The sequence below is a fragment of the Magallana gigas genome, chromosome 1, assembly GCF_963853765.1.
Source record: "Magallana gigas chromosome 1, xbMagGiga1.1, whole genome shotgun sequence".
Lineage (NCBI taxonomy): Eukaryota > Metazoa > Mollusca > Bivalvia > Ostreida > Ostreidae > Magallana > Magallana gigas.
Genome location: NC_088853.1, coordinates 23,240,901 through 23,312,989, shown reverse-complemented (window position 1 = coordinate 23,312,989; position 72,089 = coordinate 23,240,901). Strand labels below are relative to the sequence as shown.

Genomic DNA, 72,089 nt, shown 5'->3' with positions numbered 1-72,089 from the left:
GAGAACCAAAACCTTGGCTTCAACAAAAAGAGGTATAGCACCTTTTTCTCATTATTTCGCCTACACCTGTGTTTGGACATAAAGTACCTGTTACTAAAAATAGCTTCAGGTACCTAGCTGTCGTAATATAATTTTCAGAAACTGGGATACACTGTACTGATTTTATAATGGTGTCAGAATGTTAGCTAAGTGGGAGGACACCTCTGTAACAACTGATTTGTCATAAATTCGGGAAACTCTGTATATAACAGTAGTTTTAGTATTCTGAACAGTGATAGGTTCAAGCCAAATGCAATGGATCTAAGTGTAAATAGAGAACATGTATAGGGTTAATGAAGAGATCTATATTTTTTTTATATATATATTGGGTGTGCTCATACTCAGTCTGAATTAAACATGATAATTAAAAAAAAAACCCAGAAGAATAGATACATGTAACTTAACCTCTCTATTCTGTTCATGTTTCAATTTAAGTGAAAAAAGATTACTACTTAGTGGATTCAATCCAGCGACCATAAAATTAAAAAGACCTCTGCGTTACCACCAGGCCACGCATCTAACATTTTCAGCAGATGCATTTTCAATATATATGGCTATATACATGATTGGAATAGAAAAGACACTAATTGAAATATTTGTCTAATTTTCAGTACGAAGACCACATTAAACCAAAACTAATTCAATCTAAACGTGTACTATAAAACCTGTAAAACATACATGTAATTTTAATCAGATGTCTTTGGTTTAGAGTGATTCAAATATTCAAATATCCAATTTTTTATCGTATACTAACTACTTTCCTCTATATCCCCAACAAAACAGGAATATTTTAATGATGCCGTGTAAGATAATTAAGACTCTTAGAGCATAGTGATTGTGTTATTTGCGTTTCTTTGAACATATTTAAACTAAATATTGTATAATATTGAAAATGTTTGATGTATGCAAAAGGCTATATTTGAGGCCAAATCTTATATTAAGTGTGCTATACCTCTTTAACCAAAAACCAGAACAATCTGAATCTTGTGAACAGTCACATGCAAAGGTATTAATGAAACTTGCTATTTATTAAACATGTTAAAATGTTTCATTATGAGAAACATAATACATCATAGTAATATACTATATAAAGAAAATAAAATGTAGAAAATAGGGATAAATTAGGCAAAAAATGATTAAATAAATAATACATTTAAACATTTATTATTCCTTTCCACAAAATAGAAAAGAATAATGAAATATTACACCAAATTTTTAACAAGAGGCTAAGGGCCACATCACTCACTTGAGCAACAATACTAAGAACTCTGATCAAATCAGCATTACAGTGAGTAAGTGCCTAAATCAAGCAGTATCAAAACCAATATCTCTTGAAAACTAAGAACTAAAATAGATCTTGCACAGAAAGTTAAAAATGTGCCAATTTTATTGACATATTCTTTATCGTTGATACCCTTTTGTTGCTTTAGTAATTGTGAGAAAATTCGTCTCTATTCCTTTGAAAAAAAATCCTGCGTTTCTGGCTACACTTTTCTTCAGGTAATCATGGCTTGATTAAACTTAAATTTAATATGAACAACCTGTATTTACACACAAGTTTGAGCTTTTCTGGTTGAATGCTTTTCCAGACAATTTAAACAAAATATTTCTATATTTTCCTATGTAAAAATTTAACAAACTTGAATCCCTTTCCCCAACAGATACTTTGTACCAAGTTTGGTTGAAATCGACCCCGTGGTTCTGGAGAAAATGAAAATGAGAAAAATTTAAGACAATGACAGACACAGAGATTCAAAACTCTAACAAATGAAGAATGGTGAGATTCTTTGATTTGAGCTCTAGACAAAAACAACTTCAGGTAATGTGAGTAAGCTCACAAATGATACCCTCCGCTAAGAAAAATCAACACTCAAAGTTTTTTTTCTATTATAGAAAATAATGGATTCTCTCTATTTCACCGTCCATATTCCATATATAACAACTGCTTTATTTTTTAAAATTGTTAATGCTAATAATATGAGTACACAAATTAATTTTTTTTCTTTAAATTCACTTTTATGTCAACTTAATTGTTAATGCATGAAGACATCTGCATCCTCTTGAAAATAAATATGACTGGAATCAAACGTTAATCCACATGTCAAGCAGCCATTAAATCTTTTGAAATTTTGGAATACCGAGCCATATTTTTTCTCCAAAAAAAAAGCATTTTCAGAGAAGTGGGCAGGAGTGAAAAACTAAAATTTAATTTAATGAGGCAAAACATATGCAAGCTTTGTGTCAAATTTTAGCTTCTTATCATTTCCATTATTACAAAACAAAACACAGACAGCTGGAATTATGCATTTTTAAAAACATGATCTTTAACTTGCCTAAATGCCTTGGGTCAATGCCATTACACAATAAGCAATATTTGTGTGAAGTAATAACTTCTAATGTTTCTCCATAAAAAGAAACACAAATGTTGTACTTTTCCTATCTCTGACCTTGCCCTAATGACCTTGCGTCAAGGTCACCCTAAGGTTATAAGTAATTTTTGTGTCAAGTAAGAACTTCAAATTTTTCTCTATAAGAAAGATACATACAGGACACAAATTTTGGACTTTTCCTGCCAGTGACTTTGACCTTGCCAAAATGACCCTGAGTGAAGGTCATGACACACTCTTTGGTCTTCAGCAATCTTTGTGTGAAGTAAGAACTTCCAATTTTTCTCCCCCCCCCCCCCAAAAAAAAAATATGGACCAGACACAAATTTTTCACAGACAGATGGACAGATGGACAAGGTGATTCCTATATAACCCATCAAACTTCATTTCCAGGGTGTATAAAAAAAAACTAAAACAGCATGGGAAATGATGATTGTTCAAGATAAATGTGTTTGCTGCAATTTGACATTTGTATAAAAAGCTTTAAGAGTCAAGATTTTTTGCACAAATTACACAACAAAACACTAGACTCCGAAAGTTACACAATGTCAATTTCTAAAACACAAATCACCCTTTTAAGATTGGAACATGCAAACAAGAAGTTCCATTAGTTCCCTAGGCTAATTATACATTTTACTACAAGGATCACAACAGTTTAACTTTGGTATCCTATGCTATTGGTACAATCCACTAAGAAAATCACAGCAGTTGCATCACATAATACCCTAATCAAATGATAGTCCTCTGATGAGAGGGTCAAAACAGGTAGCCATAGTATCATATGCTAATTATACAGTCAACAGAGAATATCACATAAATACCCTCAGCTATTTATACACTATCAGTCCATCTATAGCATCATAACAGTTACATAGTTTTTGGTACTACACTACACATGTAAACCGCAAACATCAACTTTCACCAGTCTTCCTTGGCCTGAGATGATCAAAGGTTTAAATTCACACACTACTGATACAGTCGCCTGAGAATATCATAACAGTTACAACATATAAGTACCTAGAGCTGGTGATACAGTTCCTTTAGATGATAACAACAAGTTAACATTAGTTCCCTAGGCTAATGATACAGTCTACTGAGAGGAACAGAAGATTTTCTTCAGATAAAACCCGTTTAAGGTGGCTCTATACACCACTTACGCAAAAAAGTAAATCTGGAAGCATGCAGTTCCGGCACTAGCTGATTTAAACTGAGGCAAATTGTATGGGGACCGCTCTTTAAAAAAAATCAAAGGCCTGAAGGGCCACAATGGCGTCGAGTTAAAGTTAATTTGAAGAGTAAAAACCTAAATAATTTTTTAAACAAGTGAAAAGCTGTCAATGAGACAGCTAACTGGGTTTTCTTTTTATATGTGAACTGTATCCATAATCCATGTCAACCCATATCCAGTGAAATAAAGTACCTCATATGCAATATTTTGCTAAAAAAAGACTAAGTTCCAAAGCTGGTATTTTTTTCATAAATAATCAGAAATAAAAATCCTAAAAATATTCACACCTCTGATACATGTACAATTAATCTGCAAAAGAACAACTTTTTATCTATAAAACTGTAGGAATAGTTATCCGTACAATGAGGTAACCCTATATGCAATATTTTGCTAAAAATTGACTAACTTCAAAAGCTGGTATTTTTTTCACAAATTATCAGTAATCAAAATCCTAGCAATATGCACACCTCTGATATATGTATAATTGATCTGCAAAAGAACAACTTCTTATCTTGAAAACTGTAAGAGGAGTTATCCGTACAATGAGGGTACGCTATATCATATGCAATATTTTGCCAAAAAATGACTTAATTTTTTTTTCATAAATTATCAGTAACCAAAATACAAGCAATTTTTTTTCATAAATTATCAGTAACCAAACTCCTAGCAATAAGCACACCTCTGATATATGTATAACTGATCTGCAAAAGAAAAATTTCCTATCTTGAGAACTGTAGGAGGAGTTATCCGTACAATGAGGGTACCCTACAGTACAGCTCACGAGTATCCCGACACCCACCGTGTAAAAAACACGGTGGAAAACGGTCTGTGTCGCACCGTGTACACGGTGTGACACCGTGTATGTGTATTGGAAAATTCAAGAAAACGCACCGTGTCGCACCGTGGCCGCCCGTGTAACCCCGTGGCCACTATGTAACTCTGTGGATATCGTTACCTGAGACGTTGATAGAAATAGCGTATGTTTAGAAATAAATAAATTATGGCTAAAGAAGGGATGAAACATATATATCTTTTTCATATTAAAAAAAAGAATGTCGACTTAAGTTGCACGGACCCAGAAAATTGTCGGGGCTGTCAACGGGAAGTTAATTTTTTGTGATCTGAAAACTCGACGTAAATGGGCACCTTTTAATTGTTTGTTCTTAATTAAATTGAAATAAATTCACCAAATATATTTAATAATCAATTGATATAAGATCAAAATTCAAATCAATTTAATTCACCGTGGTTTTTTTTCTAAACACACGTGATGTTGTAACTTACGATCCGATTAAAATGTCGGGAGCTAAAACGTCTTATTTTCTGTTATCTGAAAACAATTTCTGATTTTTTAAATTAATTTACAGCCTTACTTTAAACCAATTAAAAATGAGAAATGAAAAGATTTCAGATCATGTTTTTTTAAAAACATGTTGATGTGCTGTAGTAGATAACAACCCCATATTACCGGTGACTCAAATAATTTGGACTTCAGCTATTAATGTAGCAATAAATAAACAAAAAGTACAAACTCTCGTTAAATTGTTTTCATTCATTGTACATGTACTAAAAATATACCCGCATTTCATAAAATAACTTTCAATTTTATTTCCGTATAGCTGGTAATGGCCTCGTGATTTCACATGAAAAAATCACTCGTGTGATGTACGGAAGCTAATCAGACACACGTCATTGTCTTTCATCTTGGGTTCTATACACAACAGGTGTTATTGTCTGTCTTGTTAGGTGTCATTGTAATTAACAACTACCTCCGTGTATATTTGGACGTCTGAACAGGTGTACTCGAGATGCCGGTATTTACACCTTTCCACGGACACCTGTTTGGTAGCTCATCACAACCCGTGTGGGTATGGTCTGAATATATCTTACTTCTACTTTGTTAGTTCCATGATTTTTCCTAATCTCTAACAAACAAAAAAATTGTCTGTAGATATGTACACAAACGATTTACTACACGTAAGACTATCGGCGCGTGGATCCGGAGAACGATTCAGCAACTCTATAAATGCGGGAATTTCACAAAGTATTTATTAAACTTAAGAAATTATTTACCGGGTACATTGCATGTTTGTACAAAAAAAAAACCTGATTGATTAAAAAGATGAATGAAATAATACCGGTAACTTTTTGCAAGCATTTAGAACAAACACAACTTTATTTACTAAAATATAACCAATCTAATATGTGTGATGTGAAATAGCGTCGTAACGAACAATCTTATTACATCGTGTACTTTACAAACTTTTAGTCATTGTGTTGAAATCGTTATTAAAACCAAATCTAAAATAAATGACATAAATTCATACAAATAGAACTCTTATAATTCTAAAATGATTGCACAAAAGTACACACTGAGAGAGAGAGAGAGAGAGAGAGAGAGAGAGAGATTTCACAACGCAATATTCCAACCCTCATACATGCAGAAACTAAACATTTCAAACACTAAATACTTCATTGTTAAACATTTCTCTATTTTGCGGACTTAAAAAAAACCTTATCATGAAAGGAGCACGTGGTCTATCTCGCGGGCTGAGTTTGATTGACAGGGATAGCACGTGGACCCTGACTGCATAGATTCTATTGCAATTTTAGGAAAAGGGGTTCAATATAATGGAAACTATAAATCTAATTTATTACACTGAATAACAAGTAAAATGTACTTAAAATTAAACTCATATTGGTACTCTCTCTCTCTCTCTCTCCTCTCTCTCTCTCTCTCTCTCTCTCTCTCTCTCTCTCTCTCTCTCTCTCTCTCTCTCATGACGATCATTAAACAATCAAACAGTAATTATTGCAATACTGAGTCGTTTCTTGGAACACAAATAATCTCTAAACTCAAGTTGCTTATAAAGATGAAATAAAAAATTATCAAGTACCGATCCACGGATTCTAAACGATATGAATATGTACCGCACGTACTACAAGGACAAGTACATCACACATAATTATTATGTATAAAAGAAAGAAAATCTGAAAATATATTAAATATAAAGCTGTATAATTATATCATTTAGAGAAAGTACAGTTGTTTTCAATAACCCGTTAGATTTGTTATCGTTGAATAGAGAATAAGTGAGAAAAGATCACAGTTATGATTCTATGCACTATTGACACTGCCAAACTACTGTAACTACGATTAATACTACGTTTAAAAACGGACTGAAACAAAAACTTATGGAACCGTGTATATGAATTTTAAAAAGGAATAGAAAGTGTTAGTGTTTTAATTGATCAAACCTTTATGTGGGAGATACCGATTTTTTTTTGTTCTTAATATCAACAAAATTTAACCGTAACAATCGCATACGTCTGAAAATTGCGTGCCTAAAAATTGTATTCATTTATTTCTATTTCTTTGTCTTTTTCTTTAATTCTCTTACGTATATCAATAAATATTTCATTCTTTATAAGTTTTATTTCTTACTCCGCCTTTTTTCAAAGGTAAATACCGCGTGTTACACCGTGTAACTGCCCGTGTTGCACCGTGTCGCACCATGTTTTTTCTCGTTACGAGGCCGTAACAGAGAACAATAGATCAAAGGTACCGACACTTCCACGCTCAGCGTGGACTTTCAAACACGGTGGTCGGTGTTTTTGTCGGGATACTCGTGAGCTGTACTGTATATGCAATATTTTGCCAAAAATGACTAAGTTCAAAAGCTGGTATTTTTTTCATAAATTATCGAAAATCAAAATCCTAACAATATGCATACCTCTGATATATGTGTAATTGATCTGCAAAAGAACAACTTCCTGTTTTGAAAACTGTAGGAGGACTTATCCGTACAATGAGGGTACCCTATATGCAATATTTTGCCAAAAAATGACAAAGTTCAAAAGCTGGTATTTTTTTCATAAATTATCGAAAATCAAAATCCTAGCAATATGCATACCTCTGATATATGTATAACTGATCTGCAAAAGAACAACTTCCTATTTTGAAAACTGTAGGAGGACTTATCCGTACAATGATGGTACCCTATATGCAATATTTTGCCAAAAAATGACCAAGTTCAAAAGCTGGTATTTTGTTTTCCATAAATTATCAAAAAAAAATTTTTTCAAAAAAAATAGAAAATGTTATTTATCACATAACTAATAAAATTACAATTCATTACAAATTTGCTCACCTAATTCTTAAAAAGTTTTGAATTTCAATTGAAAATTTAAGTTTATAGTAATATCTTAGGAGTTAAAATTTTTTTAGATTTTTTTTCTCTATTTATATGGAAATAAATATTTAAATTATTATTGTGTTTAATTCTATATATTGTATACTGCTGATAACCACTCTGTCTCTTATTATCAATTTCATCTAAAATTCACAAGGATCCAAATGACACGGGCCGAAAAGATCGGGGGTAGATAAAAGAAAGCACCCATTCACGTTGTTTACAAAGTGAAAGTAGTTCACTAGTTGGTTTATGTAGATGTACTTATCGCTCGATTAGGAATATGCTGTCTCCTGAATACAGCTAGCTAACGCATGTCGTTTGATGATTATATTTATTCAAAAACATGGTGAAAAACTACAAGAAAAGAAAAAAACAATAAATGTGATGTACAGAGCCAAAAAATAGATAATGTCATGAAAATGTGTAAATACGTATAATGAAGCTTAAATTTTATCAGTATATTAACATTACATGACTGAGAAGTTCACATATACCTAGTCTAAATGTATACATGAAAATGTAACAAACTCCCCTAACCTAAACCATAGAAATATGTATGAAAAAACTACTGTAAATTATCAAAATACATAGCCGAGAGTAAAAAATATAACCTAACAACAAAAGACTCAAAGATAATGACTTTCAGATACTTACATTGTTGGCAGACTAGAAAAACAGTGCATGACTGTGCAGACCTGAGGTAGGACGACGAGTGATCCAAAAAACCCGTGCAATATACAAGTTAGGAAATAGAAAGTAAACAATAAAAGAAAAAACCAAGCCGTACCGGATAAAAAATTTCCGGCTACAAGACGGCACAAGGAAGTTTTGTTTCTACAAGATCAAACATTTGTGCATTGTCAATTTTCGATATGGATACAAAATCATCTATTTTGCAGGCTAGTACATTTCATAACCAAATTGATTATGTAAGCCCAGCTATCGCATGTGTCTCGGTGCTAGTGTATTCATCCGCTGAAACCGAGACATATTGTTTTCAATAAAATGTGAACATTTTTAAAGACGGCAACCATTTCGAATCTGCAAACTTGTTTTGTTGACGTACAGTTCTGCTCGAAATTGAAGTATGTCATCTATTTTTCTTGAAACACATACGAAAACTTTGCACTCATTTGAGTTGTTTGGCTCCTAAATGTAACTTTGGATCGACCTATAGACCTACTGTCGCTGCTGGCTAGTCTTCTTGACTTGAAGGGGAAGGGGGCAGGGTTTCAGATTGCCGTTGGCTGTCTGCCATTTGCTGATAAAAATTGAAAATGGCAGAAAAAATATAATAAAGCAGCCAAAAAGGCCTATATTTTAGATACTGATTAGAAATAATGGCTGATCAAATTCATCTTCTAATAGCCAGCTATGCTAGGACTATGTACTATGTAATATTTTTGTTACATTCCGCATCTACAGATTCGCCAGTCGATGAAAGTTGCGCATTTATTATTAATCTTTTGAGCGCTTATTTAAATCAAATACTAGTATGATATACCAAATGATAACTTAGAATAATGTCCTCAAAGAAAAAGATAGTGATCAAAGCTGGCAGTAGCCAGCAAATGCTTTTAAATTTTTTTCAATTCAAAATTAAAAAGCGTGTCTATTACCAAGTGTGACAGTGAGGAGGATGCTGGAATAAGAGGCCCATGGGTCACATTGCTCACCTGAGCAACATTAGACATTATAAAATCGGCTTCATTGAGTTATATACAAAATAAATATGGACAATGTAGGCTAACAGATCCTGTATTAAAAAAAATCAATTTTTTCCCCTGGATATTCTGTTTATCATTGATCCCTTTTTGTCAAAGTATTGTCATTCCACATATTGAGCTTTACGGTTCTCAAGAAGATCTAAATCAAATGGGATATAAACGTACATCAAACTTGTGAAGCCCAAGAATTGTCCAGGGGCCAAATTCTTAACAATTTTAAAGAATCAACAATATGTTGAAGTGATTGCACATCATTAAAACCATAAATTATAACATTTGAGTTTTGGTGAATTTAAAATGTTTACTTTTGTAAAATTGGACCCCCCATGTGACTCCACCCTACTACTAAAAAATATAATTTGACAAATTTGAATCTACACTATCTAAGGTTGCTTTCACTAATGTTGCACCTTTTCTAAGAAAATGATTTTTTTTAGAAAAAGATTTTTCTCAATATATTCCTTTGTAAAGATTTAACCCCTCCCCGTTGTGCCCATACCCTTCCCCCGGGGATAATAATTTGATCAAACTTGAATCTACCCTACCTGATGATACATGTACCTCACACAATATACAGCTTTTCTGGCGAGTTGTGTTCTAAGTAGAAGATATAAAATAAAGTTTCTCTTTATATTCCTATGTAAACATTTGACCCCCATTGTGGCCCCACCTTATCCCCATGGACCATGATTTGAACAAACTTAGATCTGCAATTTTTTAGGATGCTTCCACACAAGTTTCAGCTTTTCTGACCTAATGGTTTTTGAGTAGAAGATTTTAAAAGATTGTGGCCCCACCTTACCCCTGGGGACCATGATTTGAAAAAACTTGAATCTGCACTATCCAAGGATGCTTCCACATGTTTCATCTTTTCTTGTCAAATGGTGTATGAGATGAAATTTATAAAGATTACCTCTATATACTCAGATATAAAACTTCGACCCTCTCCCCCCACCCCCAATTGCGGCCCCACCTTACCCATGGTGATCATGATTTTATCAAACTTAAATCTACACTATCTGAGGATGCTTCCACACAAGTTTCAGCTTTTCAGAAGAAGATTTTTTAAGATAAACTCTATATACACCAATCTGAAAATTCGAACCCCCCCCCCCCCCATTATTAAGGCCTGACCTCACCCCCGAGGACCATGATTTTGACAAATTTTAATCTACACTATCTAAGGATGTTTCCACACAAGTTTCAACTTTTCTGGCCAATTGGTTTTTGAGAAGAAGATTTTTTAAAAAATCACAAAATTTTCGATAAATCCTCATTATTTCCCCTTAAAATATGGCTTGGCCCTTTAATTTAACAAACTCCCTATAACCCAATGATGCTTTGTGCCAAGTTTGGTTGAAATTGGCCAAGTGGTTCAGGAGAAGAAGTCGAAAATGTAAAAAAAATTATGGATAGACAGACCAGAGATCAGAGGTGAGCTAAAAATACATCAAGAGTCTGAGACAATCACACGTATGACACACACAAATTTCAAATGGCATGGCTCAGTCTATATCGTTGGCTATGCTATAATGAGAACACCAATACTATGACATGTACCAAGACAAGTTCCTTAAAAGATCACATTTAATCATAAGACCATCAAACAGCTATGATTGTTCCTAGTCTACCAGAAAACTTGAAAAAATCACAAGACAAACAACTGTCTGGAAAACACAGTGCAGTTACAATTGCATTAAAAACAATGTATTGGATGGTGAAAGAAGGTTCAGCTTTGACAAAATTCAGATCTCCTTTAAACTTTTTTAAAGTAATGGAGTTAAAGACCTAGAAATGCTGAAAGTGTCAATTTCACCAGCTGTAAATTATGTAGGATAGCTCTTTGTACCAGCAGCAGAGAACATCCCCGCAATGACGGAATATCAGGAATTGCTCACAAGTCTCTTCTACTACTTCAACTATTCACCATACCCAGTAGATTCACAGGATGTACTAGATTCACCTCAGTTGAAAGTAAAGGAAATACACTTGGTTCGATAGCTTCATTTTTTACTGCTTTGGAGACAGTGCACAAGTAATAAAAAGAAGGTAGCAGATAGATGACATCCTAGTACTGCTGGTTTATAAACATCAAAAGTAATTTATTTATTAGGATCAATTTACTGTACGTAAAGGCATTTATGGAATTTAAATTGATAATTTATTTTCATTTCATTTTGAATTGTTTTAAAGGGTGTTGTGATTTGTTTATTTATAGATGTTTAATTACCTTGTTGAACTTTGCACAGACAACCCTATTTAACCCAAAAGTTAAGATTGAAAAAAAAAGGTACTGTGGTTTCATCAATATTTGTTGAATACCAATTTTCAGGGGATTTCGTTATTATGTTCTTCCATGAATGAGTGTTACTTGAAGTGCAATTTCTAATAACATTTTGAATTAATAGGGTCATTGGCCACAAATTTGCATATCCTTGAAACTGTGATTTTTACTTTATCCACAAAAATTGATACCCTTGAATATTAACTCTTAAACTGCGTACAATTTATCTTTGTTAAGTAAGTCGTGATTGGTCAGAAATGAATTTGTCACCTAATCAGAAAAACTAATGAGAGGGACAGAGAGAAATGTTAACTCAACCTATTTATAGCATTATTTCCCATATATAGCATTGGAAATCCCCTAAATCCAAGCTTAGAAGTGTGATAGATATTTTGAGAAAACAACACATAGTGAAGATGGCGGACAAAGACAGCAAGAATAATTCAGAGTTTTCTTGGGGATTTTTTGAGAATACTAGCGATACTTTTGATGTTCCCCAAATTGGAAGTGATACATCTGTTTCTCCTGTATCTACACAAGATCTTTCACTCGTAAAATTGAGCTCAAAATCAGACAGTGCAGACGAAGATCTAGCATGGCAGCCTTACTTGAGACAAGTGAAAAGCTGTCAGCAAACCAGTTTTTCTTTTATGTGAACTGTATCCATAATCCATGTCAACCCTTAATTGATAAACATTACCTAGCATATCCAGAGAAATGGAGAACCCCAGATCAATATTTTGCCCAAAAATGACAAAGTTCAAAAGCTGGTATTTTTTTCATAAATTATCAGAAATCAAAATCCTAGCAATATGCACACCTTTAATGATTGTACAATTGATCTGCATAAGAACAACTTCTTATCTTGAAAACTGTAGGAGGAGTTATCCATACAATGAGGATACCCTTTAACCAGCTGCCCACCCACCCGCCTGCCATTTTCACAATGCATTTCAATAACAGTTACTGGAGTTTTCTGTTGGAAAACCTGGTTTAAAACCAAACAAATCGTTATTTATGGAGCCAGTAGGTGCAACTTTTGAGCTCGGACAGTGGAAAATCAAACTTGATTTCTTTGTTAAATTCTTTACTGAAATCAAAGGCCGGAACGGCCACAAAGGCGTCGAGCTGACATTTTCTTTTATATAGAATATATGGGTCATTCTCAAAAAAGGTGGTATTGGGTTGTTCAAGGGCACTAGAAAGTATAATCCTTGATTTTTGCCCAGTTTCACTTTTGTGCTACCTTTGGATATATATTAGCATACATATTGGCACATGAACAGTTAATTCTAACAAAATCTTAAAAATTTAGAAAGTTTATAAGTTGATTTTTTCACATTATTTGACTGTTCCCACTCAGAGTTTGCGACTTTAAATAGGTTTTGTAAGGTAGTAAGACCATTTTTTATTAAAATAATAGGGTCAAGAGATAAAAGGTAAGTAAAATACCTCTCTCAAGCAAAAAGACGAAGAAAATATATGAACAATAATTTTCAGCGAGATCAAGTTTGTCTGTACATGTTTTTATGTCCATGGTGTAACGAAACAAAATATTGGTGTGTAAGAGTTGCTATTCTTAGTAATTTGAAAGATAATTGATGCCTCCTTATTCCCATCGTATAGCTATAAACAATGATAGAAGACAAAATAGCTGAAGATGAAATTTACTCAATTTTTTAATGATAAGTAAGTAGAAATAAATGTGTAACTTTTTATATTGTCTTTGGGCTAACAGGAAATACTTAGGAAAAAGAAATATTTAGACACTCTGGAAAACAGACAAACTATTGCTATGTGTTGTTGTAGCAGATAATATGCTCTTTTACTCTGAGGGAGCAGTAATTATTTAGCAGAGACAAGTTAATTCATAAATATGTCCTTTGTGTAACAGTCCTTGGTGTAACAAGAACAAAAAGTTACACCATAGACTATCACTGTTATCCCATAGACTATAATTTACATACTTTATTTTTTTGGGAAAGATATGATGAAATTATTCAATAAATATATCACAATGTATCACATTTGTTAGTTTATGCTTATAAATAATGTTGAAGCATCTGTTTGCTGTAGATCTAGATTATTTCTCAATCATGCAATATTTTGTTACTCCAAAGACACATACAATTAACACCAAGGACACAAGACCTAAAATATTCATTTTAAAAAAATTCAGCATTGTCAAATCAAATCAAATTTATCAATTCAAGTATAATTAATATTGAATTTGATATTGGACTTACAGCTTAAGCCAAATTTTCCCTAAAAAATATTATTTGACTTTAAACAAAATGTGTTACCAAGGACTTTTAATGTTACACAAAAGCGTATTTCAATTCCCATGCATGTATTTCTGATAGAAAATTTAATAAAACAAGTATTGTATAAATACATTTTATGACAGATCATGCAATGTAGTATAATAAAATACTAAAATTATTCATCAACTAGATAAAATGGTGTCCATGGTGTAACATGTTGTGTCTTTTGTATAACAAACTTAAATTTTACGCCTGAACTTGCAGAGAATAACAGTAACATGTATAATATATCCGCTGAAAAGTGCATTTGGTAATTTTGAATTCATTTAAAATACATTCAAGCTTTCAAAACAAATTGAGATATTAAAACTTTGATTCTTATAAAAGGCAATGTCCATGGTGTAGCATAAGTGTCCTTGGTGAAACATACTGGAACTAAATTGTGTAAATAATTTGACTTTAGGGGCACTACTATGCACATTGATAATGATTACTGTTAAATATATGCATTCATAAGTTATATCTATGAAAACATTCAGTTGTCTCTATTTTAAAATCTGATGTTTTTGTGTTTAAATAAAGGTTGTCCTTGGTATAACATTTGGACTAACAATAATTGTCCTTAGTGTAACATCCCTTATTTTGTTTTTATTTTCAAAGATTTTTCAAGAAATATTGAGGTTTTTTCACTTAAGATTATTTTTCATGTCACTTACAAGTGTCTCCCAAAACAAAATCAGGCATTAAATGGAGAAGAAGTTTTCAGTGTGCAATACAATGTCATGAGATAGATGCATATTTCTCATTCACAAACCAAATATGAAAAATTAAGGAAAATACATTATCAAATTCTTGTTTTATGATTAAGTTCAAGAAAAACTTCAAAAAATTTAACTTTAACACCAAACCAAATGCATGAACAATAAGATTTAATGAAATTTATGAATATTTCTTATGTGTTACACCAAAGACTGTTTTCTTTTCATGTGGTTGTAAATATCATATTTTTATAGATTTTCATTTGATGTACTGTTGGCATATTTTAGCAAACAAACATCATGATATGCCCGATACAAACTATGATAAATTCAATCTGGTTGTAAGTACTTTGTTTTTAAACAAGTGGTACTTGAAAAAATCCACCTTTTTTGAGAATGACCCATATATGATATCAATAATTTGAATTTCTCCAGTTCTCTACTAATAGTCGTATATCAAATAGTACTAGAATAAAAAAGTAAATGAATTATGTTTTGTGCTGCTTTAAAAACAAAAATCAGTATATTTCCTTATAAAATAGGTAGTGATGCGTTTATAATACAATAACTCATCATGGATACAAATATCAAAGAAAGGACTAAGTGCGGTTTTATGCAATTTTTGCCCCCCAAAATCAAAGTTTTAGAAAGAGCTTTTAAATAAGGTGAAAGGTAGTTAAAATCATATTGGAAATAGAGGTGTAAAAGGTTATCGCCACAGTGACGTCATAATGTAGAAATGACGTCATGAATATTGCATTATTTTGATAAATTGATGTTTTGTAGCAAAATATGGGTGTTTTCCGATGGTTTTTCGACTCGGAAACATCGAGAGCAGGCTTGCTCAAGTACCATTTTTTAGTATAATATGTATAACTATCTGAAGAAAAACATATGTTAAAATCGCACTTGAGGAGACCTGCGCTCTATACTTCCAAATGCAAAATATAGAGCAAAAATGAGAATATCTTCATTTGTTTGCAAATTTGCGGGAATAAGGTCATTTAGGGGACATCATAGATAAACAGGGAGTGAGCAATGATGACTAAAATCATTATTAAAGTTATAGGCATCCTCTTTACTATGATTTGTGAAGATTTTATTTTTATACGATACTATTTAAAAATTGGTTGAAATCGGGGGCAGATATTTGACCATACCGCACATAGTCCTTTCAAAAGTTCAAAAAAATATTTTCTTTCTGCTTTAAACAGTCTTTAAACAATTTTCACAGGTTCATAATTTGAATAATTAACAGTGTGTCCCTAATTATAATGATAAAACATACTTTTATTTATATCAATTCCCGTTTGAAACAAGATTACCTATGGTATGATTGTTTACAAACAAATCCACAACATGTGCTATCTAAAATGCTCGACCAGACCAACTGCATTATCGTGTTTTCCTATTGCAACAAAATCACTGGATAAGTTTATCGCTTACATTTATTTTGGAGTCCGTTCCAGATAAAAAGTAAATTTACATATCAAATTTTATTTCTATCGGGCACGGTCTCCAATTAAAATGTAAGCGATAAACTTAATGACTTTTTAGTAAATGTTACCTTATTGTATTCACCCGCCATTTTTTAGTTTCAGCAAATACTTATGCAATGAGTTGTTAATAACCAGGGAGGCAAAGATGGGTCTTTGTACACAATTTAGTTGAATAAATGGAATAAAAATCTTGTAATACGTTTAATACTTAAAGGAACTTATTTCTTGTGCGCATTTTAAAGATTCCGTATCAAAACAGCTATTGCCATGAGTTCCAAATATATACTGGAAAAGTAGAGGGTGGAATACCAGAGAAAGGCCTATAGGAGCAAGAGTGGTGAAAGACTTTACCCGAAGGAAAACAACAAGTCAAAGAGAGAGGTCATCAATACCAACTGTCTAAACAAGCCTGATATATGTTTAAAGAAAATTCTGTATTGAACTGAGTACTAGAAAACCTTGAGCAAGAAGAAGATAGCTCATTAGAAAATCAATGGAAGAATATCAAACAGGCCTACCAACAAACTGCTGAAAAAACTTGTAAATACAGGGGCTGACAAATACATTTTTAAAGCACTTGCCCTCGGGCAAGTGACTAGGCAAAATTCACTTGCCCTACCTTGATATCTACTTGCCCCACCTAAATCTTTATTTTGATAAAATAAAAACAATTTTCATATAAAGTGTTGTGTACTTGTTTATTTCATTTTTCATACACTTCAAATTCATCATAGTTATACAAATCATTTTCATTTTGTCTGAATTTTCTCTCAGGGGCCATTCACATGTCTACCCCTGGATGACCCTAACCAGTGTTCTATTGCCTTGGAGGCCTTAAATTCAATGAGAGGTGGGCCTTCGAGGCCTCCGAGGTTTGCCGAATGTAAAGTTTGATGATAAATTATTAACTCGTACGTAAATCTATTTTCAGTGTAGTCGTTTGTTGTGTTTAAAAAATTCACTTGCCCTCGGGCAAGTTCCTACTGATTTTTCACATGCCCGATCGCAAAAAGCACTAGCCCCGGGCGTCGGGCAATCGGATTTCTGAAATACAGAAAGAGAGCCAGGAAATGGTTAACCAAAAACACCAAGAACACTATCGAAGAACAAAGCTGAGATAGAGAGTAATTTGAGCTTTTCTGGCCTAATAGTTTTTGAGAAGAAGATTTTTAAAGATTTTCTCTATATATTCCTATGTAAAACTTGATCCCCCATTGTGGCCCCACCCTACCCCTGGAGACCATGATTTGAACAAACCTACACTACCTGAGGATGCTTCCATTTCAATTTGCGCTTTTCAGGCCTGATAGTTTTTGAGAAGAAGATTTTTAAAGATTTTCTCTATATATTCCTATGTAAAACTTGATCTCCCTCTTGTGGCCCCTCCCTACCTCCGGGGACCATGATTTGAACAAACTTGAATCTACACTACTCGAGGATGCCTCCACACAAGTTTAAGCTTTTCAGGCCGAATAGTTTTTGAGAAGAAGATTTTTGAAAAATACCAACAAATTTTCAATAATTCTCAACTATCTCCCCTTTAAAGAGGGCGTGGCCCTTCATTTGAACATGCAAACTTAAATCCCCTTCACCTAGTGGTGCTTTGTGACAAATTTGGTTGAAATCTGCCCATTTTTTTTTTGGCCTAATTCCCTCCAAAAAATGAATACATAATTAATGGTTTAAGACTAATTTTAAAAATTTCATTTGCAATGGAACTGCAGCACTTTAAAATATTTATAATGTGAATGATTGTTGGGCCTATTTAAAGACTTACGATGTCTGCAGTCTCCACACCCAGAAATATAAAAAAAAAATTTGCCTCTGCTTTCTACTTGTAAATCTTTATATTAATTTTTAACACATCACTGCCCTATGAAACTATTTATTGCATTGATAATTTAGCTAAAATAACCAAGGATAACTTTCATCCATACTGTCAATCTGCACTTAGAAATCTTTGATAAGTGGTGTTTTCAAATTATATATCTATTGAATTTTTATTGAATTGTTACAAGCTTTTTTTGAACTCTGATTTGTAAATACTCTATTGTTTAAACCAATTACAGTTGGTAATTTGGATTTGGAATTAAAAGTGTTAGGGTCGGCGCATAAAAAATAGGGTCGGTCGGGAAACCAGAAACACACATATTTTTTTTCTTTGGCCTAATTCAGTGGTACAATTCCATTTAGTAATAATTTTCCTAGCAAATGAGTCCAAATTAAATATTGTAGGCCTAAAATAAGGTGCCAAAAAAGGAAGAAAGAAAAGAAATTGCCTCTATTTATAAATATATGAAACTACAATTGACTAAGTTCAGTTTGCTAAGTTCAGTTTGATTGGCTATTTCCTTGTGCAAGACTTTTAGATCTAAGCCTGAGTGAGCCACTTTATTTGACTGACCTCAATACTGATCCTCCAACAAAAGAAAAAAATAACAGTAACCATCAAATCCTTGACATCAGGAAAAGCAGCAGGCATATATAGGATTAAGGTAAGGTTTGCGGTTTGCATTTTTTAGAGGTTGTACCAAAGTTACATACCATTTTGTTAACTATACTAAAGTCTTTTTTCTCATGAAATTCAAATGAATTTTGCCCGTCCTGTTTTATAACTACAAAAGGTCAAAGTTCATGATTTCCAATTTTCATTTTGATGAAATGTAAACAATTTCGTGAAAATATGTACATTTTATATGTGACTATTATGTGGGTTATTTATGCTTAAGGATTACGTTTACTCAGAGGGCGCAAAAATTCTACTAATAGGAACAAAAAACCAACAATAGTGCATTAAAGAACTCCATCAGGGGTGTCATTTTTCAAGTTGAGATAAGTAGGTCAATGACCTACTTTTCGCGCTACTGGCCTCCGAAGTTTTCCCGCAAAATTCATCTAATTTTGACACAATGGTCAATATTTTCCTTTTAAGCAAAATATTAGCGTTAACAGAAACTGTTTTGTAGATGAAAAGTGGTAGAATAGGGTCAGTGATTTCAAATATGAACAAATAATGAAATGTGGATAAACAAATCAAAAATTATTTAAGTCCGAATTTCCTCTGTCATTTTTGAAATTCCATCATTTTTCATCCAACAATTAAAAAATATCTACTAATAGGAACCATATAAAAATTGTAGGCTAATAAGGTTGAAATCCTCTTTATTCTATTGATATAATTTGTATATGGGGTCAATGATCAAATTTTTGAGAAATTTCCACTTGAAAGAGTGCAATTTTTCAGTCAACTTCTCACATTTGCTGATTCTTTACATCTAAATTCAAAATGATAAATTAGGATATCAAACCAGGTTTTTGAATAAAATCTTTTTAAATACATCAAGAAGTAGATTAACACAACTTTGGTAAAAATAACATTACTAAAAATTCATAGCTTTCAACTCCAAAAATTAAAAAAAAAATAATCAGAATTTCCTCTGTCATAACTTCATTTACAATTAGTACAATATGCATTAACATTCTGATATGTAATATTTTAGCTTTCAAAATATTTTGAAATGTTTATATTTATCATATTTCATGAATGAATTTATCAACAATGTGTTATTTAATTTAAAAAAGTATATTGTTAATGATATAATAAATTAAGTATATCTTCTATGAAAAAATGTTATCATAACATGTACATCTGCATGGCATAAGAATAAGAACAGGTCGATTTATAAATCAAATTTAACAAGATTCTGATTCTTATAATCTGATAATAAAATCGTGAAAAGTTTACATATGTGGTGATAACTATATAAAGTTAACAGGATTCAAAATCAAAAATCCAATGAAAAAATACAAACAGGAGCAGAGCAACATGTAACACAGATCACTACAAAAGTTACAACAATAGTACATCTTATAAATATCAATATTTAAGCTCTAATACATGATTTAATATGTAATTATCATAATTACATCTTATCATCATAAGCTACTCAGGTTGTACACTAAACATTACATGTAAGATTACATTTTAGTGGACAATTAAATTCCCATATGGAAAATGCAAAATTACTAAACTGCCTCTTATAAACTAAAATCAGATTCAATCCCTTTTCTAACAATAATACAAACATCAAAATATGCATGTATTTATTTAGAATATCAAATTTCTATGATATGTCATTGGTAAATGTTGATGATGTTTAAAGTCTTACTGTGATATAGACAAGATCTATGATATAAACTAATTTGTTTATAAACACATTATGAATAATATAAAATATGAAATTGAATCAATTTTACTTCTGACATGGCACTAATTGAACAATACACAAAATTTAACTCTCATTTAATGACAAAAAAAATGAGCTGACTGCTTCAATAACTTTGTTAGACTTAGTCACCCTAACAGAACCATTGCTGCACACTTCAGTAAACAGTACTCGAATACCATTATCGTCTCTTGAGTGAGCTAGTTTCAAACTATCAAAATTCAACGCACTTCCAGCTATTTTTTTCGCCATACAAAGACTCAACACTTTTTTCTCAACAAGAATCTGTAGGGAAGGAAAATTTTTATCTACTTCCTTTTGGTACAACAAAGCATTTAATGCATAACAAATTGAAAATGTAGCATTCTTGTATTTTCCATCAGATAGATCCACCTTGTCTACTAACTTTTGCAAAGCTAAAATATCTTCTAGAGCATTGTGCGCTCCATATGTACAACCAAGAAGTCTTGCTACAAGACTCTGCTGACTGTATGAGGTTAGGTTTGGATGTGATATCCGAAATAATAGCTTGGTATCTAAGAATCCGTTCACCTTACTTGAAAACTTGGACAACAAAGAACAGGATTCAAGGGCTCTAAAAAGCACTGGACAATCGAAACTCTTAATATTGTGACCAACTAAGATGACCCCACTATTGTACTTTTCAAGAAATTTCAGAAAAGAATCCAAAGCAGCTATCAGAGAAATAGCATTCACTTCTTTCTGTAGGTGGTAGAGTTTTCCATTCCTTACGACCAGACCTGTTATCTCTGAAGCTGAGGGTGTTATGGGTCTCTTAGGGGTGACATAGGCTGAAAATTTATCCTCACCATGAACAGCTGCTAGCTGAATGATATGAGAAGTGCGAGCTAAAAAAAAAATTAAAACATATTCAATGTTAGACTTTGTACAATAATCATCATACATGTATTATATTATTACAAGAGGCTTGGGGACCTAAACTGTCACCCTGCTAAAATGCATATCTGAGAATTTAAAGGTTAATTAAAATGGCATATATGTTGAAAATGAATATAATTTTTTTTAGTTTAATCAATTAAAGGATGTCCTGTGACAAGTCAACAAGCTATTTATAAAACACACCTAAAAATAATTAGGCATTTTCAATATTCTGACATAGGCTAGTTATTTCATATTATGGTGCTATCTTAGAGACTGAATTTGACATGTCTTATACAAATTAACATTTTACAAATAAATTCTTAGCATAAAATTATAATAGTATTTATGTATATATGACTACCTAGTCCTGTAGTTTCCAAATCAAATAGAACTATAGCATGATCCTCAACAACTACCGTTTCCATCTGAGGTTTTACAATTGGGCCTGGAATTTCTGCAGTGGAAATAGAATGGTGAGGAGCTAAGCCTATGCCAGGCTTATAAGTAGAGCCCTCCTGAATTTCTTTGCTTGCAGTGCTCTGGGATCTTAATGAATTAAGAAAGCAGACTTATTAGTATACATGTATATATATTTTCATTTGAAAATATGTGCCTTTATATAATATACTGGTAATTAACCTATAGAACAGCAAAAGCATTCATTTCTAACAATAGTAATTAATAAAAAGCAATGTTCAGGCTTTATGTATATCTCAAGGGAAATAGAGTAGTTCATTTATATGTATGCATATTTTAGTTAATTGATATCACGTACCTCCTAGCCTTTAGCTCAAGACGTCTTCGCTTTGCTTCCTTGGATTTGGCAATGGCCTTCCTCTTCCTAGATTGTGACTCTCTGATGGAGCATAGCCTTTTTGTGAACTTTCCAGGAGATAATCCATTTTTTTTGTTAACCTGTTTAACAGAATTAATATTTTTAATTCATTAAAATAAAACTGATAGCAATACTAGCACCATAAATAATTGTAGAGAATGAAATGATGATACATGCACACATATATTATGAAATGTTACTTTATAACTTTAACATTATACATGTATATTTACATTTGCAAATATATTTCCTTATATGAACCTACAGAAGAGCGTAAACATTTGGTGTAAACTTTTTCATGACGTCACAATGATAATGTCATGCGCTTATCCCTTGCATTATTGTAAGTATTAAAAACATAGTTATTTTAATGATCCGGAATAGTTTGCCTTTTACACACAAAAATATAGGTAATAAAGAGCAATGTTAAAAAGTTCACCTGGATATGAACTTGATTGGTACGTGATCATATCTACTGAGAAGCCCTTTGAACTTCACAGGATTTGATCTTGTGACCAACCAAGTTCATATCCTGGTGAACTTTTTAACATTGCTCATTATTTCTTAATTGAACTTTCTCTACATTGTCTAAATTTGAATATATACTTACTGCAATGAGGTAAGAATCTCCTGAATTTTTTTCTGCCACAGTTGCTGCTACCCTGTAATTCAAACTAGCTGAGCCACTAAAATGATGGTTTTTTGGAGCTTTCAATGACACAGACCTGTTGAAAGACTCATTTGGTTGAGTGCTTCCCAGTCTTGACAGCTTATAGCTATTCTGCTTCCACTGGTTGCATAACATGTGAAGAGAATCTTGCAGCTGTGAATCGTTTAGTGGCTTCCCATACGGCAGAGAGGAGTATCTTTGCTGCGGATCATTTATATGGGGACACCAGGAATCACTGCAAAACTCATGATTTCCAAAAGGGTGTTGCCAGAGAGCATCAAGCGCCTTTTCTATTCCATTTGGATTCCCTTGGTTTTGAGCAAGAAGATAATTGAAGCATTTCAGAAGATATTGGATGATTCGTGTAGACAAAGACTTGTGCTTTTTCTTTAAATCATAAAGGCAAGAGGAAAAATTTTTCCTTATGTGGTTTCTGTCACTTTTCTTTTGAATGGCCGGATTCACATTTTGTCTAAGTCGTGAGATAGTGGTAGTGTCGTCATCTGCTATGATTGTGGACACCTTAACGCCTTCATCCATTTTTTTCTTCACCATACTGACCACCATACTCTGCTCCATAGATTTTGAACTTCCTAAAAGTACAAGACATTTCATGTGCACAATTTAGGAAATGAGATTTGATCTACAATTATCTATGCACATTGTTATAGTTGAGCAGTTTTCATCAAAGTCAAGTAGTTTTAGTAATATCTATGTACAAAACATCTTGGTGACTATTTATTTTAAATTATTATTCGGCAAAATCCTTGTAAGTGAACTCGGAATCCCAAGTTTTATATACCGGTATATTATATATATACGGGTAATATACATCCTATATTTTTTATAAATTATCATGATGTAAGATATATTTGAGGCTATAATCTAAATGCCAGAACCACACATACGTGTCACTGAATACTGCTGACCCTTAAAATTCTATTACTTGACATACTTTGATATGGTTTTAAGACAGTACACACCTTGCCAATTTTGTCTACAGTCATGATCCTTTGCCTCTTTCTTATTCCTCTCAGCACTTTGACATATTCTGCAAACCTTACTGCGAACCTCATAGCCAAGAACTTTCCCAGTTTGTGCACCAATCATCGAACAATGTCCTATTATTAGAAACAAGATAATGAAAAGGGGTTGCATGCACAAAACAAATGTATTTTGACATTACATATATCGTCAATTCATTAAATGCTTACCTGAGAGACTATCAAATGAGCGCCCACTGCCTCTCTTCTGCCACCCAGCATCTACACTCACAGTTAATTCTTCTGCTCCTTCATTTCTGTGAAAGAAAAGAAAGCCAAGTAAAATAAAACAGCCTAAGAATTTAAATGTTACTATTTCTCTATTTTAAATTGTACATGTTCTGTACAATTACAATTTGTGGAAATCCATGCACACAATTATACAGGTCTATAATATATTTCCTGTAAATGTTGCACTGCATTATTATATAAACTGGAAGTACAATTAAATTCATTTAAAATTATAATTTAATACATACTCAGCTGTTGCTTGGATTTCATCTTGTAAAACATTTTGAATAGTGTCTTCTGCAACTTTTTCGATGGCTGACCCTGTCTCCATCTGTCTTTTCTGAATGGTCTTTGAACTTATGGCAGGGATGTTCAATGTTGTTAAGAGGCCATTAATCTGGGCTGGGCCAATTCCAGTATGAATCATTCCTATTGAATATTTTTTTTTAAAAATTAAGAAAAATTCACAAATGTATAATTTAAAGATATAAATTTATTCTTTTCATCCTACTGGAATTCATAGCCATTTATAATGGAATATCAACTCAGCTACTTGTGATCAAAATAAAGATATCATTTCATAAAAGATATGATTTTATATTTGTTTAAATATTTTATCTGCATGCACATTGTAAGTATCAGTATATATCCACTTGTTAAACTTAATAGTGATTTTGTTTATACCTGTGGCTAACTTGGTGTTAGCATCCCAAATGCGACCATGGCGTTTTCCCGTTGGAATGACATTCACATGACCACACCATAAATTCCGACATCTAACCTGGAGAAAGCTTCCTAGGCCACAATCACGTATGCCTTGGGTGTGAGACAACTGCAGTGGAAGTCCGCATTCTTTGCATCCAGCTAATCCATCAGCCAGAACCCCAAGCTCAACCACTCGTCTCCCTTCCCTCCATGATGTGTCATATCTAAATAAATATATATATACTATATATATATTACATTTAACTAATAGTAAGTTACACACATGCAGATATATAATATTATACATGTAGATATATAACTATGTGCACATTTATGCTGATTTTTGGTATGATATACTTGTAGTTGTACTTGGTAAAAAACCTAGTCAGTTTAGGGAATGTGCTATATGAAACAGTATAATTATATCCTTTTTTTTTTTTAATTTCAGTCATATCAATTGAGTGATCAAAATGTGCATGCATGGTTACACAAGTTCTTATTTAATTTACACATAAAATTTTACACATTTAATTTTTTTTTTTAGAAAATTGAACTTGCTATATTACAATCAGCTCAGTATTATGTATTCAGACATACATGTACATGTAAATTGTTTATAGAAATTAGACCAACCTGTGAATGATTTTAAAAATATTTAAGTTATACCGATTAACTCATCACTTTTTATTTTTTTTAATTTCTAAATTTCATGTAAGCATAAACATAATACATGTAACTGCATCTAATGGAGCCCCGTTCTCTCTCTGTCGAGACTCTCTCTCTCTCTCCTCTCTCTCTTTTTTCTGAGACTGGCCTCTCCCTTACATGTTCCTATATGGTTTTTAATTTCTAAATATATATTCAATGCATATAACTTTCTAGTATTTATAATGTCTGACTTTAAATTTCAACAACTTCAGCTCTAAGTTTTAGTAAATGCACTTCTTTACAACATACACTCTTACCTAGTGCCAAATGTATGTCATTTATTTTTATTTTCATTGAAAACGTTTTGAATTGTTAAAAAATAATCCCTAGATCTAATTTGAAAAGACTTGGATTGAATGATTGATAAATTCATAATTTCTCTAGCTTTTTTTGCATCATAATTTAAATATTTATCCATGCATTGTTACCTTCAGTTCTTGAGATCAGATATTCACAATCCAAAGTAAGATTTTTTGACTTGTATATTGCAAAATATATGTAGTAGAGCACTTAAAAAATATCTTTGTGTTATGTTATACTTGGGAATATTAAATTTTACAGATGACTTGCCAAAAAACTATTTCAATGCATGTCAAAAAGTGCACATTAAATCTTTATTTAACCCCCCCCCCCCCCAAAAAAAAAAAAACCCAACAAAAACCCTTTTAAATATATTTCTTGTTTAGGCCAAAAAGAAAAGTTGACATACTTTTGGCACGTTAGCATGGTTAGTGTACTTTTATTATCAGTTTATAGCTGTCACTTTTTTATAGTACAAACGGTACATAGTTATCATGAACATGATAATTCAAGGAAACCTCCCCCGCTGACAAAAATTGGACAATTTTCTTGTGCTTACCCTGAATTTTCTGCATTAATTATGACATTACACCCTGCTGGTCTGGGCACCTCGATCTGATGATTTACAGAATCAACGTTAGGTTCGTTTGTGTCTTCGTAAGAAGTTTGAGACCGGTCTGTCCTGGAATAAGAATGGTCCTCTGGCTCTTGGAGACGTTTCCATCTACATTTCAGTGTTTCTGTTACCTTCTTGTATTTTTCGTTTTGTTTACAAAACCCCTGCCGTTTCCATCTCGCCATTTATTTGACAGACGACTGTTTATATTGGCCGCGAAATTTACGGCATGTCGTAAACAGCGACTGAGTGTTTTTAGATTGAACAGATATGAATATAAATATTCAGCTAAATGTAATATTTGAACAATAACACTTATATAACTTTATTTGTACAATATTTAATAAACTGCGACTCTATGGTTTTACAACATTAAATTCTACGGCGACCCGTTTGTGTCAACTAAAACGCTGAGTAAACGTAATCCTTAAAACGTTCAAAAATAATATCACTATTAATATCATGATTCACTTTTATTAATTTCTGATGAACTATCTAAAAATAGAATAAAATGCAACAAAAGTCTTAATTTTGGTCTACTATTATGTAAACGAAAACATCTTATTTGAAACCTTTCCAAGTCCACCGATTTCAGGAAAAACGTATCTTAGAATATGTGTAATCTGATGTTTCTAAAACACTATTCAAAACCATATGATGCGGATTTCGTTTTCGTGGAAATTGATAAAATGCTTGTGTCCTCTTATTTTTTCATTGAAACTAAAAAAACCCGCGAAATAAAAAAAACTGAAATCAATTATGACGTCACATAATTTTTGACGTCATAACTGAAATAAAGGGTAGTTGGTGTTACGTCACAATGAAAATGTGTGAGTTGTCTCCCTGTAACCGCAAACCTTACCTTAAGGCAAAACTCTTAAAGGTTGACTTGACATAAGCAACCAATAGTCTTGTAATATAATTCTTTTTTTATGCATTTTTACAGAAACAAAAGAATTTATGATATAATTTATATTTACTTAAAACAAGGGTTGTATTTTAATTGAGTCTGCTTTTTTCCGTGTGATTTGATCTGCAGGCTGAAATTTACTTGGCAATCGACTAAGGTGTGAGGTAATGAAAACAATGTTAACAAATTGTACGCGAATTTGTATCTGCGTATTTATTTATTTAACTTGTATGTAATATAATTTGTGTTTTAATGCATCATTTTTTTATAGAGAGAAATTAATTTACTTTAGCTTTTATATTTACTTAAAACAGAGTTATATTTCAATTGAACCAACTATTTTCCATGTGATTTGATCTCTGGTTGAAATGTTCACAGCGATCGGCTAGGGTGTTCAGTAATGAAAACAATATTAACAAAACAGAGGATCTATAGATCATTTAAGTACATAATTTTTGTTAAAAAAATTTAGCTGGTCATTTTTATACATCCTATAAATGATGCAGCGATGATTTTACAACCCAACATCTGTCAAGTATATCTTGATTTGTACGTGTTCTTCCTCAAATTCTGCCATTATCAGGTTAAACGTGAAGATCGTTAATGTCTCACACAAGGAATTAATTTCACTATATGTTACTATATAGCTTTAATTCAGTAAATTAATTAACTATACTCTCAGCATTTAATTCATGAACGAGAAATTTTAGTTAAATGCTTCAAGAAAAATTTTAGATCAGAAAAATAACGCCTTATGCGGTTTCTAAGAGAGATAATTGTTAGTAAACATACCTACCCCCAAATACACGTGGGTTCCACATGTTGACAAACAGGCTCAGCACCATCCAGGAAGTTGCACCAGTCACCGTGAAAAGCTGTACGAGGAAGTCAGTCGATCAGGAAGGGGACGGAGAGCCGCACAGTTTAATGTTGCCATGGCTGTCGGCCACTTGGGTACCAGCCTTACAACAGAGGGCATGCGTGGTATGCTTCTTTGCGCAAACATCGAAACAGCATCAGCCACCAACATTCATCAGACCTGCAACAAAGTAGGCAAAATCATCACTGATGTGAGCAAAAACAGCATGAAGAAAATAAGGCAGGACATTCAAGAGCTTAACGAGAAATGTGGACTTGCCAATACACCTATAAGAGCGGAAGGAGATGCCCGGTATAACAATGCCACCTTCAGTGCGATAGGGAAAACACCATTCCAAGCCGCCACACAAGTTACATACACATTAAGTGAAAATGTTACCAAGAAGAACAATGTTGTGGCAGTGTTTTGTGGCAATAAACTGTGCAAGAAAGGCACCCATTTTAGAGCCAAGGAAAAGGAATTTACGTGCCCCGGGCATGAAGGCTGCACTGCAACCATTCCTCCAGAGACCACCATTAAAGACAAAAAGAGATGGGCTGCAAAATGCATCAGTGAGCTGCAAAGTGATGACTGTCCACTCATCATTTCCCATTTCACCAGTGATGGAGATAGTGCTGCTGCTTCCAATGCATCTGAAAAGCAAGGGCATATGATTGAAAACCTCAAAGACCTGCGCCACTTCTTTGAATCTCAGAGAAAACAGACTGCTAAGGCTCCATTCAGCAGTCACATGTTTCCTGGAAGAACAAAGGCTATGAGAGAATCCATGCAGAGGAGATTTGCCCTGGACCTGAAGCTTAGATGCAGGACCGAGTACGAAAACTGCTACAAACACTACTCCAGTGACTTACCTTTGATGAAACTGGCCATGTAAACCGCTGTCCATTCCATCATCAGCTGCTACCAAGGACAGTGCGGAAAGTCCTGCCAACTTCATTCCTTCTCCTGTCGCGGACTGAAAAACAACAAGTGGAACTCTTCAGTGTTGCCTCGTGACTTTGAATTAAGCATGACAGAAGACATGTGCTTGTTAAAAGACTGTGTAAATCTGACTTTGGGACCTAATAATCTTGATAGAATTAAATATCACACTTGTACACAAAAATCTGAATCTGTTAATAGGGCATATTTAAAATCAAATCCAAAATGTATTACAAGTAGTAGAAATTTTGAAAGTAGAATACATAAAGTTGTGCACTCACTCAATCAGGGTCATGGAAATTCAACATTGGAACTTTGTGAATCTGTAGGGGCACCTGTTGTAAAAGGAAGTAGAGTGGTCCATCATCTAAAACAACAGCAAAATAGGCAAAATTACTTTAAAATGAAACAAAAACTATTAAAATATAAATTCCAAATAAAATTTTATAGATCTAAAAGATATCAGCTCTATGATAAAAAGTCTAAAGACACTTATAATAAGTCATTAACAGATCCAAAGTTAAACAGGAAGTAGCTAAGTGGGGGGGGGGGGGGTACCACCAGCCCAGTACAGTGTCTATGTCCTATAAAAAGGCTGAGTGAAGAAGAGCTTCAGGATGTCGTACAGCAGCAGAAGGATGGAATATTCACAATAAGCGATGCTGAGCCTAGAGGCAGTCAAATGATGATTTTGCGACCCGGGCCAAGTGAAGTGCAGCTGGTAGACTCCTACATGGATGCAGAGTCACCGAATCCCAATTCCAGACTTTTCAAAGTGCTCCATCAAGAAACAAGTGAAAAGCTGTCAATGTGACAGCAAACCGGGTTTTCTTTTATGTGAACTGTATCCATAATCCATGTCAACCCGTATCCAGTGAAATGGATAAGGTGAAAGGGTACCCTATATGCAATATTTTGCCAAAAAATGACTAAGTTCCAAAGCTGGTATTTTTTTCATTAATTATCAGAAATCGAAATCCTAGCAATATGCACACGTCTGATATATGTACAATTGATCTGCAAAAGAACAACTTCCTATCTTGAAAACTGTCGGAGGAGTTATCCGTACAATGAGGGTACCCTTTTGGCAGCCGCCCATCCGTACTTTTCACCATTTTAATAACTGGATTTTTCCTTTGTAAAACCCGGTTAAAAACTGCTAAACTATGGATCTATGCATTTAAAGAGCACTCACAGAAATTCCTGGACTTTGACGGTTCACTGGACTGGAACCAGCATGGGGAGGAAAAGAGAGGCCTGGCATGGATCCTTTACATTCGATGTAAGATGTGCCATTACACCAGTCACCGTGAAAAGCTGTACGAGGAAGTCAGTCGATCAGGAAGGGGACGGAGAGCCGCACAGTTTAATGTTGCCATGGCTGTCGGCCACTTGGGTACCAGCCTTACAACAGAGGGCATGCGTGGTATGCTTCTTTGCGCAAACATCGAAACAGCATCAGCCACCAACATTCATCAGACCTGCAACAAAGTAGGCAAAATCATCACTGATGTGAGCAAAAACAGCATGAAGAAAATAAGACAGGACATTCAAGAGCTTAACGAGAAATGTGGACTTGCCAATACACCTATAAGAGCGGTAGGAGATGCCCGGTATAACAATGCCACCTTCAGTGCGATAGGGAAAACACCATTCCAAGCTGCCACACAAGTTAAATACACATTAAGTGAAAATGTTACCAAGAAGAACAATGTTGTGGCAGTGTTTTGTGGCAATAAACTGTGCAAGAAAGGCACCCATCTTAGAGCCAAGGGAAAGGAATTTACCTGCCCCGGACATGAAGGCTGCACTGCAACCATTCCTCCAGAGACCACCATTAAAGACAAAAAGAGATGGGCTGCGAAATGAATCAGTGAGCTGCAAAGTGATGACTGTCCACTCATCATTTCCCATTTCACCAGTGATGGAGATAGTGCTGCTGCTTCCGGTGCATCTGAAAAGCAAGGGCATATGATTGAAAACCTCAAAGACCTGCGCCACTTCTTTGAATCTCAGAGAAAACAGACTGCTAAGGCTCCATTCAGCAGTCACATGTTTCCTGGAAGAACAAAGGCTATGAGAGAATCCATGCAGAGGAGATTTGCCCTGGACCTGAAGCTTAGATGCAGGACCGAGTACGAAAACTGCTACAAACACTACTCCAGTGACTTACCTTTGATGAAACGGGCCATGTAAACTGCTGTCCGTTCCATCATCAGCTGCTACCAAGGACAGTGCGGAAAGTCCTGCCAACTTCATTCCTTCTCCTGTCGCGGACTGAAAAACAACAAGTGGAACTCTTCAGTGTTGCCTCGTGACTTTGAATTAAGCATGACAGAAGACATGTGCTTGTTAAAAGACTGTGTAAATCTGACTTTGGGACTTAATAATCTTGATAGAATTAAATATCACACTTGTACACAAAAATCTGAATCTGTTAATAGGGCATATTTAAAATCAAATCCAAAATGTATTACAAGTAGTAGAAATTTTGAAAGTAGAATACATAAAGTTGTGCACTCACTCAATCAGGGTCATGGAAATTCAACATTGGAACTTTGTGAATCTGTAGGGGCACCTGTTGTAAAAGGAAGTAGAGTGGTCCATCATCTAAAACAACAGCAAAATAGGCAAAACTACTTTAAAATGAAACAAAAACTATTAAAATATAAATTCCAAAGAAAACTTTATAGATCTAACAGATATCAGCTCTATGATAAAAAGTCTAAAGACACTTATAGTAAGTCATTAACAGATCCAAAGTTAAACAGGAAGTAGCTAAGTGGTGGGGGGGGGGGGGGGGCCACCAGCCCACTACAGTGTCTATGTCCTATAAAAAGGCTGAGTAAAGAAGAGTTTTAGGATGTCGTACAGCAGCAGAAGGATGGAATATTCACAATAAGCGATGCTGAGCGTAGAGGCAGTCAAATGAAGATTTTGCGACCCGGGCCAAGTGAAGTGCAGCTGGTAGACTCCTACATGGATGCAGAGTCACCGAACCCCAATTCCAGACTTTTCAAAGTGCTCCATCAAGAAAAAACTGCTAAACTATGGAACCATGCATTTAAAGAGCACTCACAGAAATTCCGGGACTTTGACAGTTCACTGGACTGGAACCAGCATGGGGAGGAAAAGAGAGGCCTGGCATGGATCCTTTACATTCGATGTAAGATGTGCCATTACACCAGTCACCGTGAAAAGCTGTACGAGGAAGTCAGTCGATCAGGAAGGGGACGGAGAGCCGCACAGTTTAATGTTGCCATGGCTGTCGGCCACTTGGGTACCAGCCTTACAACAGAGGGCATGCGTGGTATGCTTCTTTGCACAAACATCGAACCAGCATCAGCCACCAACATTCATCAGACCTGCAACAAAGTAGGCAAAATCATCACTGATGTGAGCAAAAACAGCATGAAGAAAATAAGACAGGACATTCAAGAGCTTAACGAGAAATGTGGACTTGCCAATACACCTATAAGAGCGGTAGGAGATGCCCGGTATAACAATGCCACCTTCAGTGCGATAGGGAAAACACCATTCCAAGCTGCCACACAAGTTAAATACACATTAAGTGAAAATGTTACCAAGAAGAACAATGTTGTGGCAGTGTTTTGTGGCAATAAACTGTGCAAGAAAGGCACCCATCTTAGAGCCAAGGGAAAGGAATTTACCTGCCCCGGACATGAAGGCTGCACTGCAACCATTCCTCCAGAGACCACCATTAAAGACAAAAAGAGATGGGCTGCGAAATGCATCAGTGAGCTGCAAAGTGATGACTGTCCACTCATCATTTCCCATTTCACCAGTGATGGAGATAGTGCTGCTGCTTCCGGTGCATCTGAAAAGCAAGGGCATATGATTGAAAACCTCAAAGACCTGCGCCACTTCTTTGAATCTCAGAGAAAACAGACTGCTAAGGCTCCATTCAGCAGTCACATGTTTCCTGGAAGAACAAAGGCTATGAGAGAATCCATGCAGAGGAGATTTGCCCTGGACCTGAAGCTTAGATGCAGGACCGAGTACGAAAACTGCTACAAACACTACTCCAGTGACTTACCTTTGATGAAACGGGCCATGTAAACTGCTGTCCGTTCCATCATCAGCTGCTACCAAGGACAGTGCGGAAAGTCCTGCCAACTTCATTCCTTCTCCTGTCGCGGACTGAAAAACAACAAGTGGAACTCTTCAGTGTTGCCTCGTGACTTTGAATTAAGCATGACAGAAGACATGTGCTTGTTAAAAGACTGTGTAAATCTGACTTTGGGACTTAATAATCTTGATAGAATTAAATATCACACTTGTACACAAAAATCTGAATCTGTTAATAGGGCATATTTAAAATCAAATCCAAAATGTATTACAAGTAGTAGAAATTTTGAAAGTAGAATACATAAAGTTGTGCACTCACTCAATCAGGGTCATGGAAATTCAACATTGGAACTTTGTGAATCTGTAGGGGCACCTGTTGTAAAAGGAAGTAGAGTGGTCCATCATCTAAAACAACAGCAAAATAGGCAAAACTACTTTAAAATGAAACAAAAACTATTAAAATATAAATTCCAAAGAAAACTTTATAGATCTAACAGATATCAGCTCTATGATAAAAAGTCTAAAGACACTTATAGTAAGTCATTAACAGATCCAAAGTTAAACAGGAAGTAGCTAAGTGGTGGGGGGGGGGCCACCAGCCCACTACAGTGTCTATGTCCTATAAAAAGGCTGAGTAAAGAAGAGTTTTAGGATGTCGTACAGCAGCAGAAGGATGGAATATTCACAATAAGCGATGCTGAGCGTAGAGGCAGTCAAATGAAGATTTTGCGACCCGGGCCAAGTGAAGTGCAGCTGGTAGACTCCTACATGGATGCAGAGTCACCGAACCCCAATTCCAGACTTTTCAAAGTGCTCCATCAAGAAAAAACTGCTAAACTATGGAACCATGCATTTAAAGAGCACTCACAGAAATTCCGGGACTTTGACAGTTCACTGGACTGGAACCAGCATGGGGAGGAAAAGAGAGGCCTGGCATGGATCCTTTACATTCGATGTAAGATGTGCCATTACACCAGTCACCGTGAAAAGCTGTACGAGGAAGTCAGTCGATCAGGAAGGGGACGGAGAGCCGCACAGTTTAATGTTGCCATGGCTGTCGGCCACTTGGGTACCAGCCTTACAACAGAGGGCATGCGTGGTATGCTTCTTTGCGCAAACATCGAACCAGCATCAGCCACCAACATTCATCAGACCTGCAACAAAGTAGGCAAAATCATCACTGATGTGAGCAAAAACAGCATGAAGAAAATAAGACAGGACATTCAAGAGCTTAACGAGAAATGTGGACTTGCCAATACACCTATAAGAGCGGTAGGAGATGCCCGGTATAACAATGCCACCTTCAGTGCGATAGGGAAAACACCATTCCAAGCTGCCACACAAGTTAAATACACATTAAGTGAAAATGTTACCAAGAAGAACAATGTTGTGGCAGTGTTTTGTGGCAATAAACTGTGCAAGAAAGGCACCCATCTTAGAGCCAAGGGAAAGGAATTTACCTGCCCCGGACATGAAGGCTGCACTGCAACCATTCCTCCAGAGACCACCATTAAAGACAAAAAGAGATGGGCTGCGAAATGAATCAGTGAGCTGCAAAGTGATGACTGTCCACTCATCATTTCCCATTTCACCAGTGATGGAGATAGTGCTGCTGCTTCCGGTGCATCTGAAAAGCAAGGGCATATGATTGAAAACCTCAAAGACCTGCGCCACTTCTTTGAATCTCAGAGAAAACAGACTGCTAAGGCTCCATTCAGCAGTCACATGTTTCCTGGAAGAACAAAGGCTATGAGAGAATCCATGCAGAGGAGATTTGCCCTGGACCTGAAGCTTAGATGCAGGACCGAGTACGAAAACTGCTACAAACACTACTCCAGTGACTTACCTTTGATGAAACGGGCCATGTAAACTGCTGTCCGTTCCATCATCAGCTGCTACCAAGGACAGTGCGGAAAGTCCTGCCAACTTCATTCCTTCTCCTGTCGCGGACTGAAAAACAACAAGTGGAACTCTTCAGTGTTGCCTCGTGACTTTGAATTAAGCATGACAGAAGACATGTGCTTGTTAAAAGACTGTGTAAATCTGACTTTGGGACCTAATAATCTTGATAGAATTAAATATCACACTTGTACACAAAAATCTGAATCTGTTAATAGGGCATATTTAAAATCAAATCCAAAATGTATTACAAGTAGTAGAAATTTTGAAAGTAGAATACATAAAGTTGTGCACTCACTCAATCAGGGTCATGGAAATTCAACATTGGAACTTTGTGAATCTGTAGGGGCACCTGTTGTAAAAGGAAGTAGAGTGGTCCATCATCTAAAACAACAGCAAAATAGGCAAAACTACTTTAAAATGAAACAAAAACTATTAAAATATAAATTCCAAAGAAAACTTTATAGATCTAACAGATATCAGCTCTATGATAAAAAGTCTAAAGACACTTATAGTAAGTCATTAACAGATCCAAAGTTAAACAGGAAGTAGCTAAGTGGTGGGGGGGGGGGGGGCCACCAGCCCACTACAGTGTCTATGTCCTATAAAAAGGCTGAGTAAAGAAGAGTTTTAGGATGTCGTACAGCAGCAGAAGGATGGAATATTCACAATAAGCGATGCTGAGCGTAGAGGCAGTCAAATGAAGATTTTGCGACCCGGGCCAAGTGAAGTGCAGCTGGTAGACTCCTACATGGATGCAGAGTCACCGAACCCCAATTCCAGACTTTTCAAAGTGCTCCATCAAGAAAAAACTGCTAAACTATGGAACCATGCATTTAAAGAGCACTCACAGAAATTCCGGGACTTTGACAGTTCACTGGACTGGAACCAGCATGGGGAGGAAAAGAGAGGCCTGGCATGGATCCTTTACATTCGATGTAAGAAGTGCCATTACACCAGTCACCGTGAAAAGCTGTACGAGGAAGTCAGTCGATCAGGAAGGGGACGGAGAGCCGCACAGTTTAATGTTGCCATGGCTGTCGGCCACTTGGGTACCAGCCTTACAACAGAGGGCATGTGTGGTATGCTTCTTTGCGCAAACATCGAACCAGCATCAGCCACCAACATTCATCAGACTTGCAACAAAGTAGGCAAAATCATCACTGATGTGAGCAAAAACAGCATGAAGAAAATAAGGCAGGACATTCAAGAGCTTAAAGAGAAATGTGGACTTGCCAATACACCTATAAGAGCGGAAGGAGATGCCCGGTATAACAATGCCACCTTCAGTGCGATAGGGAAAACACCATTCCAAGCTGCCAGACAAGTTACATACACATTAAGTGAAAATGTTACCAAGAAGAACAATGTTGTGGCAGTGTTTTGTGGCAATAAACTGTGCAAGAAAGGCACCCATCTTAGAGCCAAGGGAAAGGAATTTACCTGCCCCGGACATGAAGGCTGCACTGCAACCATTCCTCCAGAGACCACCATTAAAGACAAAAAGAGATGGGCTGCGAAATGAATCAGTGAGCTGCAAAGTGATGACTGTCCACTCATCATTTCCCATTTCACCATTGATGGAGATAGTGCTGCTGCTTCCAATGCATCTGAAAAACAAGGGCATATGATTGAAAACCTCAAAGACCTGCGCCACTTCTTTGAATCTCAGAGAAAACAGACTGCTAAGGCTCCATTCAGCAGTCACATGTTTCCTGGAAGAACAAAAGCTATGAGAGAATCCATGCAGAGGAGATTTGCCCTGGACCTGAAGCTTAGATGCAGGACCGAGTACGAAAACTGCTACAAACACTACTCCAGTGACTTACCTTTGATGAAACGGGCCATGTAAACTGCTGTCCGTTCCATCATCAGCTGCTACCAAGGACAGTGCGGAAAGTCCTGCCAACTTCATTCCTTCTCCTGTGGTGGACTGAAAAACAACAAGTGGAACTCTTCAGTGTTGCCTCGTGACTTTGAATTAAGCATGACAGAAGACATGTGCTTGTTAAAAGACTGTGTAAATCTGACTTTGGGACTTAATAATCTTGATAGAATTAAATATCACACTTGTACACAAAAATCTGAATCTGTTAATAGGGCATATTCTAAACCAAATCCAAAATGTATTACAAGTAGTAGAAATTTTAAGTAGAATACATAAAGTTGTGCACTCACTCAATCAGGGTCATGGAAATTCAACATTGGAACTTTGTGAATCTGTAGGGGCACCTGTTGTAAAAAGAAGTAGAGTGGTCCATCATCTAAAACAACAGCAAAATAGGCAAAATTACTTTAAAATGAAACAAAAACTATTAAAATATAAATTCCAAATAAAATTTTATAGATCTAAAAGATATCAGCTCTATGATAAAAAGTCTAAAGACACTTATAGTAAGTCATTAACAGATCCAAAGTTAAACAGGAAGTAGCTAAGTGGGGGGGGGGGGGGGGTACCACCAGCCCAGTACAGTGTCTATGTCCTATAAAAAGGCTGAGTGAAGAAGAGTTTCAGGATGTCGTACAGCAGCAGAAGGATGGAATATTCACAATAAGCGATGCTGAGCCTAGAGGCAGTCAAATGATGATTTTGCGACCCGGGCCAAGTGAAGTGCAGCTGGTAGACTCCTACATGGATGCAGAGTCACCGAATCCCAATTCCAGACTTTTCAAAGTGCTCCATCAAGAAACAAGTGAAAAGCTGTCAATGTGACAGCAAACCGGGTTTTCTTTTATGTGAACTGTATCCATAATCCATGTCAACCCGTATCCAGTGAAATGGATAAGGTGAAAGGGTACCCTATATGCAATATTTTGCCAAAAAATGACTAAGTTCAAAAGCTGGTATTTTTTTCATAAATAATCAGAAATCAAAATCCTAGCAATATGCACACCTCTGATATATGTACAATTGATCTGCAAAAGAACAACTTCCTATCTTGAAAACTGTAGGAGGAGTTATCCGTACAATGAGGGTACCCTATATGCAATATTTCGCCAAAAAATGACTAAGTTCAAAATTAAAGCTAGTATTTTTTTCCATAAATTATTGGAAATCTAAATCCTAGCAATATGCACACCTCTGATATATGTACAATTGATCTGCAAAAGAACAACTTCCTATCTTGAAAACTGTAGGAGGAGTTATCCGTACAATGAGGGTACCCTATATGCAATATTTTGCCAAAAAATGACTAAGTTCAAAAGCTAGTATTTTTTTCATAAATTATCGGAAATCTAAATCCTAACAATATGCACACCTCTGATATATGTACAATTGATCTGCAAAAGAACAACTTCCTACCTTGAAAACTGTCGGAGGAGTTATCCGTACAATGAGGGTACCCTATATGCAATTTTTTGCCAAAAAATGACTAAGTTCAAAAGCTGGTATTTTTTTCATTAATTATCAGAAATCGAAATCATAGCAATATGCACACCTCTGATATATGTACAATTGATCTGCAAAAGAACAACTTCCTATCTTGAAAACTGTAGGAGGAGTTATCCGTACAATGAGGGTACCCTATATGCAATATTTTGCCAAAAAATGACTAAGTTCCAAAGCTGGTATTTTTTTCATTAATTATCAGAAATCGAAATCCTAGCAATGTGCACACGTCTGATATATGTACAATTGATCTGCAAAAGAACAACTTCCTATCTTGAAAACTGTCGGAGGAGTTATCCGTACAATGAGGGTACCCTTTTGGCAGCCGCCCGTCCGCCCACCCGTCATTTTCACCATTTTAATAACCGGATTTTTCCTTTGTAAAACCCGGTTAAAAACTGCTAAACTATGGAACCATGCATTTAAAGAGCACTCACAGAAATTCCTGGACTTTGACGGTTCAATGGACTGGAACCAGCATGGGGAGGAAAAGAGAGGCCTGGCATGGATCCTTTACATTCGATGTAAGATGTGCCATTACACCAGTCACCGTGAAAAGCTGTATGAGGAAGTCAGTCGATCAGGAAGGGGACGGAGAGCCGCACAGTTTAATGTTGCCATGGCTGTCGGCCACTTGGGTACCAGCCTTACAACAGAGGGCATGCGTGGTATGCTTCTTTGCGCAAACATCGAACCAGCATCAGCCACCAACATTCATCAGACTTGCAACAAAGTAGGCAAAATCATCACTGATGTGAGCAAAAACAGCATGAAGAAAATAAGGCAGGACATTCAAGAGCTTAACGAGAAATGTGGACTTGCCAATACACCTATAAGAGCGGTAGGAGATGCCCGGTATAACAATGCCACCTTCAGTGCGATAGGGAAAACACCATTCCAAGCTGCCACACAAGTTAAATACACATTAAGTGAAAATGTTACCAAGAAGAACAATGTTGTGGCAGTGTTTTGTGGCAATAAACTGTGCAAGAAAGGCACCCATCTTAGAGCCAAGGGAAAGGAATTTACCTGCCCCGGACATGAAGGCTGCACTGCAACCATTCCTCCAGAGACCACCATTAAAGACAAAAAGAGATGGGCTGCGAAATGAATCAGTGAGCTGCAAAGTGATGACTGTCCACTCATCATTTCCCATTTCACCAGTGATGGAGATAGTGCTGCTGCTTCCGGTGCACCTGAAAAGCAAGGGCATATGATTGAAAACCTCAAAGACCTGCGCCACTTCTTTGAATCTCAGAGAAAACAGACTGCTAAGGCTCCATTCAGCAGTCACATGTTTCCTGGAAGAACAAAAGCTATGAGAGAATCCATGCAGAGGAGATTTGCCCTGGACCTGAAGCTTAGATGCAGGACCGAGTACGAAAACTGCTACAAACACTACTCCAGTGACTTACCTTTGATGAAACGGGCCATGTAAACTGCTGTCCGTTCCATCATCAGCTGCTACCAAGGACAGTGCGGAAAGTCCTGCCAACTTCATTCCTTCTCCTGTCGCGGACTGAAAAACAACAAGTGGAACTCTTCAGTGTTGCCTTGTGACTTTGAATTAAGCATGACAGAAGACATGTGCTTGTTAAAAGACTGTGTAAATCTGACTTTGGGACTTAATAATCTTGATAGAATTAAATATCACACTTGTACACAAACATCTGAATCTGTTAATAGGGCATATTCTAAACCAAATCCAAAATGTATTACAAGTAGTAGAAATTTTGAAAGTAGAATACATAAAGTTGTGCACTCACTCAATCAGGGTAATGGAAATTCAACATTGGAACTTTGTGAATCTGTAGGGGCACCTGTTGTAAAAGGAAGTAGAGTGGTCCATCATCTAAAACGACAGCAAAATAGGCAAAATTACTTTAAAATGAAACAAAAACTATTAAAGTATAAATTCCAAAGAAAACTTTATAGATCTAACAGATATCAGCTCTATGATAAAAAGTCTAAAGACACTTATAGTAAGTCATTAACAGATCCAAAGTTAAACAGGAAGTAGCTAAGTGGTGGGGAGGGGGGCCACCAGCCCACTACAGTGTCTATGTCCTATAAAAAGGCTGAGTAAAGAAGAGTTTTAGGATGTCGTACAGCAGCAGAAGGATGGAATATTCACAATAAGCGATGCTGAGCGTAGAGGCAGTCAAATGAAGATTTTGCGACCCGGGCCAAGTGAAGTGCAGCTGGTAGACTCCTACATGGATGCAGAGTCACCGAACCCCAATTCCAGACTTTTCAAAGTGCTCCATCAAGAAAAAACTGCTAAACTATGGAACCATGCATTTAAAGAGCACTCACAGAAATTCCGGGACTTTGACAGTTCACTGGACTGGAACCAGCATGGGGAGGAAAAGAGAGGCCTGGCATGGATCCTTTACATTCGATGTAAGAAGTGCACCAGTCACCGTGAAAAGCTGTACGAGGAAGTCAGTCGATCAGGAAGGGGACGGAGAGCCGCACAGTTTAATGTTGCCATGGCTGTCGGCCACTTGGGTACCAGCCTTACAACAGAGGGCATGCGTGGTATGCTTCTTTGCGCAAACATCGAAACAGCATCAGCCACCAACATTCATCAGACCTGCAACAAAGTAGGCAAAATCATCACTGATGTGAGCAAAAACAGCATGAAGAAAATAAGGCAGGACATTCAAGAGCTTAACGAGAAATGTGGACTTGCCAATACACCTATAAGAGCGGTAGGAGATGCCCGGTATAACAATGCCACCTTCAGTGCGATAGGGAAAACACCATTCCAAGCTGCCACACAAGTTAAATACACATTAAGTGAAAATGTTACCAAGAAGAACAATGTTGTGGCAGTGTTTTGTGGCAATAAACTGTGCAAGAAAGGCACCCATCTTAGAGCCAAGGGAAAGGAATTTACCTGCCCCGGACATGAAGGCTGCACTGCAACCATTCCTCCAGAGACCACCATTAAAGACAAAAAGAGATGGGCTGCGAAATGAATCAGTGAGCTGCAAAGTGATGACTGTCCACTCATCATTTCCCATTTCACCAGTGATGGAGATAGTGCTGCTGCTTCCGGTGCACCTGAAAAGCAAGGGCATATGATTGAAAACCTCAAAGACCTGCGCCACTTCTTTGAATCTCAGAGAAAACAGACTGCTAAGGCTCCATTCAGCAGTCACATGTTTCCTGGAAGAACAAAAGCTATGAGAGAATCCATGCAGAGGAGATTTGCCCTGGACCTGAAGCTTAGATGCAGGACCGAGTACGAAAACTGCTACAAACACTACTCCAGTGACTTACCTTTGATGAAACGGGCCATGTAAACTGCTGTCCGTTCCATCATCAGCTGCTACCAAGGACAGTGCGGAAAGTCCTGCCAACTTCATTCCTTCTCCTGTCGCGGACTGAAAAACAACAAGTGGAACTCTTCAGTGTTGCCTTGTGACTTTGAATTAAGCATGACAGAAGACATGTGCTTGTTAAAAGACTGTGTAAATCTGACTTTGGGACTTAATAATCTTGATAGAATTAAATATCACACTTGTACACAAACATCTGAATCTGTTAATAGGGCATATTCTAAACCAAATCCAAAATGTATTACAAGTAGTAGAAATTTTGAAAGTAGAATACATAAAGTTGTGCACTCACTCAATCAGGGTAATGGAAATTCAACATTGGAACTTTGTGAATCTGTAGGGGCACCTGTTGTAAAAGGAAGTAGAGTGGTCCATCATCTAAAACGACAGCAAAATAGGCAAAATTACTTTAAAATGAAACAAAAACTATTAAAGTATAAATTCCAAAGAAAACTTTATAGATCTAACAGATATCAGCTCTATGATAAAAAGTCTAAAGACACTTATAGTAAGTCATTAACAGATCCAAAGTTAAACAGGAAGTAGCTAAGTGGTGGGGAGGGGGGCCACCAGCCCACTACAGTGTCTATGTCCTATAAAAAGGCTGAGTAAAGAAGAGTTTTAGGATGTCGTACAGCAGCAGAAGGATGGAATATTCACAATAAGCGATGCTGAGCGTAGAGGCAGTCAAATGAAGATTTTGCGACCCGGGCCAAGTGAAGTGCAGCTGGTAGACTCCTACATGGATGCAGAGTCACCGAACCCCAATTCCAGACTTTTCAAAGTGCTCCATCAAGAAAAAACTGCTAAACTATGGAACCATGCATTTAAAGAGCACTCACAGAAATTCCGGGACTTTGACAGTTCACTGGACTGGAACCAGCATGGGGAGGAAAAGAGAGGCCTGGCATGGATCCTTTACATTCGATGTAAGAAGTGCACCAGTCACCGTGAAAAGCTGTACGAGGAAGTCAGTCGATCAGGAAGGGGACGGAGAGCCGCACAGTTTAATGTTGCCATGGCTGTCGGCCACTTGGGTACCAGCCTTACAACAGAGGGCATGCGTGGTATGCTTCTTTGCGCAAACATCGAAACAGCATCAGCCACCAACATTCATCAGACCTGCAACAAAGTAGGCAAAATCATCACTGATGTGAGCAAAAACAGCATGAAGAAAATAAGACAGGACATTCAAGAGCTTAACGAGAAATGTGGACTTGCCAATACACCTATAAGAGCGGTAGGAGATGCCCGGTATAACAATGCCACCTTCAGTGCGATAGGGAAAACACCATTCCAAGCTGCCACACAAGTTAAATACACATTAAGTGAAAATGTTACCAAGAAGAACAATGTTGTGGCAGTGTTTTGTGGCAATAAACTGTGCAAGAAAGGCACCCATCTTAGAGCCAAGGGAAAGGAATTTACCTGCCCCGGACATGAAGGCTGCACTGCAACCATTCCTCCAGAGACCACCATTAAAGACAAAAAGAGATGGGCTGCGAAATGCATCAGCTGCAAAGTGATGACTGTCCACTCATCATTTCCCATTTCACCAGTGATGGAGATAGTGCTGCTGCTTCCGGTGCATCTGAAAAGCAAGGGCATATGATTGAAAACCTCAAAGACCTGCGCCACTTCTTTGAATCTCAGAGAAAACAGACTGCTAAGGCTCCATTCAGCAGTCACATGTTTCCTGGAAGAACAAAGGCTATGAGAGAATCCATGCAGAGGAGATTTGCCCTGGACCTGAAGCTTAGATGCAGGACCGAGTACGAAAACTGCTACAAACACTACTCCAGTGACTTACCTTTGATGAAACGGGCCATGTAAACTGCTGTCCGTTCCATCATCAGCTGCTACCAAGGACAGTGCGGAAAGTCCTGCCAACTTCATTCCTTCTCCTGTCGCGGACTGAAAAACAACAAGTGGAACTCTTCAGTGTTGCCTCGTGACTTTGAATTAAGCATGACAGAAGACATGTGCTTGTTAAAAGACTGTGTAAATCTGACTTTGGGACTTAATAATCTTGATAGAATTAAATATCACACTTGTACACAAAAATCTGAATCTGTTAATAGGGCATATTTAAAATCAAATCCAAAATGTATTACAAGTAGTAGAAATTTTGAAAGTAGAATACATAAAGTTGTGCACTCACTCAATCAGGGTCATGGAAATTCAACATTGGAACTTTGTGAATCTGTAGGGGCACCTGTTGTAAAAGGAAGTAGAGTGGTCCATCATCTAAAACAACAGCAAAATAGGCAAAACTACTTTAAAATGAAACAAAAACTATTAAAATATAAATTCCAAAGAAAACTTTATAGATCTAACAGATATCAGCTCTATGATAAAAAGTCTAAAGACACTTATAGTAAGTCATTAACAGATCCAAAGTTAAACAGGAAGTAGCTAAGTGGTGGGGGGGGGGGGGGCCACCAGCCCACTACAGTGTCTATGTCCTATAAAAAGGCTGAGTAAAGAAGAGTTTTAGGATGTCGTACAGCAGCAGAAGGATGGAATATTCACAATAAGCGATGCTGAGCGTAGAGGCAGTCAAATGAAGATTTTGCGACCCGGGCCAAGTGAAGTGCAGCTGGTAGACTCCTACATGGATGCAGAGTCACCGAACCCCAATTCCAGACTTTTCAAAGTGCTCCATCAAGAAAAAACTGCTAAACTATGGAACCATGCATTTAAAGAGCACTCACAGAAATTCCGGGACTTTGACAGTTCACTGGACTGGAACCAGCATGGGGAGGAAAAGAGAGGCCTGGCATGGATCCTTTACATTCGATGTAAGAAGTGCACCAGTCACCGTGAAAAGCTGTACGAGGAAGTCAGTCGATCAGGAAGGGGACGGAGAGCCGCACAGTTTAATGTTGCCATGGCTGTCGGCCACTTGGGTACCAGCCTTACAACAGAGGGCATGCGTGGTATGCTTCTTTGCGCAAACATCGAAACAGCATCAGCCACCAACATTCATCAGACCTGCAACAAAGTAGGCAAAATCATCACTGATGTGAGCAAAAACAGCATGAAGAAAATAAGACAGGACATTCAAGAGCTTAACGAGAAATGTGGACTTGCCAATACACCTATAAGAGCGGTAGGAGATGCCCGGTATAACAATGCCACCTTCAGTGCGATAGGGAAAACACCATTCCAAGCTGCCACACAAGTTAAATACACATTAAGTGAAAATGTTACCAAGAAGAACAATGTTGTGGCAGTGTTTTGTGGCAATAAACTGTGCAAGAAAGGCACCCATCTTAGAGCCAAGGGAAAGGAATTTACCTGCCCCGGACATGAAGGCTGCACTGCAACCATTCCTCCAGAGACCACCATTAAAGACAAAAAGAGATGGGCTGCGAAATGCATCAGCTGCAAAGTGATGACTGTCCACTCATCATTTCCCATTTCACCAGTGATGGAGATAGTGCTGCTGCTTCCGGTGCATCTGAAAAGCAAGGGCATATGATTGAAAACCTCAAAGACCTGCGCCACTTCTTTGAATCTCAGAGAAAACAGACTGCTAAGGCTCCATTCAGCAGTCACATGTTTCCTGGAAGAACAAAGGCTATGAGAGAATCCATGCAGAGGAGATTTGCCCTGGACCTGAAGCTTAGATGCAGGACCGAGTACGAAAACTGCTACAAACACTACTCCAGTGACTTACCTTTGATGAAACGGGCCATGTAAACTGCTGTCCGTTCCATCATCAGCTGCTACCAAGGACAGTGCGGAAAGTCCTGCCAACTTCATTCCTTCTCCTGTGGTGGACTGAAAAACAACAAGTGGAACTCTTCAGTGTTGCCTCGTGACTTTGAATTAAGCATGACAGAAGACATGTGCTTGTTAAAAGACTGTGTAAATCTGACTTTGGGACTTAATAATCTTGATAGAATTAAATATCACACTTGTACACAAAAATCTGAATCTGTTAATAGGGCATATTCTAAACCAAATCCAAAATGTATTACAAGTAGTAGAAATTTTAAGTAGAATACATAAAGTTGTGCACTCACTCAATCAGGGTCATGGAAATTCAACATTGGAACTTTGTGAATCTGTAGGGGCACCTGTTGTAAAAAGAAGTAGAGTGGTCCATCATCTAAAACAACAGCAAAATAGGCAAAATTACTTTAAAATGAAACAAAAACTATTAAAATATAAATTCCAAATAAAATTTTATAGATCTAAAAGATATCAGCTCTATGATAAAAAGTCTAAAGACACTTATAGTAAGTCATTAACAGATCCAAAGTTAAACAGGAAGTAGCTAAGTGGGGGGGGGGGGGGTACCACCAGCCCAGTACAGTGTCTATGTCCTATAAAAAGGCTGAGTGAAGAAGAGTTTCAGGATGTCGTACAGCAGCAGAAGGATGGAATATTCACAATAAGCGATGCTGAGCCTAGAGGCAGTCAAATGATGATTTTGCGACCCGGGCCAAGTGAAGTGCAGCTGGTAGACTCCTACATGGATGCAGAGTCACCGAATCCCAATTCCAGACTTTTCAAAGTGCTCCATCAAGAAACAAGTGAAAAGCTGTCAATGTGACAGCAAACCGGGTTTTCTTTTATGTGAACTGTATCCATAATCCATGTCAACCCGTATCCAGTGAAATGGATAAGGTGAAAGGGTACCCTATATGCAATATTTTGCCAAAAAATGACTAAGTTCAAAAGCTGGTATTTTTTTCATAAATAATCAGAAATCAAAATCCTAGCAATATGCACACCTCTGATATATGTACAATTGATCTGCAAAAGAACAACTTCCTATCTTGAAAACTGTAGGAGGAGTTATCCGTACAATGAGGGTACCCTATATGCAATATTTCGCCAAAAAATGACTAAGTTCAAAATTAAAGCTAGTATTTTTTTCCATAAATTATTGGAAATCTAAATCCTAGCAATATGCACACCTCTGATATATGTACAATTGATCTGCAAAAGAACAACTTCCTATCTTGAAAACTGTAGGAGGAGTTATCCGTACAATGAGGGTACCCTATATGCAATATTTTGCCAAAAAATGACTAAGTTCAAAAGCTAGTATTTTTTTCATAAATTATCGGAAATCTAAATCCTAACAATATGCACACCTCTGATATATGTACAATTGATCTGCAAAAGAACAACTTCCTACCTTGAAAACTGTCGGAGGAGTTATCCGTACAATGAGGGTACCCTATATGCAATTTTTTGCCAAAAAATGACTAAGTTCAAAAGCTGGTATTTTTTTCATTAATTATCAGAAATCGAAATCATAGCAATATGCACACCTCTGATATATGTACAATTGATCTGCAAAAGAACAACTTCCTATCTTGAAAACTGTAGGAGGAGTTATCCGTACAATGAGGGTACCCTATATGCAATATTTTGCCAAAAAATGACTAAGTTCCAAAGCTGGTATTTTTTTCATTAATTATCAGAAATCGAAATCCTAGCAATGTGCACACGTCTGATATATGTACAATTGATCTGCAAAAGAACAACTTCCTATCTTGAAAACTGTCGGAGGAGTTATCCGTACAATGAGGGTACCCTTTTAGCAGCCGCCCGTCCGCCCACCCGTCATTTTCACCATTTTAATAACCGGATTTTTCCTTTGTAAAACCCGGTTAAAAACTGCTAAACTATGGAACCATGCATTTAAAGAGCACTCACAGAAATTCCTGGACTTTGACGGTTCAATGGACTGGAACCAGCATGGGGAGGAAAAGAGAGGCCTGGCATGGATCCTTTACATTCGATGTAAGATGTGCCATTACACCAGTCACCGTGAAAAGCTGTATGAGGAAGTCAGTCGATCAGGAAGGGGACGGAGAGCCGCACAGTTTAATGTTGCCATGGCTGTCGGCCACTTGGGTACCAGCCTTACAACAGAGGGCATGCGTGGTATGCTTCTTTGCGCAAACATCGAACCAGCATCAGCCACCAACATTCATCAGACTTGCAACAAAGTAGGCAAAATCATCACTGATGTGAGCAAAAACAGCATGAAGAAAATAAGGCAGGACATTCAAGAGCTTAACGAGAAATGTGGACTTGCCAATACACCTATAAGAGCGGTAGGAGATGCCCGGTATAACAATGCCACCTTCAGTGCGATAGGGAAAACACCATTCCAAGCTGCCACACAAGTTAAATACACATTAAGTGAAAATGTTACCAAGAAGAACAATGTTGTGGCAGTGTTTTGTGGCAATAAACTGTGCAAGAAAGGCACCCATCTTAGAGCCAAGGGAAAGGAATTTACCTGCCCCGGACATGAAGGCTGCACTGCAACCATTCCTCCAGAGACCACCATTAAAGACAAAAAGAGATGGGCTGCGAAATGAATCAGTGAGCTGCAAAGTGATGACTGTCCACTCATCATTTCCCATTTCACCAGTGATGGAGATAGTGCTGCTGCTTCCGGTGCACCTGAAAAGCAAGGGCATATGATTGAAAACCTCAAAGACCTGCGCCACTTCTTTGAATCTCAGAGAAAACAGACTGCTAAGGCTCCATTCAGCAGTCACATGTTTCCTGGAAGAACAAAAGCTATGAGAGAATCCATGCAGAGGAGATTTGCCCTGGACCTGAAGCTTAGATGCAGGACCGAGTACGAAAACTGCTACAAACACTACTCCAGTGACTTACCTTTGATGAAACGGGCCATGTAAACTGCTGTCCGTTCCATCATCAGCTGCTACCAAGGACAGTGCGGAAAGTCCTGCCAACTTCATTCCTTCTCCTGTCGCGGACTGAAAAACAACAAGTGGAACTCTTCAGTGTTGCCTTGTGACTTTGAATTAAGCATGACAGAAGACATGTGCTTGTTAAAAGACTGTGTAAATCTGACTTTGGGACTTAATAATCTTGATAGAATTAAATATCACACTTGTACACAAACATCTGAATCTGTTAATAGGGCATATTCTAAACCAAATCCAAAATGTATTACAAGTAGTAGAAATTTTGAAAGTAGAATACATAAAGTTGTGCACTCACTCAATCAGGGTAATGGAAATTCAACATTGGAACTTTGTGAATCTGTAGGGGCACCTGTTGTAAAAGGAAGTAGAGTGGTCCATCATCTAAAACGACAGCAAAATAGGCAAAATTACTTTAAAATGAAACAAAAACTATTAAAGTATAAATTCCAAAGAAAACTTTATAGATCTAACAGATATCAGCTCTATGATAAAAAGTCTAAAGACACTTATAGTAAGTCATTAACAGATCCAAAGTTAAACAGGAAGTAGCTAAGTGGTGGGGAGGGGGGCCACCAGCCCACTACAGTGTCTATGTCCTATAAAAAGGCTGAGTAAAGAAGAGTTTTAGGATGTCGTACAGCAGCAGAAGGATGGAATATTCACAATAAGCGATGCTGAGCGTAGAGGCAGTCAAATGAAGATTTTGCGACCCGGGCCAAGTGAAGTGCAGCTGGTAGACTCCTACATGGATGCAGAGTCACCGAACCCCAATTCCAGACTTTTCAAAGTGCTCCATCAAGAAAAAACTGCTAAACTATGGAACCATGCATTTAAAGAGCACTCACAGAAATTCCGGGACTTTGACAGTTCACTGGACTGGAACCAGCATGGGGAGGAAAAGAGAGGCCTGGCATGGATCCTTTACATTCGATGTAAGAAGTGCACCAGTCACCGTGAAAAGCTGTACGAGGAAGTCAGTCGATCAGGAAGGGGACGGAGAGCCGCACAGTTTAATGTTGCCATGGCTGTCGGCCACTTGGGTACCAGCCTTACAACAGAGGGCATGCGTGGTATGCTTCTTTGCGCAAACATCGAAACAGCATCAGCCACCAACATTCATCAGACCTGCAACAAAGTAGGCAAAATCATCACTGATGTGAGCAAAAACAGCATGAAGAAAATAAGACAGGACATTCAAGAGCTTAACGAGAAATGTGGACTTGCCAATACACCTATAAGAGCGGTAGGAGATGCCCGGTATAACAATGCCACCTTCAGTGCGATAGGGAAAACACCATTCCAAGCTGCCACACAAGTTAAATACACATTAAGTGAAAATGTTACCAAGAAGAACAATGTTGTGGCAGTGTTTTGTGGCAATAAACTGTGCAAGAAAGGCACCCATCTTAGAGCCAAGGGAAAGGAATTTACCTGCCCCGGACATGAAGGCTGCACTGCAACCATTCCTCCAGAGACCACCATTAAAGACAAAAAGAGATGGGCTGCGAAATGAATCAGTGAGCTGCAAAGTGATGACTGTCCACTCATCATTTCCCATTTCACCAGTGATGGAGATAGTGCTGCTGCTTCCGGTGCACCTGAAAAGCAAGGGCATATGATTGAAAACCTCAAAGACCTGCGCCACTTCTTTGAATCTCAGAGAAAACAGACTGCTAAGGCTCCATTCAGCAGTCACATGTTTCCTGGAAGAACAAAAGCTATGAGAGAATCCATGCAGAGGAGATTTGCCCTGGACCTGAAGCTTAGATGCAGGACCGAGTACGAAAACTGCTACAAACACTACTCCAGTGACTTACCTTTGATGAAACGGGCCATGTAAACTGCTGTCCGTTCCATCATCAGCTGCTACCAAGGACAGTGCGGAAAGTCCTGCCAACTTCATTCCTTCTCCTGTCGCGGACTGAAAAACAACAAGTGGAACTCTTCAGTGTTGCCTTGTGACTTTGAATTAAGCATGACAGAAGACATGTGCTTGTTAAAAGACTGTGTAAATCTGACTTTGGGACTTAATAATCTTGATAGAATTAAATATCACACTTGTACACAAACATCTGAATCTGTTAATAGGGCATATTCTAAACCAAATCCAAAATGTATTACAAGTAGTAGAAATTTTGAAAGTAGAATACATAAAGTTGTGCACTCACTCAATCAGGGTAATGGAAATTCAACATTGGAACTTTGTGAATCTGTAGGGGCACCTGTTGTAAAAGGAAGTAGAGTGGTCCATCATCTAAAACGACAGCAAAATAGGCAAAATTACTTTAAAATGAAACAAAAACTATTAAAGTATAAATTCCAAAGAAAACTTTATAGATCTAACAGATATCAGCTCTATGATAAAAAGTCTAAAGACACTTATAGTAAGTCATTAACAGATCCAAAGTTAAACAGGAAGTAGCTAAGTGGTGGGGAGGGGGGCCACCAGCCCACTACAGTGTCTATGTCCTATAAAAAGGCTGAGTAAAGAAGAGTTTTAGGATGTCGTACAGCAGCAGAAGGATGGAATATTCACAATAAGCGATGCTGAGCGTAGAGGCAGTCAAATGAAGATTTTGCGACCCGGGCCAAGTGAAGTGCAGCTGGTAGACTCCTACATGGATGCAGAGTCACCGAACCCCAATTCCAGACTTTTCAAAGTGCTCCATCAAGAAAAAACTGCTAAACTATGGAACCATGCATTTAAAGAGCACTCACAGAAATTCCGGGACTTTGACAGTTCACTGGACTGGAACCAGCATGGGGAGGAAAAGAGAGGCCTGGCATGGATCCTTTACATTCGATGTAAGAAGTGCACCAGTCACCGTGAAAAGCTGTACGAGGAAGTCAGTCGATCAGGAAGGGGACGGAGAGCCGCACAGTTTAATGTTGCCATGGCTGTCGGCCACTTGGGTACCAGCCTTACAACAGAGGGCATGCGTGGTATGCTTCTTTGCGCAAACATCGAAACAGCATCAGCCACCAACATTCATCAGACCTGCAACAAAGTAGGCAAAATCATCACTGATGTGAGCAAAAACAGCATGAAGAAAATAAGACAGGACATTCAAGAGCTTAACGAGAAATGTGGACTTGCCAATACACCTATAAGAGCGGTAGGAGATGCCCGGTATAACAATGCCACCTTCAGTGCGATAGGGAAAACACCATTCCAAGCTGCCACACAAGTTAAATACACATTAAGTGAAAATGTTACCAAGAAGAACAATGTTGTGGCAGTGTTTTGTGGCAATAAACTGTGCAAGAAAGGCACCCATCTTAGAGCCAAGGGAAAGGAATTTACCTGCCCCGGACATGAAGGCTGCACTGCAACCATTCCTCCAGAGACCACCATTAAAGACAAAAAGAGATGGGCTGCGAAATGCATCAGCTGCAAAGTGATGACTGTCCACTCATCATTTCCCATTTCACCAGTGATGGAGATAGTGCTGCTGCTTCCGGTGCATCTGAAAAGCAAGGGCATATGATTGAAAACCTCAAAGACCTGCGCCACTTCTTTGAATCTCAGAGAAAACAGACTGCTAAGGCTCCATTCAGCAGTCACATGTTTCCTGGAAGAACAAAGGCTATGAGAGAATCCATGCAGAGGAGATTTGCCCTGGACCTGAAGCTTAGATGCAGGACCGAGTACGAAAACTGCTACAAACACTACTCCAGTGACTTACCTTTGATGAAACGGGCCATGTAAACTGCTGTCCGTTCCATCATCAGCTGCTACCAAGGACAGTGCGGAAAGTCCTGCCAACTTCATTCCTTCTCCTGTCGCGGACTGAAAAACAACAAGTGGAACTCTTCAGTGTTGCCTCGTGACTTTGAATTAAGCATGACAGAAGACATGTGCTTGTTAAAAGACTGTGTAAATCTGACTTTGGGACTTAATAATCTTGATAGAATTAAATATCACACTTGTACACAAAAATCTGAATCTGTTAATAGGGCATATTTAAAATCAAATCCAAAATGTATTACAAGTAGTAGAAATTTTGAAAGTAGAATACATAAAGTTGTGCACTCACTCAATCAGGGTCATGGAAATTCAACATTGGAACTTTGTGAATCTGTAGGGGCACCTGTTGTAAAAGGAAGTAGAGTGGTCCATCATCTAAAACAACAGCAAAATAGGCAAAACTACTTTAAAATGAAACAAAAACTATTAAAATATAAATTCCAAAGAAAACTTTATAGATCTAACAGATATCAGCTCTATGATAAAAAGTCTAAAGACACTTATAGTAAGTCATTAACAGATCCAAAGTTAAACAGGAAGTAGCTAAGTGGTGGGGGGGGGGGGGGGGGGGGCCACCAGCCCACTACAGTGTCTATGTCCTATAAAAAGGCTGAGTAAAGAAGAGTTTTAGGATGTCGTACAGCAGCAGAAGGATGGAATATTCACAATAAGCGATGCTGAGCGTAGAGGCAGTCAAATGAAGATTTTGCGACCCGGGCCAAGTGAAGTGCAGCTGGTAGACTCCTACATGGATGCAGAGTCACCGAACCCCAATTCCAGACTTTTCAAAGTGCTCCATCAAGAAAAAACTGCTAAACTATGGAACCATGCATTTAAAGAGCACTCACAGAAATTCCGGGACTTTGACAGTTCACTGGACTGGAACCAGCATGGGGAGGAAAAGAGAGGCCTGGCATGGATCCTTTACATTCGATGTAAGAAGTGCACCAGTCACCGTGAAAAGCTGTACGAGGAAGTCAGTCGATCAGGAAGGGGACGGAGAGCCGCACAGTTTAATGTTGCCATGGCTGTCGGCCACTTGGGTACCAGCCTTACAACAGAGGGCATGCGTGGTATGCTTCTTTGCGCAAACATCGAAACAGCATCAGCCACCAACATTCATCAGACCTGCAACAAAGTAGGCAAAATCATCACTGATGTGAGCAAAAACAGCATGAAGAAAATAAGACAGGACATTCAAGAGCTTAACGAGAAATGTGGACTTGCCAATACACCTATAAGAGCGGTAGGAGATGCCCGGTATAACAATGCCACCTTCAGTGCGATAGGGAAAACACCATTCCAAGCTGCCACACAAGTTAAATACACATTAAGTGAAAATGTTACCAAGAAGAACAATGTTGTGGCAGTGTTTTGTGGCAATAAACTGTGCAAGAAAGGCACCCATCTTAGAGCCAAGGGAAAGGAATTTACCTGCCCCGGACATGAAGGCTGCACTGCAACCATTCCTCCAGAGACCACCATTAAAGACAAAAAGAGATGGGCTGCGAAATGCATCAGCTGCAAAGTGATGACTGTCCACTCATCATTTCCCATTTCACCAGTGATGGAGATAGTGCTGCTGCTTCCGGTGCATCTGAAAAGCAAGGGCATATGATTGAAAACCTCAAAGACCTGCGCCACTTCTTTGAATCTCAGAGAAAACAGACTGCTAAGGCTCCATTCAGCAGTCACATGTTTCCTGGAAGAACAAAGGCTATGAGAGAATCCATGCAGAGGAGATTTGCCCTGGACCTGAAGCTTAGATGCAGGACCGAGTACGAAAACTGCTACAAACACTACTCCAGTGACTTACCTTTGATGAAACGGGCCATGTAAACTGCTGTCCGTTCCATCATCAGCTGCTACCAAGGACAGTGCGGAAAGTCCTGCCAACTTCATTCCTTCTCCTGTCGCGGACTGAAAAACAACAAGTGGAACTCTTCAGTGTTGCCTCGTGACTTTGAATTAAGCATGACAGAAGACATGTGCTTGTTAAAAGACTGTGTAAATCTGACTTTGGGACTTAATAATCTTGATAGAATTAAATATCACACTTGTACACAAAAATCTGAATCTGTTAATAGGGCATATTTAAAATCAAATCCAAAATGTATTACAAGTAGTAGAAATTTTGAAAGTAGAATACATAAAGTTGTGCACTCACTCAATCAGGGTCATGGAAATTCAACATTGGAACTTTGTGAATCTGTAGGGGCACCTGTTGTAAAAGGAAGTAGAGTGGTCCATCATCTAAAACAACAGCAAAATAGGCAAAACTACTTTAAAATGAAACAAAAACTATTAAAATATAAATTCCAAAGAAAACTTTATAGATCTAACAGATATCAGCTCTATGATAAAAAGTCTAAAGACACTTATAGTAAGTCATTAACAGATCCAAAGTTAAACAGGAAGTAGCTAAGTGGTGGGGGGGGGGGGGGGGGGGGGGCCACCAGCCCACTACAGTGTCTATGTCCTATAAAAAGGCTGAGTAAAGAAGAGTTTTAGGATGTCGTACAGCAGCAGAAGGATGGAATATTCACAATAAGCGATGCTGAGCGTAGAGGCAGTCAAATGAAGATTTTGCGACCCGGGCCAAGTGAAGTGCAGCTGGTAGACTCCTACATGGATGCAGAGTCACCGAACCCCAATTCCAGACTTTTCAAAGTGCTCCATCAAGAAAAAACTGCTAAACTATGGAACCATGCATTTAAAGAGCACTCACAGAAATTCCGGGACTTTGACAGTTCACTGGACTGGAACCAGCATGGGGAGGAAAAGAGAGGCCTGGCATGGATCCTTTACATTCGATGTAAGAAGTGCACCAGTCACCGTGAAAAGCTGTACGAGGAAGTCAGTCGATCAGGAAGGGGACGGAGAGCCGCACAGTTTAATGTTGCCATGGCTGTCGGCCACTTGGGTACCAGCCTTACAACAGAGGGCATGCGTGGTATGCTTCTTTGCGCAAACATCGAAACAGCATCAGCCACCAACATTCATCAGACCTGCAACAAAGTAGGCAAAATCATCACTGATGTGAGCAAAAACAGCATGAAGAAAATAAGGCAGGACATTCAAGAGCTTAACGAGAAATGTGGACTTGCCAATACACCTATAAGAGCGGAAGGAGATGCCCGGTATAACAATGCCACCTTCAGTGCGATAGGGAAAACACCATTCCAAGCTGCCACACAAGTTACATACACATTAAGTGAAAATGTTACCAAGAAGAACAATGTTGTGGCAGTGTTTTGTGGCAATAAACTGTGCAAGAAAGGCACCCATCTTAGAGCCAAGGGAAAGGAATTTACCTGCCCCGGACATGAAGGCTGCACTGCAACCATTCCTCCAGAGACCACCATTAAAGACAAAAAGAGATGGGCTGCGAAATGAATCAGTGAGCTGCAAAGTGATGACTGTCCACTCATCATTTCCCATTTCACCAGTGATGGAGATAGTGCTGCTGCTTCCGGTGCATCTGAAAAACAAGGGCATATGATTGAAAACCTCAAAGACCTGCGCCACTTCTTTGAATCTCAGAGAAAACAGACTGCTAAGGCTCCATTCAGCAGTCACATGTTTCCTGGAAGAACAAAAGCTATGAGAGAACCCATGCAGAGGAGATTTGCCCTGGACCTGAAGCTTAGATGCAGGACCGAGTACGAAAACTGCTACAAACACTACTCCAGTGACTTACCTTTGATGAAACGGGCCATGTAAACTGCTGTCCGTTCCATCATCAGCTGCTACCAAGGACAGTGCGGAAAGTCCTGCCAACCTCATTCCTTCTCCTGTCGCGGACTGAAAAACAACAAGTGGAACTCTTCAGTGTTGCCTTGTGACTTTGAATTAAGCATGACAGAAGACATGCGCTTGTTAAAAGACTGTGTAAATCTGACTTTGGGACTTAATAATCTTGATAGAATTAAATATCACACTTATACACAAAAATCTGAATCTGTTAATAGGGCATATTTTAAAATCAAATCCAAAATGTATTACAAGTAGTAGAAATTTTGAAAGTAGAATTCATAAAGTTGTGCACTCACTCAATCAGGGTCATGGAAATTCAACATTGGAACTTTGTGAATCTGTAGGGGCACCTGTTGTAAAAGGAAGTAGAGTGGTCCATCATCTAAAACAACAGCAAAATAGGCAAAATTACTTTAAAATGAAACAAAAACTATTAACTATGGAAGAACAAAAGCTATGAGAGAATCCATGCAGAGGAGATTTACCCTGGACCTGAAGCTTAGATGCAGGACCGAGTACGAAAACTGCTACAAACACTACTTCAGTGACTTGCCGTATTTTCCCGATGACCTGTCGATGCGGATGACTCGTCAAATTCCTCATTTTTGGCCAAAATTTTAACAAAATCCTACGATACGTCGATTTAGACCATACGTCGATCTTATCACTTCAAAATGGCGTATTAAAACTGCAGTTACATTATCAGTGTATGATGCCATGATGTCCCCGATATTGCTACCAATTATTATCAATGATTAACAGTTAAACAATTACGCTTTATACTTATGCATCATATTTTCAAATACCAGCAACATCTACAAAGTCGCTTGCATTTTAAACAATTCCCAATATCGCATGTTATGCTAAACTAAACTTACTTTGTCAGAAATATTTTATTCCCAAGCATTAAAATAATTATCCACTCTGACTATCGCCAGTGTATTCGCCGTTACATAACTAGCCACCTGTTGACTCAGCGCGTGGTCAATGTTTGTTTAACAATTTCCGGTGTCATGGGCATGCCCCCGTCTCGTGTCGGACTTCAAAGGGGGATCTCAAGTGCAGAAAGCTTAGCAATTACTATATGATTTGATGAAACTTGTTTACTTTGTATCCAGTAATGCAGTTACACGCTATTGTTTTACATAGTCACTGTTAGAAATAGATCGATCATTTGTACGACTTGATAATGACGATATACGACATACATACGTTTCAAAAAAAAATTTACCAAACAATAATCAAAGAATTGGACAATAATTAATCAATGAACTATAACCACTCTTATAACGGTACTCTTTATATACACAAGGAGTGAAATTGCCATATAGATCTCAGCCTTAGGGCAAGATTATTAACACAACCGGTGTCAGCCTATTGTATAAACAGTAGTATTGATAATTGCCGATTACATATTTTAAGATTGAATTTGACCATTAAATATTTCTGATTTATACTTTCCACTAACAACTCTTTACTAATAAAATAATCAAATTTAAAAAACATCCCCCGGACCTACTGCAATATTTTCTTCCATTCAAATTTGGTTTCAATTTTACTGCGCAATGTTATCTTATACTATTAGTGATACATAGAACCATGAAACAATGTGTTTATAAAAACGGAACGGTAAAACTTTTAATTGATTAAAGACAATGTAACATTTTTTAATAACTGTTGTTATAATTATGTATTTAAGTGTTAACAGATGAGTGAAATGATAATTATTAAAGATGAACAGTGAATTCAACAACGTAATTTTCAATCACACAGCCAACTCAAGATTATTAAAACCAAGATTTTAAATGCTATTTTTAACAATTTTCTGACCTCGAGCCTACGACAAGTCAAACAAGACGATAAGTCGGGTGATCTGCTTCAGAGAAAAAAAATACCGACTAATCGTCGGAAAAATACCGTACCTTTGATGAAACAGGCCATGTAAACTGCTGTCCGTTCCATCAACAGCTGCTACCAAGGACAACTTCATTCCTTCTCCTGTCGCGGACTGAAAAACAACAAGTGGAACTCTTCAGTGTTGCCTCGTGACTTTGAATTAAGCATGACAGAAGACATGTGCTTGTTAAAAGACTGTGTAAATCTGACTTTGGGACCTAATAATCTTGATAGAATTAAATACATGTATCACACTTGTACACAAAAATCTGAATCTGTTAATAGGGCATATTTAAAATCAAATCCAAAATGTATTACAAGTAGTAGAAATTTTGAAAGTAGAATACATAAAGTTGTGCACTCACTCAATCAGGGTCATGGAAATTCAACATTGGAACTTTGTGAATCTGTAGGGGCACCTGTTGTAAAAGGAAGTAGAGTGGTCCATCATCTAAAACAACAGCAAAATAGGCAAAATTACTTTAAAATGAAACAAAAACTATTAAAATATAATTCCAAAGAAAATTTTATAGAACTAAAAGATATCAGCTCTATGATAAAAAGTCTAAAGACACTTATAGTAAGTCACTAACAGATCCAAAGTTAAACAGGAAGTAGCTAAGTGGGGGGGGGGGGGGGGGGTGTAGTTAGTAGTTTGAAATGTTTGTTATATTATCAGGCACGTAGCATCAGGGGGGGCCAGGCCCCCCCACTTTTTCTCGCAGCAACGAATTTTTTAAAATTTACATATAAAAAAATGAATTATAATGGAGTTGGCCCCCCCCCACTTTTTTGGAAGTTAGTAAAAAATTGATATGAAAATTAGGAAATGAGTACTCAAATTGAAGGTACTCCCCCCCCCCCCCCCCCCCCCCCCCCACGGATTAGGAATTTCATGATTTGGAGAGAAAAAATTTTTGGTTAAGGAAATTTTTTTTTTTTGGAAGTATAGTTGAGTCTACCCCCCCCCCCCCACGGATTAGGGTTTTGAAGATTTTTGGAAACTTAAATTTCCCTTATTTTTTTTTTTTTTGGCTTGTCAAGATTTTTTGGATGGGTCTGGCCCCCCCACTTTCAAAAACGATGCTACGTGCCTGATTATACCTATCATATGAATTTTGTATTACATTTAATGATTGCTCTGTTTAAATAATGTGCACTGAATGTATGGTAATGTGTGAATGATGAGAGTGTGTAAAATGTGAAATGTCCTTTTATGGGGTTCTCAGTTCATGTAAATATGTTATATTTTTCTTTGTTTATCTGATTAAAATTATTGCAAACAATTATCTTGATTTTCTTACCTGTCTGATGTACACAACAACGAGGACTGAGACGATTGATTGAAATACGGGTATACAGGTGTCAAATTTCACCGTTGGTGACAAGACAGCATCCCGCATTGTTTATCCGCCATTGTTGATCTTTAACAAGGGAGACAACTCCTGAAATTCGAAAAAATGCAATTTAAATAAAAGTTCATGTTTCTCTTTAGGTCTCACACAAGGAGTTAATTTCACTATATGTTACTATATAGCTTTAATTCAGTTACGGTAATTAACTATACTCTCAGCATATAATTCATGAACGAGAAATTTTAGTTAAATGCTTCAAGAAAAATTTTAGATCAGAAAAATAACGCCTTATGCGGTTTCTAAGAGAGATAATTGATAGTAAACATACCTACCCCCAAATACACGTGGGTTCCACATGTTGACAAACAGGCTCAGCACCATCCAGGAAGTTGCATCATGCGCATCTAAAAAAATAATTCCATTGAAATTAGTGTGACAATTCCAATAATTCTCCTCGCCACTGAGTCCAAAATCAATACTATAGGCCTAAAATAAGGTGCCAAAAAAGGAAGAAAGAAAAGAAATTGTCTCCATATATATGGAACTACAATTGACTAAGTTCAGTTTGATTGGCTATTTCCTTGCGTAAGACCTTTAACACGATTATAAATAAGGTTTATCATGAACATTGTTTATCCTTTCCAATGGTGTATCACTCCTAATGTATCGTGCACGTATGTATATACTGTTCTATCGTGCATTAATCCTATCTGATCATGCGTGAATCCTATTCTATTGATTATCTTGTAAAAAATAACTTTGTTGGTATTGAACAGCTAGATTATTGTCAGCCCTGTTAAAATTTAACCAGCCTGGAGAAAACAGTTGACATATGTTTATTTTCTTCATTCAGAATCAGGTATTATTTTTCATATAAAACATTAAAAAATCAGTTTTCCATTTTCATTATGTCATAAACTTTTTTTTTCTTTTATTGTTTTGTTATCTTCTACCTTTCTTGTCAGGGCTAGTTGACATAATAATTAGTCTGTAACATCATGTCTAAGAACTCTCACATGTCACTTGAAGTTACACTCTACTTGAATTAAATGCTTGTTTTGATAGATGTTAATGACCATTAAAGGAAAGCATAAGTGTGACTAAGTTTTAATCAATTAAAAAGTCTTAAATCGCCGATCCCCACATTATATACGCTTTGCAAAAATAAAAAAAATACCACGTCCAGTCCAGTGCTCATATAAACAAATTTGTTTGTCCGTGCCAAAAAAAACACTACTCCACTATACCTAAATTTCATAGATTTCAAGATAGCCTTTGACAGTATTCACAGAAACACACTTTGAAAATAGTAAGAGCTTATGAAGTGCCAGAGAAATTTGTATCCTTCATCAAGTACATACACATTTTGTATGTGCAGTCATTCTAACTAACAAGGAGACTGGTTCTCAGTCAAGTCAGGAGTCAGATATAGATGGATTATCTCTGCCATTTTGTTTCTGATTGCCATCAACTGGGTATTGTAGAAAACAAGAGATGAGGCATTACTTGGTTCATAATGTCAATTTTAGAGGACCTCGATTTTGCCTATGAAATTGCACTACTGTCATCTCAACAAGACCATATGCAAGAGAAATCATAAATATTTAGCCATTAATATGCCATTCAAATTGGCCTTGACCAGAATACCAAGAAAACTAAAGAAAAGGGTTCTGAATCAATACTTTGAATCTGAAAAAAACATACATAATCACAAATTACAGATAATTTATTGTATCATATACAATATATGATATTATATATAATGCAATATTTTATAATTAATATGATACAATAATAACAATTATATCATGTATTGCAATATCATATGAAATAATATCATGTACAGTAATAAAATATTAAATAATACAATATCATACAATATTGTATCATAATATACAATACTATACATAACAATATCATGATACAATATCATATCATCAAAAAATTGATACAATATCATATCGTATCATATAACTTTTCACAATATAACATTTCATATTATATTGTATCATATTAAACAATTAGTGTATCATATCATAAATAACCATATCATAGGAATCATGTTATATCATTTAACCAAACACTTCTATCAAGTTAGTTTGAGTAAGGTTGGAGATTTTTTTTAGCATCCTTGATAATTGAGATCAGGCGCTGCATCTGAAGCAACCTCTGCAATTCAACCGTAATGTCTCATGTATAACACGCACTCGTGTATAATACGCACCCTCAAAGTTGACCAAAAATTGGTAAAAAAACAGCAGGTCCTATGTATAACACGCACCCAAAAAATGACAAAAATCAGCGACCGCCATTCCCTCCAAAATTATCGATGTTAAATGATAATATTAAAATCCAAGCGTAATTTCTGTTATTTTGTGATCGGAACATAGCAAATACAATGAAAATCGACGGCCGCCATTTTCCCAAGAACTATCGATGTTTAATGATAATTTTATAACCCAAGAGCAATTTTTGTAATTTTCCCACAGAACTATCGATGTTTAATAATAATTTTATAACACAAGCGCAATTTTTGCTCAAGCGATATAAGTGTCTGTGTCTCATCTTAAAAAACACAAGCCGTTTTTATCGTAATGAGACCCAAGCGCAATCAAGGCAATTTCGTGATTGGAACTTAGCCCAAGCGATATTAGTGTCAGTGTCTCATCTAAAGAAAACACAAGCCGCTTTTTATCATAATTAAATGGGCGGAGTTACAAAATATGTATTGTTTTTCGTTCTTACAATTTTACATAAATATGGGGGTATGATTTACATCGGTATCAAACATCACCTGAGAATTCAATGATGGGTAAAGAAAGAGTTTCCTACACGACGGAGGAGAAGTTGAAGATCATCAAGTATGCTGAGACGAAAGGCAACCGAGCTGCGGGTAGATAATTCAATGTCAACGAGGCGAACATCAGACAGTGGCGGCTGAAGAAAGACCGGCTTCAACAACTCCCAAAGAAGAAGATGGCAGAGAGAGGCAGAGAGACCTTCCACCCACAGATGGAAGAACAGCTCAACGCCTGGATCCAGGACATGCGGCAGCAGGGGGTTGGCGTATCCATGAGAGAAGTAAAGATCAAGGCAAAGATCATCGCCAAACAGATGAAGATTGCGAACTTCAAGGCCTCCCAGGGATGGTGTTACAGATTTTTCCAGCGACACAAATTGTCAATGAGAAGAAGAACGCACATAGCCCAGCGCCTGCCTGAAGACTACGAGGAAAAAGTCACAGATTTCCAGCGGTTCATTATACAGCAAAGAAAAAGGAACGACTACGCCCCTGATCAGATCGGGAATGCTGATCAAACGCCACTAACCTTCAACATTCCCTACACCACTACAGTCGCCACCAAAGGAGACTGAGAACTATCAACATTAAGACAACGGGAAATGAAAAGAACAGATTCACAGTCATGCTTGCGTGTACAGCCGATGGAGGGAAGCTGCCGCCATACGTCATCTTCAAGAGGAAAACTCTGCCTAAAGAGAAATTTCCTGACGGAGTGATAGTTAAAGTACACGAAAAAGGATGGATGGATGAAGACCTGACGCACGACTGGATCAAGACTGTATGGGGGAAGAGGACAAGACCCAGCGAGCCAAGCCTACTTGTACTGGACGCCTTCAGATGTCACAAGACAGAGAAGACAAAGAAATTACTAAAGAAGAAGACGACACCAGAGATCATCCCCGGAGGAATGACCAGCATACTGCAACCACTAGATGTGAGCATCAACAAGCCCATGAAGAACAGTCTACGGAGAAAATGGAACGAGTGGATGCTGAATGGGGACCATAGCTACACCAAAGGGGGACTACGCAGGAAGCCAGATCTCCCTACCATATGCCAGTGGATTCTAGACGCATGGTTGGAGCTTCCTAAGATGATCATAGTTAAAGCCTTCAAGAAGTGTGGGATCTCCAACGCCCTGGACGGGATTGAGGACGACCTGCTTTGGGATGACAAGAGCGACAACGAGAAAGAAGAAGACGAGGATGAAGACGCAATCCTATTTAGCAGACAGCGATTTACCACGGACAGAGGAAGAATACGAACATCTATTTGACAGCGACAGCGACTGTGAGAAAGAAGAATTCTACGGATTCACAGAAAAAGACGTGGCGATGGGTCGACAATGAAATAAACGAAATAATTGTTGATAGCGTATTAACATGTACATGTATGTACATGTACATCAAAGCTAGTGCTGAGTGTTTACGAGTTACATAATGTTTGAGTGTGTCGTGTATTATAAGTATACAATCAAGATATTCCTTGTCTTACCTGTTCTTATTGTGCTATTATTATTGCTAAATAAACTAGAACTGTCCTAATGGGACTAATACCCCCGCTAGGCTAATTTCAAATGGGACAAATAATTGAATTGAATAATAATTAAGGTTTGGAACACATACAAAAAAAATAATTCTAGAAATGTAAAAAAAAAAAAAAAAAATAGTTAACAAAGAAAAATTAAAATCGTCAGAATTTCACTGTAAATACATATCTATAACAGTAATACATTTACAAATGTATGTATTTGATGATATATTTTTTTAATTTAATTGATTTAAAGAAAAACCAACAAAATGACAATAACACCTCCCTTTGCAGTGAATAGAAATACCGGTAGCCAAGCAATGCTCTTCTGTTGATAAAACTTTCAATATCTTTCTAATAAGAGTCTTGACAGATGCAATTAGTTGTTTCAAATTTTCCTCACTTTCTCCTATGGCACAATTGAACTCCAAATCAGAAAATTGATCCCATAGGACTATGATTTTCTTTGATGAGCTTGTTAAATTTAATAAACTCCCAAAACATGACCATAATTACCATACTATGTAAAAATATGTAAAAAAGAAAATTTAATATTACAAACAATTTTAAAATTGCCAAAACACTTCAATCATATCAGTCATTTTGAATTTCATTTAAATTAATGCCCAATAGGGTCACTTCATCAAATTACTTGACAAATGAATTTAAACAACCTCTAAAAATAGTTTAACTTCTTTAATAATAATTATATTATTTATTTCCTTATAATGAATATTGATAGACCTTTTGGTTTACATGAAACAGTTTTAAAATAGCCCCAAAACCATCACCCATTTTACAGATTATCAATTTCCCCTAAACACATGCTCCATCTGAACCATGGCTCAGATAATGGCTCCCTTGGGACAAATGAATTCAGCCACACTTGTCTTTGATGTTCTCATTAGCTCCTAAGAATTTATCATTGACAAACAAAAACTTTGCATTGTCAGTTGATAGAATACTTATAAAAAATAATTTTTTTTTTATTAATTAAGACATAAAGACAAAAAACTCCATCTGGATGTATTTATATAAATATATTTTAGAGTGTTTTCTATTAATTAATTAATAAAATCTGTAAGGATTACCTCCCTTACTTTTCAACATTAGTGTACAATATATAGAATAAGGAAAATGAAAACTGTCATAAAATCATTAAATCTTGTCTGATCTTAAAAAAAATTGCAGGTGCACATCTTCAGATGGTGTTCAACATATGTACAAATTTTCAAACTGTTCCATGCAGTAATAAAAAATTCTATAGGGGGGACAAAGTTGCGTCTACAGACAGACGGACAGACGGACAGACGGACAGACGGACAGACAGACGGACAGACGGACAGACGGACAGGGTGAAACCAATATACCCCCCTAAACTTCGTTTGCGGGGGTATAACAATGATCAAGTATAACGGTGTTCTATGTGAAGCGGAGCGTATAATGGGTCCCTATCAGTGACACTGTCTATTTAATTACCGGTAAACGTTTTAAGTTGAATTCATTATTCAATAACTAAACTTAAAAGAAATCGAACATAAAATGGGAAACACAATTTTATTTTAAAACTTCTTTTACCTTACTTACCAAAGTTCATGTAATATCACTATACTACAATATATCGTCGGGCACGAGACACAAAATATGCTACCGGAAATTGTTGCGTAACTATTGATCACGCTTTGTCAAAATGGTGATCTTGAACATAACACAGGAACACAATAAACAACAAAGTTTGCTAAATTTATTTTTTAATGTACGTTTTTTTAAAGGATTTGTAAATATTCGTTCATAACATGTTTTAATTGACCCGATCGTTAATAAGATGTTTTAATCGACCCAATCGTTTTGTAAACAGTAGATCACAGTACATGACATGATATGGGTTGTCTTAGTGTAGCTGGGGATAGCTGAATATGTCCTGAAAAAAACGGGGTAGAAATTAGGTCCTATGTATAACACGCACCCCCCACTTTTGAGTAAATTTGGGGTGAAAAAAAGTGTGTGTTATACACGAGACATTACGGTAGATTATAGTGAAATCAACTATTCAAGCTATTATTTATAAAATGTGACCTGTTCCAAAAAACTAAACCTCATCCAGCATCCATAACTTATGGCTCAGATTCAGCATTCAAGCCTGTCAGGTGCATCAGTATCATAAGACGCATCACCCATGCGAGTTTAGTGAAGTTAGGACCTGTAATAACTAAGATTTATCTTTTAGCATCCTTGATAATAGAGATCAAGCTCTGCGTCTGAAGCTTCCTCTGCGATTCATTCATATTACAGTTTAATCAACTATGCAAGTTTGAAATAGTACTATTATCTATGTAACATGTGACCTGTTAAAAATCAAAGGCCTGAAGGGCCATAATGGCTTACGGTTTTGATATGACTATATTTACATGGATCGAGTATGATTCCCTCTATTTCTTATGGAAACTTTAGTTTATTTATAGCTCTATAGAAAGTAACTAGCTACATGTAATTCGTAGATCTATAGAAACTACCAGGACCCATATCAACATGTCCCATTTGTTGATTGGTCGAACCTTAGTGACCGAAACAGACAGGATTGAAATCTAGACGCCTCTTTTATCAATTGGTTGAAACCACCATTGCTTTTAGGAAAATCATAGACTGCATAAAATAATAATGATGATGTCAGACTCAAACTCCAATATGAGACAATTTGTTTCTTTCTTTTATCCAACGACTGAAGTACATTAACTGTAAATTCATTCAACTATATAGGACACAAAAACACTTAAAACCAACATGCTCTCAAATATCAGTATACCTTGTATTCCTACGCACTATGAACTTGCGCGAGAGTTGGTGCACGGTGCGCCGTAACAGCGCCACAGCCAGCACGAAATCATTGCGCGTAAAAATAATATAACCAAATGATGAAATGTACTGCATGATATGTACTATAATTAATGAATTCTCTTGAAATCTACACCAACAAGTATTATTCCATTTTATTTGTATTTCATAAATGTATTAATATTTATTCATATTTTTCTGGGTTTTATCTACTTTTTTAAGAGGCTGACCTTCACAAGCTTTTATAGGAAATATAGATTCACAAGGCAGTTCATAAACACCTTATATTTTTTTGTTCCCTTTGTACAGAGATCAAACTAGAACTGTCCTAATGGGACTAATACCCCCGCTAGGCTAATTTCAAATGGGACAAATAATTGAATTGAATAATAATTAAGGTTTGGAACACATAAAAAAAAAAATTCTAGAATTGTAAAAAAAAAAAAAAAAAGTTAACAAAGAAAAATTAAAATCAAAATTGTCAGAATTTCACTGTAAAAACATATCTATAACAGCAATACATTTACAAATGTATGTTTTTGATGATATATTTTTTTAATTTAATTGATTTAAGGAAAAACCAACAAAATGACAATAACCCCTCCCTTTGCAGTGAATAGAAATACCGGTGGCCAAGCAATGCTCTTCTGTTGATAAAACTTTCAATATCTTTCTAATAAGAGTCTTGACAGATGCAATTAGTTGTTTCAAATTTTCCTCACTTTCTCCTATGGCACAATGGAACTCCATATCAGAAAATTGATCCCATAGGACTATGATTTTCTTTGATGAACTTGTTAAATTTAATAAACTCCCAAAACATTACCATAATTACCATACTATGTAAAAATATGTAAAAAAAGAAAATTTAATATTACAAACAATTTTAAAATTGCCAAAACACTACAATCATATCAGTAATTTTGAATTTCATTAAAATTTATGCCCAATAGGGTCACTTCATCAATTTACTTGACAAATAAATTTAAACAACCTCTAAAAATAGTTTAACTTCTTTATTAATAATTATATTATTTATTTCCTTATAATGATAGACCTTTTGGTTTACATGAAACAGTTTTAAAATAGCCCCAAAACCATCACCCACTTTACAGATTATCAATTTCCCCTAAACACATGCTCCATCTGAACCATGGCTCAGATAATGGCTCCCTTGGGACAAATGAATTCAGCCACACTTGTCTTTGATGTTCTCATTAGCTCCTAAGAATTTATCATTGACAAACAAAAACTTTGCATTGTCAGTTGATAGAACACTTATAAAAAATAATTTCTTTTTTATTAATTAAGACATAAAGACAAAAAACTCCATCTGGATGTATTTATATAAATATATTTTAGAGTGTTTTCTATTAATTAATTAATAAAATCTGTAAGGATTACCTCCCTTACTTTTCAACATTAGTGTACAATATATAGAATAAGGAAAATGAAAACTGTCATAAAATCATTAAATCTTGTCTGATCTTAAAAAAAATTGCAGGTGCACATCTTCAGATGGTGTTCAACATATGTACAAATTTTCAAACTGTTCCATGCAGTAATAAAAAATTCTATAGGGGGGACAAAGTTGCGTCTACAGACAGACGGACAGACGGACAGACGGACAGACGGACGGACAGACAGACAGACAGACGGACAGACGGACAGGGTGAAACCAATATACCCCCCTAAACTTCGTTTGCGGGGGTATAATAAACTCTTTGGAGGGTGGGGGGGGGGGGGGGGCAAGAAAAAGGCAGAACTATGCAATTACAGCAAACTTGTTTTGACACCAAATTTAATTAAAATTAATTACTGCACTATAACTTAGCAGTCAGTCTCTCTTCACAAGACATGTGTACACAGTCATTTTCAGAGGCATACTATACGATGTCTCTATGTTATAGTAATGTGACATCGCTTCCGTATATGACTTGCAATCAAGCTTAACTGTATACTGTTTTCTTATTTGAGTACATTTGGTCTCAAGTTTCCAATATTTTTACGACAAATAAACGGTTCAATCATAGCACAACCAAGGTAACTCCATCGAGGGAACATTGTGCTATTTTTAGATCTTGGAAAATCCCCAACATTCGATAATGAAGAAGGCACATTATATTAAAACAAGTAGTAATTGCCCCTCTATTTATGCATTTATTACCTATTTATAATCCCAGTTTCAATATATCTCAATCATAAGTTCAGTTCTTTAACCGTTAAACACTTTCCCCCTTGCTGAGATCGATGTCGATCGAAGTTAGCGACGCTCTCTGCTGCGGGTGCAAACGTTTTTATGAAGATCGAACGAAATAACGACAACTTTACATTTACTTATCACTGTTAGGATCTGAAATAATTGGGAAAAGATTTTTTGCTTATAATACATGTATGTATCCATAGCGGAAAGCATGACGGCACTGTGTGATGCATGGCGGGGGCCTATACCTCTATGCAAAAACGGTCTAGGGAAAACACAGCAGTTAATATTCATTCGCGTTAGATTTCGAGTTTATTTAAATAAAGTCAATTCATATTGGTTACAATAACATAAGTGATAATAACATATGGAAAATATAATCTTGCTTAAAGATATTTATCATGAACAACAAACAGTTAACTTTGCAACATTCGAATAGAACTATTTTTTGTCGCGCATGTTCAGATAACTGAACTCTTTGCCGTAAAGATTATCCGGCAACTAGATGGCCGTAAGCCATAAAAACTTAACCTCATCCAGCATCCGAAACCTAGTCTGCCTCAGACTCAGCATTCAAGCCTGTCAAGATGCATCAGTATCATAAAACGCACCATCCATGGAAGTCTGGTGAAGTTAGGACACGTAATAACTAAGATATCATCATCAGAGGGCACCTGTTTCAAAAACTTTAACCAGCTCTTAAAACCTTAACCTCCTCCAGCATCCAAAACCTATGGCTCAGATTCAGTATTCAAGCCGTTCAGGTGCATCAGTATAATAAGACGCACCATCCACACAAGTTTGATAAAGTTTGGACCCAGGAGTACCTAAGATATAATCATTAGAGGGCACCTGCTCAAAAAATATTAACCAGCTCCAAAAACCTTAACCTCCTCCAGCATCCAAAACCTTATGCCTCAGACTCAGCATTCAAGCCTGTCAGGTGCATCAGTATCATAAGACGCACCATCCATGCAAGTTTGTTGAAGTAAGGACCAAGAGTAACTAAGATATTATCATCAGAGGGCACCTGCAACAAAAACTTTAACCAGCTCTTAAAACCACCTTTAGCATCCAAAACCTATAGCTCAGATTCAGCATTCAAGTCTGTCTGGTGCATCAGTACAGACCCTGAAACGTACTACTACACCCAAAAAGCGTGCGACTTTCGTGCGAGAAACGTTTCGTGTAAACTGTTACGCGTTTCGTGTAAACCGTTTAGCGTTTCGTGTGAATCGTGAAGCGTTTCGTGTAAACCGTTTAGCGTTTCGGGCAAAGCGTGCAGCGTTTCGGGCAAAGCGTGTAAATCTTTTCGGGCAAAGCGTGCGAGAACCGTGTGAAACGTTCCTCAGATTTCATTCTGAACTCTCTGACAATTTAATTGTTTCAAAATAGCGCTCGTGTTAAACATTACTTTAGACTGATTGGCAAAACTCCTTTGAGATATTCTCGTGAAAAAAATCTATAAGAAATGATATACTTATCTTTTTACAAAATTGAATTAATTTTTAACAAACAAAAGAAAAGTACGCGTATTGAAAGAAGACTAGTTACTGAGACTATTTGGCTGTGTACAACCAGTTCACATAACCTCTGACATCGGGTAAGACCTGCACCTGGCTGAACCTGTCAATCAAACTCTGTGTATTCGTTTTCATTGGATGGTCACGCGTCTCTTTTTTGTCAATAGCCAATAGAAATTTAATGACTTCAAGGTAGTCGGAATCAGTATTTAATGATGCAAACAATTTCAATGATAGATTATTCATCATTAATTTGAACACAATTAAAATTAAACATAGAAAGAAAATATTCTGTTCATTTCTATGAAATGCGGGAAGTAAATTCTTCTGAATCCCGATTAAAAATATTTCTACAAGTTATTATTTTAATTATTTAAACAAAATTGTGCCATATTGTATACTCTGATTAAAAAACACACAATGTTTACATTTTAGTAACTTAGGTATAATTGATACTCTCCCCTGAGAGATTCACAACAGTTACACATTAGTATTCTTGGCTATTGACATTGTCTACCAAGAGGTTTATATGGGTCAGACTCCCGAGATGATCACAACAAGTTCACATTAGTACCCTCCGCTGTTGAGAAAGTCCCCTGACAATATCACAATAGTTACACATTTGTAAAGTAAGCAAATGATAAAGTCCTCTGTGATAATTGGAACAGCTACTCATTAGTACTAACCTTTACACCTTAGTGCCCTGAATACTGATAGTGTCTTCTGAGAGGATTATAACAATTACACATTAGGACATTGCATGGGCTATAGATAAAGTCCACTAAGAGGATCATAATAGTTACTACACATTAGTAATAGTTACACATTAGTACCCTAGGCTATAGGATTTATCCTTTGAGAGGATTACAACATTTATACATTAATACCCTATAGGCTATTGCCCTGCCCCTTAAGTTTCTTTGGGGCTACATGCATCATTCCACATTTTTAAATATTGGACATCTAGATTTGAAGGAGTTAAAATTTAAAAGTTAACACACAATGTAAAATCTGAGCGCATAATGACAGACGAAAACCAATTGCAATAGGTCACCGGAGTCATTTTGACCTAATAAAGCTACTTTTGGAGATTCATGCAGGCTCTAGAAAGAATCATCGCAGAAAATATTTAGATAACTTTCTAATGCAGGTTATGTATTTTTTCTGCAATGCAAACCAACTTCATTCCAGCATGAATCACCAAAAATAGCATTTCTTTTTTTTAAATGAAATCTATATTTTCTACTCAAAATATAGTTTTTGACTAATATATCTCAAATCATGACAGTGCAAAAATCTACACCATACCTTAACAATACTGTATGGACTGGACTGGACTGGTTTGAATGATTGTAATCGCATCTACAATATACAATTGTGTTAAAAGTAAACTTATAGTACCAAGTAGACTTCATTTCAAGGGTGTTATACAATCATACATAGACCATGACATCATTACTTCAACATTCTTCAACCTCTGTTACTGTTGTACTAAACAGTTTTAAAGTTAACAGTAAAACTCGGTTCAGTTATTAAAGAGTCCTAGGGAGCAAAGGATTTACTTCGTTATACTTCGTTATATCTGTCTCACTTTCAAGATTTTTATCTAAATTAAAACTTTGATAGAACCCCCCCCCCCAAAAAAAAAAAACAAAAAAACAAAAAACATAGGTA

General features: G+C 36.8%; 1 protein-coding gene and 1 long non-coding RNA gene across 4 annotated transcripts; both read right to left on the bottom strand.

The window, feature by feature from the left end:
• Positions 1-19,110: 19,110 nt before the first annotated feature.
• Positions 19,111-26,982, bottom strand: LOC109617730 (uncharacterized). 2 transcript variants are annotated; one of them, XM_066088751.1, is made up of 9 exons: positions 26,563-26,980; positions 24,975-25,219; positions 24,539-24,719; positions 24,231-24,316; positions 24,000-24,137; positions 22,957-23,609; positions 22,287-22,426; positions 21,873-22,057; positions 19,111-21,477 (listed from the first exon to the last, which is right to left on the bottom strand). In XM_066088751.1, the coding sequence occupies exons 1-9, from the start codon at positions 26,802-26,804 to the stop codon at positions 20,675-20,677; spliced, it is 2,673 nt and encodes an 890-aa protein (XP_065944823.1). In that variant the 5' UTR covers positions 26,805-26,980; the 3' UTR covers positions 19,111-20,674. The 2 variants fall into 2 exon arrangements, with proteins under 2 accessions (XP_065944823.1, XP_065944826.1); XM_066088754.1 differs by lacking the exons at positions 24,231-24,316; positions 24,539-24,719 and having other exon boundaries at positions 26,563-26,982.
• Positions 26,983-56,569: 29,587 nt separating this feature from the next.
• Positions 56,570-60,151, bottom strand: LOC136273508 (uncharacterized). Of its 2 annotated transcripts, XR_010711672.1 has the most exons (5): positions 59,857-60,151; positions 59,474-59,614; positions 58,535-58,620; positions 58,196-58,281; positions 56,570-56,655 (listed from the first exon to the last, which is right to left on the bottom strand). It is a non-coding gene; the product is annotated as an uncharacterized lncRNA (long non-coding RNA). The 2 variants fall into 2 exon arrangements; XR_010711670.1 differs by lacking the exon at positions 56,570-56,655 and having other exon boundaries at positions 57,513-58,281; positions 59,857-60,148.
• Between the last annotated feature and the right edge of the window lie 11,938 nt (positions 60,152-72,089).

Coding starts and splice junctions, on each gene's coding strand:
- LOC109617730 (XM_066088751.1), bottom strand. CDS start 26,804: ATGGCGAGATGGAAACGGCAGGGGTTTTGTAAACAAAACGAAAAATAC. Junction 25,220..26,562: donor ATTAATGCAGAAAATTCAGG/GTAAGCACAAGA, acceptor ATATTTATTTAG/ATATGACACATCATGGAGGG. Junction 22,427..22,956: donor GAGATTCTTACCTCATTGCA/GTAAGTATATAT, acceptor TCTGTTAAACAG/GTTAACAAAAAAAATGGATT.